Source organism: Triturus cristatus, chromosome 10 (assembly GCF_964204655.1).
Source record: "Triturus cristatus chromosome 10, aTriCri1.1, whole genome shotgun sequence".
NCBI lineage: Eukaryota > Metazoa > Chordata > Amphibia > Caudata > Salamandridae > Triturus > Triturus cristatus.
In genome coordinates, this window is record NC_140593.1 from 523,808,307 (window position 1) to 523,880,395 (window position 72,089).

Sequence of the window (72,089 nt, forward strand, 5' to 3'; positions counted from 1 at the left end):
TAGTTTGCGACCAAGAATTCGGGATGGTTCCCATCTGTGCTCCCATAAAAATTGTCAAAATATCCTGGGAGATCTCAGCGCTAAATACCCTGTAAAATTCTAAAGGGATAGCGTCAGGGCCAGCGGCCTTCCCATTAGCCAAAGATTTTATTGCCAACTCAACCTCCTCCCAGGTAATTGGGGCGGAAAGAACCTCATTTTGACCCATTGTAACTTTTAAGGTGTCGATATTCTGAAAAAAGCCTTCAAACATAGGTTGAGTTGGAGAATTGACCTTATCGTCCATATAAAGCGAGGTATAAAACTTCTGGAGCACATCAATGACAGCCTCTTGGGTGTCCTGAATATTGCCCTGTGGATCCTGAATTCTACTGATACGATTTGACACGCTTTTCTGTTGAAGCCTTTTGGCGAGAATTCTGCCCGAATTTTCACCAAACTCATATATCGTAGCCCGATATTGAGCAAATTTAGCAGCCAAGTCCTGCCCAAAGAACTCCAAGAGTTTAGCCTTAATTATAGCAACCTTCTGCTGACTTTGCTCTATGTTGCAGCCTTCAATGATATTGTGTATTAGTTCCATCTCTGCCGAGCCGAGCTCCTCAACACGTCTCTGAATCTGCTTCTGGGCGATCTTACTTTGAAAGGCTGCAATATGTCATGGGTGATGTAATATGTGAAGTCATCAGCAGTGTATTGCGGGCACGCGAGTTATAGTTAGCTCAACCAACTATAATGGGGGAATTTCTATGGTTTTATATGAGTCAAATGTCCAACTAACTATAACGTCCCTGAAACCTATGGTTTTTTAGTGCATTTCAAAGGTTTTTTAAGTGCTAATTCCTAATTATAACATCTGTAAAACGTCTGTTTTTTTCAGTGTATTTTGAAGGTTTTTTAAATGTTAATTTCATATTTTAATATTTATAAAACATATATTTTTTCTATTTTTTTTGTAATATTTTGGAACTCTATTATCCTTTTTTTTTTAAACTTTAAAAATGATGTGATGTTTTATATCTTCCCCCAAAAATATGTATATCTTTTTTTTTTTAGGAAACTGGAGTCCCGTACTGGTAGTATACCAAGCTCCATCAGCACGCGAATCCTATCCGCCATATTGCTAAACTCATAAATGATGCGCATTTCGTATCCGACGGGTTCATGGCACTGCGTCCCGCGTAACATCATATACGTATGAGGTCGCGCCAGCTGCTACTTTGGTATGCGACGGGTACGCAGTACCAAGCCGCGCGTTATGTCATGTATGTATGGGGTCGCAGCCGCTGCGCATTGCGTATGCGACCAGTGCACACTGCCAGGCCCTGTGTTACGTCATAGACGTATGGTGTCGCGTCGGATACGCCATTCCCTCATTTTTTTTAGTCTCAAAACTATATCTAAATACGTTTAAAGTGTATATGAGAGCAAGCGATAATCTAAAATATTTTAAACATTTATATATTTCTAACTGTAATAAATATATATTATGGTAAATATATTTTCTCAAAATCGCATCGGGTGCGGCCTCCTTGCGCGCTCGGTGCACGATTGCCATGTGACCTTAAAAAAAGCATTTGATTGGTTCATAACATTTCCCATTGTAACAGTTGGAGGACCCCACCCATTTTAGTCCTTCTCTCTACAGCGTTTGATGAGACACCTCTTCTGCTTAGAGAGCTTTTTTGAAAAGTTTCTTGCTGTGTACACATATCTTATACTACACAAAACATGCAACGCTCATCTTGATCAATATTCATGGTCTGTACAGTAGCCTTCCACGTGTGATGGCTATGCATCTGAAACGTTACATCAAAAAACAAATGTGTGTTACACCATGCCCCTGGTGTGTGTGTGCATTATTGTGCTGCCTTTCGGCCTGGGTATTGGTGGCTCGAAGGGGTATCATCAGCCACGGGCAGAGTGCACATCCTAGATCACATGTGACAAACAGTAACGAGTAATGTGTAGATTTGTGTTGCAGTATGCTCTGTTGTCAGGCTTTCCTAGTATAGTAGTGTGTCATATGTGAGACTTTCAGATTCACGTTTGACTGTAATGAGCGTTATCACTGTGTATGACGTAGCCTCACTGCTGATCCCCCTCCATCCGAGCACATTCATATGTGTGCGCTTCGCGATAGCAACACTTTCAATAATACCGCACACCATTGACATGCATGTCTGCGCATATCCACTAGCTTAACAACGACATGTGATGTTGACAATTCAATCTTTTCGGACAGCATCTCATTAGCGATAGTTGCCGCCTCCCGGTACATGCTACATTGATGTAAATTGCGGATTGTGTGATGTCAAAACTGCAACAGGGACACACACATAAGTACACTTCCTGGCCAGGCAGGAACTGAACAAGCCCCAGGTCCCCGGAATAATTATTCACACCCCTACGCTGGCCTGGCGTACGCAAGGCCAGCCCACTTTGCATACGTATAAATAGGATAACGATGACGCCACATGTCACAGTTCTTCCACACTGCCTCAGGTGATATAGCCGCATCCACCTCGCATATCACAATGCGCAATAAAAAAAAGGGATCCATGAGGTGTACACCATCCTCGCAATCAAAAAATCAATTTGAATTGTGAACCCTGCTGCCCGTCAAGCGTTTGACACGTACAAGGGTGTACATACACGGGGGGTTCGACACGTACACGGGTGTACATACACGGGGGGTTCGACACGTACAAGGGTGTACATACACGGGGGGGGGTACGACTCGAACGTACGGGGGCTGGGGGGGTACGACTCGAACGTACACGGGCTGGGGGGTACGGCATGTACATACGCGGGCTGGGGGGGGTCGGCGCGTACGTACGGGGGCTGGGGGGGACGGCGTGTACGTACGGGGGCTGGGGGGGTCGGCGCGTACGTACGGGGGCTGGGGGGAGTGTTGGGCGCGTATGCGGGCACATGTCTCCATGGTTGCTATGGGAGTTCGGTGCGGACGGTGTTTTTTCCATACGGTTGTAACATCAGACGCACGGGATGGATCGTGATTCCTCGGTCGGACTTCACTTTTCACATTTGTACGGTAAATCGTCCGAGGACGTGTCGGACACATTTTCCGACCCGAGGACGTGTGGGGAATAATTCCCAATGCGATTCGTATGGACTTTTTACCATGCGAATCGTACTTGGCAGTTTGTACGGCACTTGTACGATTCGTACGGTAAAAAGACCGGATACGAGTCGTACGGGGAATTTTTTTGCCGGATCGTAATCGGCACCATAGTGTACATGCACCCAGGCTTGCGCCACTGCATTACACATGCACATTATGCTTCTAGCATGCGCTCTGTTCCTTTGTATGTGAACGTTGGCATAACATATTATTATTTAACCTTGTGTATTCTCGTACACTCCAACTCCTCTTGGAACCATGATTACCACTAACAGTTGGTAGATCGTACTTCAAGTAGGAAGGATGCACTCAACTGGTGTTCTCTATTAAGCTTGAAATAAACCTTCATTTACCTCAAGACGTTTCCAGCATTATATTATTTCTCCCTTTTCAGACACTGAGTTGGTTGCACCAAAATGGCCGGAGCAGGTGCTCAGCCTGTGATGATGCCCTGGGTATTCTGACGCCTTCCATCGTGGTATCAAGACACCGTCCCTGACCGGAGACCTGCTGTGCCACCCTGAGAGAGGCACCCCGGAGTCGGAACTCGCACCGGCACGTCGTTAGACACACCGGTGGTGGCAGGTGAGCAGTAAAGCCTTGGTGCACAGGAGCTGCAATTGAGCACAGTGTGGGGGAAGGGGCTGGGGTGCAGCAGCCTGGGTGCACAGGTGCAGGCAAGCGATGTTGCCGTAGATAATAATGTGATGTCTGGCCTCATTCGTATCTCTGTTTCATTTTAAGGACTTGCTGGACCGCAACCTTTATCGCGGACCCCAGCGTCCCAGACACATGGGTGACGGGAGGTGAACAGTGAGGGCTGGGTGCAGTAGGCCGACGCTCTGTCTCCTCCTCCCTCTGTTCTATTGACTTTCCCTCCCCTTCTCCCTTCCAGCCACTCACTCTCTGTCCCATTCTCACTTTTTTCCATTCATTCTGACTACCTTTGTTTTTCTCTTGGACATGACACACATACTTATGTTTCTTTTTTGTCTTGCAGGTTTTGTACGCTGCTTCCAGAGGAGTCCCACCCACCTATTTCATGTTATATTGTTGTTTCTTTGAATAAAGTTGTGTTTCCATTTATTTGTGTTTTTTTAATAAAGGTTATATTTTTTACCAATACAAAAGTGAGTGTATGGGTCTTCTTTTTTTGACAACACTTGTCTGTAGTTTATTGTGAAAATCGGCGGTTGATAGGAGGTTATGAGGGAAAACATTTGTAATGTTGTGGTGCACCTACCAAATATAAACCAACAAACTATTACATAAATGAAGCCTGGGTAATTCTACAACTGCAAGGGTTCTATAAGTGTATCACTTTATAACACCATGAGTACTGCCCGTGTGATTACAGATCCAATAAGGCACTGCCTAGGGCCACCGAGGCTTCAGGGACTGGCGAGGCCCACCCTGCATATTTAAGTAAAGCCCCGGAGGGTGGCGATCCCCAGACTTGAGTTGGCCTCGAAGCCCCCCGAACAATTAGTAAACAATACCCGGGGAGGTGGCGATCCCCTAGGCTGCGAAATGTCTCTGTGCCCTCCCACGCCTAATTTACATGTGAGATTAAGGTCCCCAGTGCTGCAGAGACCCCGTAATACAATAATAAGATTGGCCCCGGAACATTACCCACCAGGGGGCTCATTTAAATGAACGGGTGAGACCCCGCTTCATTTTTTTTTCTCCATTTTTGCCATCCGTATCCGCTTTATTGAAGTGATAGGAGGTTTTCCTCCTCTCGCTTCAACGAGGCAAACAAGGATTTGCTATCACAGGGTGGAAGCCATGCTCACGCCCTGTAATAGCAAATATAAATGTCCCGCGGATGCACACCCGGGGACATTGTATGAGCTGCGCCTGGGAGGTGGCGCTCCATAGGGCCATGATGCATTGGTTACTGCATAACTACAGAATTAGTATAAACGCATACTAACACTACTTGCACACGTGTAGTACAGCGACCAGAGTGTAGTGAAGAGGCAGAGGAAACCCAAAATCAAAAAATATAAATCCTACCAGAGGTCGGATGACATAGTTCGATGAGCCGATGACCCTGGGATGAGTAGAAACAGCTTTACGAAGAAACCCTTCTGTTTACCTTCTCCCGCTCGTCGCCAAATTTATGTAGTGAAGAGGCAGACAGCAGTGGATCCGATAAGTAGATTTATTGCAGGAAAAGAAGACAGCTTAAACAGCCACCAACAGGAGCAGACAGCAAGGCAACCGTCTTCTCCAGCACCGTGTACAAACTCCCCAAGATTCTCCTCATGACAGCCCTACATTCTAACATTACATACTTACATTCTAGTAGCATTACATACTAACATTCTACTATGACTTACATTGCAATACTACACAGAGCACATGACTTTACAGCAATGAGCTCATTGTTTCATCCACGAGTCTTGAGTTCGCTTCCCACTCCCTGTTTTGTATAAACACAAACTAACACTGCTTCCACAGGTATGCTGCAGCACCCAGAGCACATCACTTTACAGCAATGAGCTCACGGTTTAGGCTCACGGTTTAATCCCTGAGTCTACAGGCCAGTAGGGGTGAGTAGTTCACTTCCCACTCCCTGTATAGTATAAACGCATACTAACACTACTTACACAGTTATACTACAGCGGCCAGTATGCTACAGTGCCCAGAGTCCATCACTTTACAGCAATCAGCTCGGTTTGATCCCCGAGTCTTCACACCGGTACACTTGAGTACTTCGCATCCCACTTCCGGTATAGTGTAAACACACGGTAGGGGTCAGTAGTTCGCTTCCCACTCCCTGTATGGTATAAACGCCTACTAACACTACTTGCACAGGTGTGCTACAAAGACCAGAACACATCACTTACAGCAATGAGCTCACGGTTTAGGCTCTCGGTTTCATACCCGAGTGTAACAGCATCTCATCTCAGCACCATGTCACTCTGAGCAACACCGCACTTTCAGACTGGCAGGAGTGAGTACTTTGCTTCACACTCCCCCACAGAGGTTACAGTGCTCCTATCCTCCTGGTTCCTACTCTTTTTGCCCTTTTTTCCCCTTACTCATTTCATCAGAATCACAAAATGGCTGCCAACACTTCCTAGTTGCAACAGCTCGCAGCCAATAAGCAGCAGGCTTGTGCTCGTAACGACTCAGCCAATCAGATGGCAGACCTCCCAAATATTGATATCTGTAAATTTCGATATTTCTCCAAAACTACTGAATGGATTTATACCAAATAAACAGAATTGTGCTTTCTAGACCAAGACCCTCTCCCTGCCAAATTTGGGGTAATTCCGTTCACCCGTTCGACCTGTAGCCTTGTCTAAAGTTTCGTATGGAAAATGGATGGAGAAAACATGGTTTGGGACCCCCCTTTTTTCTCGGCCCCCCCTTGACGAATCACCCCCAAACTCAACATAGGAGCTGATATAAACAAAGAATTAGTTTGGAAAATTTCATGAAGATTCATCAAATGACGCCAAAGTTATAAGCAAAACAAAAAATGCTCTTCCTATGGAAACTTGGTCCTAACTATAACTACCTAATGGCGACCGCCAGTAGGTAATATATCTATGTATTTAAATCGATTTTTTTACATAGATATTTTTTATTGAATATTTTTGTACTTACCTTTGTAGGTATGGGAGTCGATATTTTTGTAGTCTATTTTTTTAAAATATTTTTAACATCGATATTCTATCAGTGAACCCACACATATGTATACGTATTTATGCATATATGTTTATGTGTTTGTATATATATATACACACACACACACACACACATACACACCCATACACGTGTTACCATCCTTGTGGGGACTATGTGTGAATACCTGCCTTGTGGGGACTAACCTTTCCCAATGTTTATACAACACACTAATAACAGAAAAATGTTAAGAAAAAATTCATGATACAGGATCCTGCTTCAAATTTGCAAATATATTGTTATTTAATCGCGCGCACAGCACCATCCTTGTGGGGACTTGAACACGTGCTACCATCCTTGTGGGGACCTAGTCCGTAAAACTATTTGTGATTGAATACAGTCTAAGGCACATGGCTAAATGTTTATTTTATCAACAATATACACAAACAACATTATAATCTATTCATATATGAATTGCTGCATATACACTAGGGGTATACATGAAGACAGATTATGTTAATGTGCCAGAACATATCATATCGTGCTTATAGAAAGAGACTTTAAGCTGTATTTAACCTATGTATTAGTGCTTACACTCTTAGAAGATGAGGAAACTAACACATAAGAAATTAACATATAGAACAAAGGAATGTGGTCAAGTTGAACCCAGAGCTTGATTAGCTGCTTACATTTTTGCCAAAATAGATGTTCAAGTCCCGACCTGGATAGTGGGTGAAGATCATTTTGTTTAAGTCCCCATAGAAATAGTGTGTACATTCAAAGCTTATATCCCATTATAAAGAGTGTGAAGCTAATGATGTTCAAGTCCACACAGAGGTTGTGTGTAATTATAGGAATGCTCAAGTCCCCACAGAGATGGTATGTTATTATAGCGATGTGTAAGTCCCCACAGAGATAGTGTGTTATCATAGAGATGTTCAAGTCCCCACAGAGATGGTGTGTTATTATAGTGATGTTCAAGTCCCCACAAATATAGTGTGTTATTACAGTGTTGTTCAAGTCCCCACAAAGATAATGTGTTATTATAGCGATGTTTAAGTCCCCACAGAGATAGTGCATGAAGGTGATTGTGTGTAAGTCCTCATTAAAATAGGGCCCAATTCACAAAGGTAAACTTAGACAAACAGTCTAACTTTACTACTTTTTCCAGTATTCACAAAGGTAAATTTAGACCAAAAGTCTAACTTTACTACTTTTCAGTATTCACAAAGCCCCATACAGAGAATGTGAAGCTGATGATGTTCAAATCGAAGCAAACACAAGGAGATGATGGACGGAGTGCTGAAACGTTTCAGTCACTCACCTCAGTCACAGATCTGGGTTTAGTCCATCATCATTCTTTAGCTCACTTCCTCACCCCAGCTCAGACCCGGCTATATGCAAATCAGTCTTGACCCTGTGCCTCATGGGAACAGTCCAGCCCGAACTGCCAAGCCAGGTCTTCCCTGCACCGGAAATAAGCATCCTGGGACAGGTTTCAGGTAACACCCCCTCATTAGTCAGGCTAGCTAGAATCCAGTGGCAAAGTGAGGAAGGGACCCACGTCTGGGCATACTCTGCCAACTTAGGGCGAACAAAGCACACACACGGAGATTATGGATGGAGTGTTGAAACGTTTCAGCCACTCACCCCCAGTCACAGATCTGGGTTGAATCCATCATTGTTCTTTAGTTCACTTTTCCACCCCAGTTCAGACCCAGCTATATGCAAAGCAGTCTTAACCGTGTGCTTTATGGCATCCCTGGTGCTTCAAGCCGAAACAGAGCTTGTGTTTAATTACAGGAATGCCTAAGTCCCCACAGAGATAATATGTTTTTATAGTGATGTTCAAGTCCCCACAAAGTTAGTATTTTATTATAGTTTTTTTCAAGCCCCACAAAGATAGTGTGTTTTTATGGCTATGTTTAAGTCCCACAGATATAGTGCATGAAGATGATTGTGTTTCAGTCCTCATTAAAATAGGGCCCGATTCACAATGGTAACCTTAGACAAAAAAAATCTAACTTTTCTACTTTTCAGTTTCAACAATGTAAACTTAGACCAAAAGTCTAATGTTACTACTTATCAGTATTCACAAAGCCCCATACAGAGAATGCAAAGCTGATGATGCACAAGCCAAAACAGAGCTTGTGTGTAATTACAGGAATATTCAAGTCCCCACAGAGATGGTTTGTGACTATGATATTACCACAGTTGCCAAAGAGAATGTGTGTGATTATAGACATGCTCAGGTCTCCACAGAGATAGTGTGTGATTATAGACATGCCCAGGTCCCCACAGAGATACTGTTTGATTATAGAGATGTCCAGGTCCCCACAGAGATAGTGTGTGATTATAGACATGCCCAGGTCCCCACAGAGATAGTGTGTGATTATAGACATGTCCAGGTCCCCATAGAGATAGTGTGTGATTATAGACATGTCTAGGTCTCTACAGAGATAGTGTGTGATTATAGAGATGTCGAGGTCCCCACAGAGATGTTGTGTGACTATAGTATTACCACGGTTGACAAAGAGAATGTGTGTGATTACAGACATGCCCAGGTCCCCACAGAGATAGTGTGTGAATATAGACATGCCCAGGTCATCATCATCATCATCATCATAGCACACATTTATAGTGCGTGATTATAGTAGTGTAAAAGTCCTCACAGAGATATTGTGCGATTATAGTAATGTTTAAGTCTCCACAGTGCTAATGTGTGATTACAGTCATATTCAAGTCTCCACAGTGATGTGTGTAATGATAGGTATGTTGAAGAACCCATACAGATCGTATTAGTCTGTTGGCTTTTTAAATGAATTAATCCACTAGAGGGATATGTGTTTGATCACTCTCTCATGTGTTTGAATCCTGGAGCTACCACTCAACCTTTGTTCCTTCCAAGGTCTATACAAAGTTGAAACATCTATTTGTTCAGCCTTTTATATTTGGAGTGTAAAATAGAAATTCTTAAACAAGGCTTAAACACTCAAAAGTGCCCATGTCAGCTACAAAAGACTTTATCAGTGTTTATGGTCTCGTTATTTGAAGGGCAAACATATACAAGAGTCTTACAAACTGTATTCCTGAACTGATCTGGTATGCTCATAATGTAAGATTAGAGAAAGTCACTTGGGCTGACATACAGCTGTCTTTTTCATGGGAATAAAAACCTCAGAATGTGCCTAATTTAATTATAGGAATCTTTCACAATGTTAATGATTTTTTTAAGGAGTGAGCCCAAATGTTGCACTTCGGTGTGTGTGTGGTATAAAACTAGGCTTCCTAAAAGGAGCCGGTGAATCTTTTGTTCAGGAATAGAGAAGGACAATTTGATAGTCATGCACTAGCTGTTTTGTGAGAAAAGAAACCTTAAAATGTGCCCATATTAAAGATAGGAGTCCGTCACAAAGTTTAAAAATGTGTTTTTGGCAGTGGGCATTTTATACATACAGTCTTTAACAATAAGGGCTTCAGTTATGAAAAGTGTTGTATCGATGTGAGAAAGCAGCGATGCAACACTTTTCAGTGCGCCCTCCTTGCGACATGATGGATGTGCCGCATTTGTTGTATGGCGCACCATGTCGCACGGAATGGCAGATACGTCAGGAATCCTGATGTATCTGTCAGCGCGAAACCCACGTATTGCTGGAGTTGTCGTAAGCATGATGCAGCTCCAGCAATGCATGGGGAAAGCCTATTCCCATTGCACTGCATAAACCTTATGCCTGCTGTGAGGCAGGCATAAGGTTGTGACACAGTAGCATCCTAGAAGTAACACAGTGAAATCTGAAAGATTTCACTGTGCCACTTCTACGAGGCTTTTTTCAGGGGAACACCCACCCTACATACATTATACCTGATGCATCACTTTGTAAATATGGTGCAATATGGAGCATTATTTATGCTTCTGGAGCCACACAAAAAGTGACGCAACGGCATGGCAAAAGTGTAACAACGGGTTCATCATTGTTTTAAAAAAAATATTTTTATATATTATATCGCCAAAAAACAGGTACAGCCATGGGAACCTGCTTTGCCCCCAGCCTAGCAAATTTATTCCTGGGCTGGTGGGAGGAGCAGGTGGTATGGACTGATGACAATGAATTGTTCACGAGTCATGTGCCATTATGGCTGCGTTATATTGATGACCTTTTCATTATCTGGGACGGGAGCAAGGAAGAAGCTATAAGATTTATACAGAGTTTATCCAACAATGATTTAAATCTTACATTCACACACACCATCAGTGAATTAGTATATGACTTTCTTGACATACATGTAACAGTCCAAGATGATGAATTGGTAACCAATCTTTTCAGAAAGGAAACAGCTGGCAATAGTACAGTGCATGCACGTAGCCATCATCCCAAAACTCTGCTTAATAGCATACCATATGGCGAACTATTGCGTGCCCGTAGAAATTGTAGTACCAATCCAGGTTTTATTAAGGAACAAGATCATATGCTGGATAGATTCAAACTTAGAGGTTATCCTAAGAAAGCTTTGATAGAAGCAGCGGCAAAACTAAAAGATACTGATCAGAAAGATGTTCTATTCAAAACTAATGAGATTGACAAAATTGAACAATCGTCTACTACTCCAAGAATGATCACTATGTACAATGCCAGAGACAACAAAATGAGATACATAATGAGAAAACATTGGGGTCTGATTCAATCAGATTCTGTGATTGGCAAGGTAGTGGGTAACTCCCCTACAGTAACATAAAAGAGAGCACCTTCCTTTAGGGATACATTGGTTAACAGTTATTATCAAACTGAAGTCCCCACCACCTGGCTGAATAGGAGTAAGGGTTTTTCAAATCTAATGCCTGCAAGGCATGCTCCAATAGCCATAGCTGCAAAACTTTCACCACATCAAATGGAAAAGAGAGATTGATATCTAAATTTATCACATGTACGACTGATTTTGTAATTTACTGCCTACAATGTCCGTGTGGCTCTCGCTACATAGGCAGCACAAAACTGCCAGTGAAAAAACGCATTGTGGAGCATTTAAGAGCAATAAAAAAATCAAGACTTTAACTATCCTGTTGCGAGACATTTTTATAATCTCTACAACAGCAATAATCAGCTCCTAAGCTACATGGGACTTGAACGTATCATGAAAAACATCAGAGGAGGTGACCGGGAAAAACAATTACGTATTCTTGAGTCACGATACATCATTGACCTTAATACAAGTTCCCCCTTTGGCATGAATAAGGAGGAGGAACTAGCAACACATATAGGGGTATAGTAGGCTTTTGCCCCTCTGGTATCCTCCTATGTATCCTCAGCGCTCTATCTCTTTCCGTAGTTGCATTCTGTAGATACATAAGTTAGTGTTAAGACATTTATAGGTTTTTTTAGGGTACACAGGTTTTGTCACTTTACATCTCCCAGTTTTTCCATATTTAAAGTTATTGGTGCATCTTGGGTAGTGACTCATGATTAATGATTGGATAGACCCCATTTGGGGCAGATATCTATTTATAGCACCTTTTTAATAATCTTTTCTAGGTGGTCGGGATCATTCGGTTCCTTCGCCTTTTGGTATAAACAGGGATTATTTCAATAGAATTTTTCAATAGAATTTGAACTATAATTCACAATGCACTTTACCCTGCTCCCCTTTTCCTTTTAATTGTTCAATTTTCACTTTGTATCTATGGCACATTTGGTCTGCCCTGCTGCTGTTATTTCAATTACATGACCATTCCTATTATCATTGGGTAGATTTATGGACTACTATACATCTATTTACTGTTTACACACTAATAGGCATTGGAAGTAGGCCACTTGGCCATGATCATACTATATGTGTCTGTCCATAGAGTTTGTACATAAATAGGTTTTGGAGGTAGGCCGCGTGGCCATTATCATATGTTTTGTCCATAAGGGATGTTTTGTCGTTCCTTGCAGTATTTTACTGTTCAGATTTATTTATTTATATATTATAAACAACAAGGATTGGACTGCTGATGCGCTATTTTGAATGGCGTTTGCAATCTAATTTTGTTCATTATTTGCATAGTTCTAGCTCTGTTTATGTTTGTTTTATCTCTATGGACATTATTCTATTAATGTGTTTACGATGTGGCCTTTATTAATTTTGCAATTATTTTTGTATTCATTTGATTAAGGTCCCGTATTTATTCACCATCAATATGATCATGCTGCTTTATCATTAATTTTGATCCTGTTATGATAAGTTTATTTTATTTTATCAAATAACTTTATCAATACCTGGATGTGCTGACAATTTTTTAGAAACGAGGATTTCTTCAGTTTCTATTGTAAATCATTTCATTGTCCGACACTACATAATTAATTTATTTATCATGTAGAGAATTATGCTACCATCAAATTTGTGGTCGTTTTATGAAATGTAATTTAAACAATTATGATTATCATTATGTTTCACGATTGCGGAGCAAGCAGCATTCAAAGCCAGTATGTTTTCTGTTTCCATGGTTGATACGGCGTGTATTTAACAGCATCTTTACGTTGTGACCTTTGAACCTGACGAAAATCGACAGGCTGAAACCAGTCGTTCTTTTTGCACAATAAACCTTCCCGGTTGGAAACTCTGGTGTGCCGCCTTCTTTCGTAATTGAAAGACTGTTTTCAAAAGTTTGGGGTTTGTCCGCCACGGAAGGCACCGACAGCAAGAGGCAGGCGTATGGCGTTTGGCTGAATTCCTATAACGATATATATATATCTTATAATATTAGTAAAATTTACTTTTTTAAAATATAGTTTGCAATTTTAAATGTGTAATTGAATTTTTAAGAGGCAATTAGATGGGTCTGGTGGCTCTGTGGACTAATGTGTCCACTGCAGGGCCCTGTGTTCAATCTCATGGTCATAGGCTCAAATCCCGGCGGGTCCACTCAGGCTTTCAAACATCAGAGGTCGATAAAATGAATACTGTTGGGTAACAATAAACATCTGTTAGTGCCAAGATGCCTAAGAGTTAATGTGCTATCTACAAATACCTATGTTAAGTAGTTTGTAATTTAATAGCGGGATATTGGGTTTTTGGTTGAATATGGTGGGAGGTTAGTTACATTTTAACTAATTATTTTATAATGTTAAGTAATGTAAGGTAAAATCAATATATAAATGGTTAGTATGTAATGTTTTAATTTTTTAATTGTTCTTTCATTTATTTGGGTTTAATTTCAGATTTTTAATTTATATTTTGTATAGTATAATTAGTTATAGCTAATTTAGCAGCATGTCAGTTTGTAGGGGAATAGGATGAGAAAATATTTCAATGTAAATAGTTCTTTATTATTTGTTATTTAATTTTTTAATTCATAAATCATAATTTTTTCATTGAAAATTTAAAATGAAAAAATAGTTTTATTTAGACTGTCAAGAAATAAGTAGTAATATATATCAGCAAGTGTATAATATATTATTTTTATATGTTTCATTTATTTTAATTTTATTATTGTTTGATTTATTTTTTAATTGATCTTCTTGGTGTTTGTGGTTTTTTCAGAAGTAGCTAGAGAAGTGAATTCTACGTAGGGTTATTTAAATATTTCATTTAATTATACATTTGTTTTGTATATTTATAATAAATTGTGCATTTTATTTAAATGTATACAATATATAATTTCTAGTTTAACTATGGTTAATTATTTTATGTTTTAGGTATTTAAATATTTTATTTAAATTACTGTATTGGAATGATATATGTAACCTTTCTGAAGTCAAACACTTTCCCTACTGTTGCTTTTATTGAAGTGGGAACAATAAATTTAGTCCGTCCAATTCCTATGCTTTCCTTAATATTGAATTTGACATTGTGTGCAAACTAAGAGCATTCTGTTTACCCGGAGACTGCGGGGGGGGGGGGGGGGTGGATCTAGCCCATGATTAAGGCTTGTGGCTCTCTTTCCAGACTCACACTGTAATTTTCGGTCCTCTGGGCACCCGTAGGGTGGAGCAGGGACGCCATCTTGGCCTGGAGCGCTCTAGTCACGGAGGCTATAAAAAGAGAAGCCACTTCAATGAGTGCAACAGTAGGAAAAGTGTTGGATAGCTGAGGGATACAATTTACTAGTCCCACTCCAGTCAATGCAACAGTAGGGAAAGTGTTGGAATGCGGTGGGGTAAAAATTAATATTCCCACTCCATTGAGTGCAGCAGTAGGAAAAGTTTTGGATAGGGGAGGGGAAAAAATTACTATTCCCACTCCAGTGAGTGGACTAAAATGACCCTCCAGGGGCCCAAAACTGGCACCCGACCTGGAGTCCCACTCGGGAAACGTCCTGTGCCTGGTACGACCAGCTGTGCCCTGCTCTAACCCCTCCAAAAACCAATGCTTTCCCTACTGTTGCTGAGACTGAAGTGGGAATAGTAAATCTAAACACCCAGAAGTTCAACACTTCCCTTACTGTTGCTTAGAGGTTTTTCAAATATTTGTAATACTTTTGTTTGTTTTTAATATTTTGAGTTTAGCAATGTTTACATTAAAAATGTTTTTTATAACTGTTTTTCTATATGCACTATATTAGTTCGAAATTTATGCACACAGTTTTTAAAATTACTTTTGGACATTTGTTAAATTATTAAAATTCTATAACTATAAGTTAAAATGGTTTTATTTCCAAATTTACTGTACAGTATAACTAAATAAAACGTGTTTTTATATGGGTATTTTAATATCTAAATTGGGTTAAATGCCCCTCCGTTATCCCAAAATTTCCCCACTGTTGCACCCACCGGAGTGGGAACAGTAATTTTTACCCTTCCGCTATCCAACACTTTCCCTACTGTTGCATTGACCGTAGTGGGAATAGTACATTTACCCCTCTGCTATCCAACACTTTCCCTACTGGTGCACTCACTGGAGTGGAAATAGTAATTTTTACCCCTCCGCTATCCAACACTTTTCCTACTGTGGCGAGTTCTTTCCCAGAAGGCACACATTGTCTTGAGGCCAATCCTTACCTGCATCTTCTCCTGGGCACAGTTCTACGGTCGCTGCTTGTCTCCCTCCCGCCGCCGCTAGTCAAACGCGGCCGCTGTGTGGAGGCGGACTACGTTTCCCAGCACCCTCAGTGGCGGAACCGGAAGCCGCCTCCCGCAATCTCGCGCCTGGAGGCGCTCAAATTCCAGCAGAGCCACTGGCAGAGCGAGCGAGTTCTTTCCCAGAAGGCACACATTGTCTTGAGGTCAATCCTTACCTGCATCTTCTCCTGGGCACAGTTCTACGGTCGCTGCTTGTCTCCCTCCCGCCGCCGCTAGTCAAACGCGGCCGCTGTGTGGAGGCGGACTACGTTTCCCAGCACCCTCCGCGGCGGAACCGGAAGCCGCCTCCCGCAATCTCGCGCCTGGGGGCGCTCAAATTCCAGCAGAGCCACCGCCTCGCGGGTCCGCGCGCGGGACAGCGCCGGGCTAAGCCCAGGCAAAGGGCGGGCCCTCTGAGGCCCTCAGAGGTCAACATTGGTCGGGCGGGCCACCCCTCTAAGTTGCCAGCAAGGTGAGCCCTGAAATATTTATTATGGGGAAACGAAATACAAGTTCTACCACACAGGCATCTGAGGGACTTTCTGTGCTCCCGCCGACATTCGAAAGTATACTGGAAAACGCCTTCAATATGGTTACAAACGAAATTGCCAATACTGAGAGGAGAATGTCGATGGACCTAATAAGTCTACACTCAGAGCCCCAGCAAACAAGCTCAAATAAAGTTTTGTCTCTTTCCCCTGTGGTCACAGTTATGAAATCTAATTCATTGGCTAATCCGTTGGCAATGCTACCTGGGGGTAGCAGTCCTAATATTATTACTGATTCACAGCCTGACCCTGTTGTACATGTTGCTATCTCTCCTCTGACCCCGAGCAACAAGATTGTTGGAGAGAAAAGGAAAAGAGGCCCGTTGAAACTAACAGTAAATAAGAGGAAACAACCCCCTCGTAACAAGAGCCAACCGACCCCCCAGAGTATGTGGACTAGAGGGAAGCAACAACCGCCTGGGGGTGGCAGCGATATCATTGAGTCTCCACAACTCGCTGAGGGGCTCCCAGTCACAACTCTACCTAAAGAAGGACATAACTCTGCCTGCACACAGACTGAGCCTATAAATGAGTGTTACTCAAAAAAACCCAAATGGGAATTTTATTGAGACTATAGTTGATACTATTTGTAAACAAATGGAAAGTCAAATGATCAAACAATTTAATACTATTTTTAAAAGATTAGATAGATTGGAAAACCTGGTAAAAAAGGAAGACGCAAAAAGGAAAGGGGTGATTAGTCTTGATCTAATGAGGGGAGATCGCCTACTGAAAGATTTGGAAGTTGCTAGCAAGGGCTTTTTGGGTGGCAGGCCTAACACCACCAGTAGTACACCCACATCTATTATTGCACCCAGGAGTGATACTGTAGGGAAAACCCAATCTGCCATGACACCGCAGCACACCCCGGCTGTAGCAGCCGGACCGCCTTGCCCCACTCGTGTGGTTGCTGGGACATCAAAGGGCGGATCCACCTTGGCCATCACGAAGCCGGGGGCACCAACTAATATTGGCTCAGATAAAGGCCAAGCTGTTGCTACTAGGCCCATAAAACATCTGGGGCCGGCCCTTCATTTGCCCCCTGATGCTTGCCCATATGTCCTCATCTTGGCGGGTGTACCACCGCTTAAGGAGGGACAAGGTGAGTCTCCGATTCTGGATCCTGGCAGCCTCACATTGCCTTTGGGAGAAACAAACTGGGCAAAGCAACTAATTCTATAATCACCCTCCGCCAACCCAAACATGCCGAGGTTATTACACCATTGTTACAAATTTACAGAACTCAATGTTTACCGACAGGAACCTATGGTGCAGAGGCGTGGGGATATTCGAACTGTACTAACATACAGACCGAAGAGAATAGATTTTGTAGGAAGGCTCTGGGGGGGGGTCATTTCAGCCCCATCTTACGTGTGCCATAGGGAATTGAATCTCCCCTATATAGAGGATTTTATAAGATGCAGACCCGCCCTGTTTTGGCTGAAAATATGGCAGAACTCTGCCGCCTATTTGACCCGTGATATTATCTCGGACTGCTTAAAAAGTGAGCGGCCTAATCATATACCCTGGCTCAGGGCAGTCGAGAAAAGCTTAGTAAGCGTGGAGAAGGGGCATCTATTTTTATCACCTCAAATTATTGATTGCACGCATAAGAATTCAGTAAAAAGGGCGTTGTACGACCTGTACCGCAAAGATAGGGAAAAGACCGAGTATGTAAAGCCGGCTATTATAAGGTACATTCCCCTTCTGGAGCCATGCAGTAGGCCCTACAACATGCCCCAGGGCTACCTGCAAAAAAAACTGGGCAAATTGAACAGGAGCTTGTTGTTTCGGTTCAGGGATGGGAGCATTAAAAATCTACTTTGCTTCCCTTTAGGCTTTAACAAAAATTTGGAAAACTTAAACTGTCCCTCTAACCTAGGTGGCAAACAGAGCCTGTTGCATTTTACGTTCTTTTGTGGTTTTTACATAAAATATACCAAACACTACCTAATCCCGTACCTATGCTCTGATGGATTTTAATCTAGCATTTAGAGATTTATTGATGCTAAGCTCTGATGATGTAATCCTCAGAGTTAGTTGCTTCCTTCAATCCGCTGTTCGATCCCGAGCAACAATGAACACGGTTTGATAAGTTTGTTTCATTCTTGCATAGTTTGCACATTGCATATTTGCACTAGTTGCTGCTTTTTTTGCACATGCCATAGCTAAACTAACTGTGCATTGTTTTAATTGTTGCCTATTCTAGCCTAAATCATATTGCACATTAATTGCAGAATTATTGTTACTCCAAAAGGGTGGAGGAACCAAGAGCTTTTTAATGAGGTCCTGTACAGAGCTCCAAGGTATCATACACAAGACCAGGAGTACAGTTCCTCTGGGAAGGGAAAAGGGAGGGAAGGGGAGAGAAATTTATCTCTATTAATGCCCTCACACACCTAGCAAGGTGTCATGCTTCATCATAGGGCTATGCTCCTCGTCGGGCCGGCGTTGGAATGCCCGACGGGCTCCCGCAAAGGGGCTCTTTATCGGAGTTCTTTTTAGAGATAGCCGTATGGGTGCGTGGGGGTAAGTGCAACAAATGTAGTGAGTGTAAGTGAAGTGAGTATAAAATAGGTCAGGTATTGCCAGGTAGAGAACAATTTTATTCTGGTGGTATACCAGCCTAGTTAAAAAGGTAGACTCCCGTAGGGATTTTGATGCTCCCCCGGGCAGTAAGAGGGTCGACATGTTTCTTGCCGTGTGCCCAGAACGGGTCGGTGGCAATTCTTCAGGACCAGTGGCAGGCAGTGCTCAAGTGAGTGAATATATAGTTTCTACTACATGTTAGGTGATAGTAAATTTATACTTCACCATGTGTGTCCATAAGATCCCACAAGGGGGAGTAAGGGAATGGACCCACTGTTGTCACACCCCTAGGGTACAGCAACTTGCTGTACGGGTTAGCCTCAAGCCCGGGAGAAACGGGGCTCGCCAAATTAGGGCGCGCTCACTGCCGTTATCCTATTGTGGCTTGGAATTATTGTTACTGTCATGATATCCGTATTCTATAAAATGTATACATTATAAGCCTAACTAAGTTGCTTTTTTATTAGCTTTTAAAAGTTTATCTTATTGTTTTTATCGGATGATTGCTGTGATTTACATGTACTTTTATGGATGTTTTTTTCCGAATAAAGATCTTTGACTTGACTTGTTGCACTAAATATTTTGCTTATGATTTGTTTTTATATGTAATGTATTAATTACTAATTGAATATGTATACTTTTACTGTTGTACTTTGTATTGTAATCATTGTGTTCTATTTGAATTAGTAATGCATTTAATTGTAAGCGTTTAGGAAATTTTTTCAGTGTAATTTTTGGTTTTACATTTTATCCATTTTTTTATGTTAATTTAGAATAACGAATTTGGTATTTATCTTATCATTTTGCAATTTTGTTGAAATTAGGCAAGAAAAAATATAAGTAACATAATTTTTTTCATTTTATATTTCACAATTGTTTCATATGTTTATCAAATCAGAGTAATTATTTTTCTATCAACAACAATGTATTACTTTTTACCAGGTATTAATATGTTTTTTAGTAAAAAAGTAGGCCTTGTTTCCAAAAAAAACTTATTAGTTATCACATAGGCAAAACCTAATGCATTTACCAAAACTTGTTTAAAATAGCAGAGGCTTGAAATAGTAGAGGATGTTGATTAATTTCAGAAAAGCACCCCTCCTCAAAAATACCGAAAAAGGAGAAGGTGGATATGATTTCGAAAAGTTCATAGAAAAATAACGCATAGAAGCTACAATATGAATTTAAAGGGGTTTTTCTGGTGAAAACGAAAGAAGCATTGGTGTTAAACTTTCTGCGTGCTTGCAGGTGAAGTCGCTGTTCTGCTCAAGAAATGCACTTGTACTGGGTACTTAGCTCTTATTAAATCGTGAGGGTGCCTTAGCTACTGACAATTTTTTTTAATGTAGCATGACCTTGTGAGATCCAAGGACATTACAGCGCTTGTCTGATTTTCTTCTAAAGCACAGACAGAAGATTACGTGATTTTTCCATAATCACAGGAGGTTGAGCAAACACCAGGACTTGAACCCTATTTCCAATATCCAATGTGGGCTGCTCTAGCCTTTATAGGAATAACGCTGCTCAGCCTTTACTGAACTTGAAAACGATACTTATAGAAGTTTTTGCTGTGAGCACAGACCCAAAAACGGCGTTTCCAGATTCCAGCCTTTCAAGCGATCGCACCTACTTCTACTTGCTCCCGTCCTCGTGTTCTGTCTGCTCAGGTAGCCAAGGTGTGTGTATTATGTTGCAGGAGGCCCCATCCCCCAATGTCTGAGACTCACGGCCTGGAGGTGCTTTCAGCAACGTTGGCTACTTGGCCCTTTGTTATGCAGATGTGCGCATTTGCACATCTTTGGCTGACCATGGAAACACCCTGACGCCCTTTCTTTCTCTTTGCACAGGAAGACTGGGCAGAGCCTCTGGGATCTTTTTAACAATAATCGAGGGAACCACGTAATTTTGAAAGTCAGTACAAGACTCAGCGCTTGACAGCAGGAAAAGTTGTAATTTAGACATACCCATTAGCTGGAAAATATGTATGCGGATACTATGGTGCATCCTGCTTCTGCTATTCACCTTTCATTAACCTTCTTCCTAGAGCATTTCCTGACAGTTCAAACATATTATGTTAAGAAATGCGAAGATGCATTGTGTATGACTGAAATGATAATTGTTGCCCCTGATCAGTACATATACTGAAAGAAAGTATTTATTGATGTTTAAACCGCCTCCATTTTTCATTTGCAGTGTGCTGTTCGATTTTGCCGTTTATAGCGCAGCATGGCTGCTTATGTCAATGTAGCTTATTTAAGCCGCCTCGAAATGGAAGAAAGCCCGCACTGCCCTGCCAAAGGTTGCAAAAAAGTCATGCAGTGAGTTCCAATAGGGTGGCAGGAGTGAATACTTAACTTGCTGAGCTGTAACAAAGTGCACATTGCAACAAAAAACATAACAAATGGTAATAAAGCATTAATAAGTCTTTACTCTAAAATGTCTCGTCAGGGGCACTGAAATATCATGCAAGCCGCAGGGGTTTTGGAGAGATAAGGCATGTGAGAATATATCACATTCAAACCCTCATGCCCCACACAACACCCTAACCCATTTGACATACAGCCTAATGTAAAAATAGCTTTTCAAATTAAAATGGTTACATAAACTTGGTCCAGTCTCGGAACAAGTTCAGATTTTTTTTATCAACTTTAGCAATAGCACACAAATTCATTTGGGCACTCTTTTAATGGCCAATATTAACAGACAGCCTTAGGACAACATTCAGAAATGACTACACATCTTTCTGATACTAGCTATTTGTGCTAATATTTTAAAAAAGGTATCACAGCTTGAGTCCATCTATTGGTCCTGTGGCAAATTTCCAACTATACTTATTCTATTTAGAAAGTGTGCTCAACAATGCACAGTAGGCTACAGAATCCATCATAACACAAACTACTGTTCAAGCAGGCACAACAATAAAACTAAAGGTTAAACATATTATGGTTGGTTTAAAACTTCCACATACCTTTAAGATTTTGTCACTTATCACACCACTTGCGGCTGTGCCAAGAGAAACAAATACTGGTAGAGCCAATAGGTCTGGCTTTACTGTAGCAGTACATGTTAACAGAGGCATTCAAATGTTTTATGCACGTGTTGCATGGACAAATGCTGAGTACTACAGTTAGGCTACCCTACTAATTTTGGGTGGCAAGAAGTTTTATTAGTGTGGGTATGGGTTTTTGACTGGTAAGGGGTTTTTGAGGGATTAGGATGAGTATGGTTTTTTGAATGGTAATGGATATTTTAGGGTTTAGGTTTTTTGGGTGGCAGGGGTATTCTTATCATTTAGGATGTGTGTGGGACTTTTGTTGGCAATGAATTTTGTAGGGTTTAGGGTGTGTATTGGTTTTTGGGTGGCAAGAGAATTTTTGAGGTTTAGGGTGGGTGTGGATTTTTGAGGGGCAAGGGAAATTTTATGGTTTAGGGTGTGTATGGGTTTTCTGGTGATAAGGAAGTTTTATCGTGGTTATAGGTTTTTGTTTGTGAGGTTTGTCTTAGAGTTTCGGGTGGGTATGTGTTTTTGGGTGGCAGGGGAATTTCTGGGATTAAGGGTGGGCATAAATATTTGTTGGTAATATTATAAATTTCTTAGGGTTTAGGCTGAGTATAGGTTTTTTTTTAGGTGAAAAGGACTTTTAGATTTTAGGGTGGATATGGGTTTTTCGGCAGCACAGGAATTGTTAGGGTTTAGGGTGAGTATACGTTTTTGGGTGGCAAGGGAACTTTGTAGGTTTAGCGTGGGTATGGGTTTTTGGGTGGTAAGGGATTTTTTTAGGTTTTAGGCTGCTATGGGTCTTCAGGGGATATGGGCTTTGTTAGGTTTCAGGGTTGGAATGGGTTTTTGGGTGGTCAGGGAATATTTAGGGTTTATGGCGGGTATGGGTTTTTGGGTGGCAAGATAATTTTTAAGGTTTAGAGTGGGTGTGGGTTTTGGGGGGGCAAGTGAAATGTTATGGTTTAGCTTGGGTATGGGTTTTTTGGTGAGAAGGATTTTTTAGGGTTTAGGGTGGATGTGGGTTTTAGGGCTGTGAGGTTTGTCTTAGGTTTTAGGGTGGGTATGGGTTTCGGGTGGCAAGGGAACCTTTAGGGTTTAGGGTGGGTATTGGTTTTTGGGTGGTAATGAATCTTTTAGGGCTTAGTGGTTGTATGGGTTTTTGGTTGGTAAGGAAGATTTTTAGGGTGGGTATTGGTTTTAGAGTGGCAAGGGAATTTTTAGGGTTTAGGGTGAGTATGGGTTTTTGAATGGTTAGGGAGTTTTTAGGGTTTAGGATGGATACTCGTTTTTGGGTGGCAGTTGAGTTTTTAGGGTTTAGGATGGGTGTAGGATTTGGGTGGCAAGGGTACCTTTAGAGTTTAAGATGGGTATGGGTTTTTGGGTGGTAATTAATCTTTTAGGGTTTAGTGTTTGTGTGGATATTTGGGTGGCAAGTCTATGTACAGATTGTGTGTGATGTCAGTCATGTCCATGTCCCACAAAGATAGTGTCTGATGATAGTGATGTACGGGTCCCCAAAGAGATTGTGAGCAATGATAGCAATGCACAAGACCCCACAGAAATTGTGTGTTAGTACATTCATGTTCAAGTTCATAGAGATAGTGTGTGGTGATAATAATCATGTTGCAGTCACTAGAGATAGTGTTTGATGACAGTGATGCCCAGGTCCCCACAGAGATAGTGTGTGATTATAGCCATGATCAAGTCTCTGTAGAGGTCATGTGTTATGTCAGTCATGTCCATGTCCCACAGAGATAGTGTGTGATGATAGTGATGCCAAGGCACCCCAAAGATAGTATGGGGTGATAAATACCCCACAGAGATACTATGTGAGTATAATTATATTCAAATACACTCAGAGATAGTGTGTGATGATAATCATTTAGAAGTCACTCGAGATGGTATGTTATGATAGTGATGCCTTAGTCCCCATGGAGATAGTGTGTGAATATAATCATGTTCAAGTTCCCACAGAGATAGTGTGAGCTTACAGTCATTATCAAGTCTATGTAGAGATCATGTGTTATGTCAGTCATGTCCATGTCCCACAGAGATAGTGTGTGATGATAGTGATGCCAAGGCACCGCAAAGATAACATGGGATGATATCAATACGAAGTCTCCACAGAGACACTATGTGATTATAATTATATTCAAGTACCCACAGAGATAGTGTGTGATGATAATCATTTAGAAGTCACTAGAGATGGTATGTTATGATAGTGATGCCTTAGTCCCCATGGAGATAGTGTGTGAATATAATCATTTTCAAGTTCCCACAGAGATAGTTTTAGGTTACAGTCATGATCAAGTGTCCTTAGAGATAGTGTGCAATACGAGTCATGTATATGTTCTACAGAGATAGCATCTGATGATAGTGATGCCGGGTCCCCATAGAGATAGTGTGTGATTATAATGATTTTCAAGTCCAAAGGTAATGCCTTTATATTGGCATGTTCAAGCCTCCACATAGATAATGTGTGAATAAAAGGATATTCAAATCCCACATAAATTGTGTGTTAAGGTAATCATATTCAAATCCCCAGAGTGATAGTGTGTAAAGATAATGGTATAGCCCCCATATATTGGTTAAAGGAAGTAATGTCCAAGTCCAAATAGAGACAGTGTGTGGTTGTTGGGATTTTTGAGGCTCCACATAGAGGGAGTGTGTGATTAAAGTGATGTTCAGGTCCCCATAGGGATAGTGTATGCTTATAGTGATGTTCATGTTTCCACAAATATGTGTCATTAAAGTGATGTTCATGTTTCCACAAATATAGTGTGAGATTTTAGTGATGTTCAAGTCCCCACAAAGATAGTGTACAATTATAGTGATGTTCAAGCCCCCGCAAAGATAGTGTGTGACAATACTGATTTTTAAGTCCCCACAGAGATAGTGTGTGATAATTGGAATGTTTAACTCCTCACAAAGATAGTATGTGAATATATGATATTTAAGTCCAAAGAGAACGTCTTTAATGTGGAATGTTTCCACACATATAGTGTGTGATTATAGCGTTGATCAAGTTCCCACAAAGATAGTGTGAGTATAGTGATGCTCAAGGTGCCACAAGGATAGTGTGTGATTATATTGATGTACAAGTTCCCACAAAATTAGTGTGTGATTTTAATGGTGTTCAAATCGATACAAAGATTGTGTGAGATTAAAGTGATTTTCAAGTCCCCACAAAGATAGCGTGTGATTAAAGTGTTTTTCAAGTCCCCAGGTAGATAGTGTGTGACTATTGGACTATTCAGCTCCCTACAGACAGTGTGTAAACAATGATTTTCAAGTCCAAAGGTAATATCTTCGCATTGGCATGTTCAAGCCTCCACATAGATAGTGTGTGATTATAAGGATATTCAAGTCACACAATGATAGAGTGTAAAGGTAATCATGCTCAAATCACCAGAGTGATAGTGTGTCAAGATAATGGTATAGCCCCAAACATTGCTTAAAGATAGTGATGTTCAAGTCCAAATAGAGACAGTGTGTGGTTGTTGGCATTCTTGAGCCTCCACATAATGATTACTGTGGTGTGCAAGTCCCACAGATATAGTTTGTGATTATAGGGATGTTCAACTCCTACTAGGAGAACGTGTAAAGATAATGCTCTCTAAATCCCCAAAGAGATCGCGTATGAAGTTAGGAATGTTCAAGTCCCCACAGTGATAGTGTATGAAGGTCAATATGTTTAGGTCACCACAAAGGTAAAGACAGTTCCCACTCCACCGTTTAAATCCTTTTGTTTGCCAATCTCTTATGGAGTCTCATAAGGCTCTGCTCTAAGTCTTGTCTTGTTTAACTTTTATGTGGCCCCACCGGCAAAATTAATTTGCTCTTTTGTCATTACCTGGATGATTTATGCAGACGACACCTAATTTGGTTCATCTTGATTTAGAAGTAACACCTCAAACAATCGTCATATCTTGCCTTACTGTAATAGTTTACTGGATGCAATCCAATTCTCTTAAAATCAATACTGGCAAGGTGGATAATCTATTATTATTGGCAATTTGCCACATATTTGGAAGTCAAAATGACGGCCTGGTGACCTTGCTCCAGCTCCTTGTCCAGTGACCACTGTTCAAAATGTAGGAGCCTGTTTTCTTCACAGCCCGCTGTCCTGTGTGGCACCTGGGAGCCTGCTTGACCTCCTGGCCTCGACTCCTGCATCCAAACCGGATCGGATCTCTGATCCTCCCTGCCACCTTCTCACCGGCCACTAGGCAACTGGCCGTATGCCATTATCCTGGCTTACAATGCTAGCGTGTCTCAGGCCTCACCCCACAGTCTCGCCCACCGCCCCAACCACCCCCCAGGCTACTTAATGCTGGCCACTGCGCAGCATTAGTGAGCCTTATTTCTACAACTCCGCTCTACTGCGTGACACCTGGGAGCCTGCTTGAACTCCCTGCCTCGACTCCTGCATCCAATCGGGATCGGCTCTCCGATTCTCGCTGCCCCTGCCACTTCCCAACTGGTTGCTAGGCAACCAGCTGGACACAATTTTCCTGGCCTACGACGCTAGTGGGTCACAGGCCTCGACCCACAGTCCCGCCCACCGCCCCGCCCAAACACCCAGGCTACTTAAAACTGGCCGCTGTGCGGCATTAGTGGACCTGTGTTTTTACAACACCGCTCTCCTGCGTGACTCCTAGGACCTTGCCTGAACTCTCTGCCTCGACTCCTGAATCCAGACCAGACCAGCTCTTTGATCCTTGCTGCCACTGCCACCTAGCGACCAAGGCCACCGGCCTGACGCCATTTTCCCAGCCTACTATGCTTGCGCATCGTAGGCCACGCCCCACTGTCGCACCCGCGCAGGCTACTTAATGCCAGCAGCTGCACGGCCGCTGCTGCTGGCGGCACACCGAAGGCATGCAAAAGGCAAGCCCATCTGCGTCCGCCCATGCCTGTCTGTAACCCAACCGCGCCCGGCACAAGAACCCTTCACCCTTCAACCATCCACCGATACTCCAGCACCGCTCTCCAAGGAATGGAACCAGGTTGCCGCAGCCCTCTCTGCTGCACCCGCTCACCCACAGACACCAAAGGAGCATTCGACTTCCACTCCACAGAGCCACGGGCTCCCACAAATATCACCTACTACTAGCCCAAACTTCAATGCATGCTCCTCAACGTCCACTCCCTAACCAAACATGCCATCGAACTCTGGGACACCATCACCACCAACAGCCCCGACGTAGTGTTCCTCACTGAGACCTGGCTCAAGGATTTCTCGGCCCCCAACATAGCCACCGCCACGCCAACTGGCTACAAACTGACCCACAGGGACCGGCCAGTCAGACCCGGGGAAGGAATTGCCATCATCCACAAGAACACCATCAAGCTCACCACCTGCAATGAACCCCCCCACCCCCGACATGGAACACCTTAACTTCCACCTCCAAGCCAACCCCCACGCAACCATCAGAGGTACCCTCGCCTACAGGCCACCATGACCCGACCCCCCCTTCTCCAACTCCATCACAGAAATCATTGCCCCCATGCCTTAAAATCCAGACATTACCTCTTCTTCGGCAACCGCAACTTCCACCTTGATGACCCCTCAGACACCAACTCAGCCATGGATAGCCTCGGACTCAAACAGATCAACACCAGCCCCACACACACTGTCGGCCACACCCTTGACCCCATCTTCACATCCAGCGACAAAATCAGATACAGCCACACAACTCAGCTAACCTGGATGGACCACAGCATCGTCCATTTCACTATCGCTCTCAACCGACAGGCCACCATCAACCCACCCCACACTGCCCGCTGCAGCTAGAACACCATTACCGAACCTCAATGGATGACCACCCTCAACACCACCACCCTCCACACATTTGACGGCATCAATCAAGCCACCACCCACCTATCAGAATGGATCACCACTAGCACTGACTCCATCGCTCCCATCAAAACCCTCAGTAACAAAAGAACCAACAAGCACGTCAACTGGTTCAAACCCGAACTCAAAGCAGAAAAACACAAATGCAAACCTCCAGAGAGATGCTGGTGAACCAGCAAAGACCCAGGCGACCACACAGCTTGCAAGACTGCCCTCAAATCCTTCAGAGAAGTAAAGAAAGTCGCACTTGCCACCCGCCTCCAGGACAGCAACTGCACCAAATAACTATTCCACATTATCAGAGAATTCTCTTCCCCAGACGCTGTTGAAAACACTATCTAGCCTTCCCAGTCCCTCTGCTACTCACTCATCAACGTCTTTCACACCAAGATTGCCAACATCTACAAGAACTTTGAACTCCAACCGCTGCAGCTGGACCTCCTCGCTCTTCCCACCATCCACCCACCATACCTCCTGACCGACAGGACACCGCTCTGCACCAAAACCACAACCTTCATCATGTCCTCCATCCATTCGAGAGCCCCAACAAGCCATTACCCGCACCACACCTTCAACCTCGGACACAAAGTAATAGGACCACTCCTCACCAGCATCAACTCAGCAATCAGTTTTGCCACCTTCCCAGCATCCTCGAAGCAAGCCAAAGTCACAACCACTTCTGAAGAAGCCCACAGCGGACTCATCAGACCACAAGGACTACCTCCCAATCTCGCTCTTCCCCTTCCCGGACAAGGTTCTGGAGAAAGCCGTTAACCGCCAATTCCCAAAAGACATACTAATTTTACCTGATGTGGGATAAGCCCTGGCTAGTGCACAACTTGCTATATGTGTACCTAGCTATGGAAAATATGGCTCATCCCAAAAGACATTGCTATTGTCAGGCTATGTAAATAGGATTTCTTATTAAATGGGGAAAAGAACAGATCCAATAAACAATGGTCTATATCCATCAAGCCATTACAGGAAGCCCCTCTGGATAGTTCTGTGGCTTCGGAAGAGTCATCGTAACTGGGAACAATATTTTCACCGATTAGCAAAATCACCTTGATGACATGGGACAAAGCGTGTTTAAAAGGGACCTACCACCTTTACCTTGTCATTTACTTCCATTGGCCACTACTCAGATTTCACCTCCTACTTGAAGAGTGACAAATCTTTGGCAAGAGACAAAACGGATTTAGAAAATGCCAGATTTGTGCAAGAATAAAGCAGATAAGCACTTCAAGGAAGTTATGGTTACGCTTGATCTTCCAGAATCTGAGAGATACTGCTATTGCTAAGTACAGCAGTGGGAGTGCAGCACAGCAATCAAAGTTAAGATATAGCTCTGTCATCCGCTCTCCCTTGCGTGAATATATGGTGTTACAACGCAAACAATTACAACGCATGCCTTTACAATGCAGTTTTTACATCGCAACTACCAATACAATGCATGATTTTGCAACGCATGACAGTACAACGCATTTATAGAAACTACCATTACAATGCATACCATTACAACACATGCCACTACAACGCATACCATTATAACGCATAATACTTTTGGGATAACAGTGGGGTAACTGTTGGATAATGTAGGGGTAAAAATTACTATTCCAACTTCAGTGAGTGCAACAGTAGGCTAAGTGTTGGATAGTGTAGGGGTAAAAATGTTATCCCCATGTACCCCAAAACCCATTCCCACCCTAAAACTAAAAAATACCCATTTCTCACCTTATAATGCGTTGTAATGGCGTGCGTTGTAATGGCATGCGCTATAGTGGCATGCGTTGTAAAGGCAATTGTGTTGTAATGACTGCGTTGTAAAGTTAGTGCGTTATAATTACTGCGTTGTAATGGTTGATTCCCCCCTTGCGCTGGCCCACTTGTGTTTAACATGCGCCAGTGCTCATCTTTCCACTTTAGTTTCTATACAGTAAGGGTCCTTTTTATCAAGGGTTTGTATCACATTTGCATTACGCACCATGGTGGATGTGAGACTCAAGCCCTAAAATCCGATTTATCAAGCCACACAGGGCCACTTTGCCTTGTGCAGCAAGTTTACCATCACTGGTAGACCTGGGAATGTGTCAAAAAGATACGCCTTCTTAGGAGAGGCGTAACAAGAAGAAATATGTTTTTTTTCTCCTCGTTACTCGTTACCTTTTTCTCTGTGTGCTGCATTTTGCAGCACACATAGAAAGAAGAAAATGCCTCTCTGGATTGTTGCTGTGCAGGAAAGTGTACCTTCCTGCAAAAAAAAATCCTGCATGCAACACAGGCATCCTTGCACCATGGTGCAAGGGTGTCTGCTTTGGTGTTAAGCAGCCCATTGTGTGCCAGTGCAGGGGAAAGGACAGGAATGCACCATATTGTAATAAATATGGTGCATTCTTGCCCTTTCCCAGTAACAAAGTGCAGCAAGGTGCCACTAAATCTCTAAATCAATGCAGCAGCTGGTATGTTTGGTTATTGAACCCTTTTTCACATTACAAATGCCGGACCACACAGGGCTGGCTTTCTCGCTGGTGGTGCCCGTGCGAAAGTCTTTTTTGACCCCCTCCCCCATGACCTCCATGCAGGGCCAGACTGGCCGTAGCGGGCACTGGGCAGTCCCCCGGTGCGCGGCATGGGTGGGGCCCGCTTTTGGGCCCCTGGGGGCCGATTTTGTTATAGGGCCGTTTTTGCAGCATAGCTGCAAAATCGGCCCTGTAACAAAATCGGCTGGAAAACGGCTCTGGCAAAGAGCTCGGCGGCACCCCCAACCACCTGCGGGAGGGGGGAGGGGGGGTGGCGGCCGGTTTTGGTTCCCAGTCCGGCCCTGCCTCCATGTTCACAGATCTCCTTACTACCTCCCTCACAGTGCCCCTCGCATCTCCATAGTCCATCTTCCACATACATGTTTGTTTTATAGCACTGCTCATATCAGAGTACCGTTTTTTCAGAGCACTTTACATCACACACACATTATACTGGGACAGTTAATGATACTTGTAAATCAGTCAATAGAAAATGTTACATAAGGCAATGAGGATTAAAAGGTGTAGCAATCGCATCATCCATACTATTACGCAGTATACATTAAGAATGTTTGGCCTAGAGAAGCACAGCATTTAAAATGTACCACAGTGTTTAGGGTTGGCTTCACTAATAAGAATATATTTCTATCCAACCGAACCCTTTTTTTGCAATATTAGGATAATAAAAGACGGGGGAAAATGCATAATATTCTAACATATACCATGCACTTTGCATGCAACTCTTTAATGACAGTTCATGGGTAACTATGGTAGGATTATAATTAATGAACTACAAGTAACAAAAGGATCTCTGTGACAAAAGCAGTAACCCACTGAGCTATACACAGAAAAGGCAGTTCTGTGATCTGCATGGTACGTGTTCTTTGCAGCAGGCATATTAACCTGCTGCATACTTTATGATGAGCCAAAGCTGTCACTTGAAAAAACTGCAATCTCTCTCTCCAGCAGGAACATTAATCATCAAAGAGATCCTGAAATTTTTATTTTTAGCTGAAAACCTCTGGACACACAAGGAACTCTGCAGCAGGTGCTTTTAAACCCAACAGCGATTTCTAAATTCAGTACTGCCTAAGGTCAGCGTCCGATGCAGCTGCACCGGTTGCATCACCCTAAAAGCCGGCCTTGAGAGCACATGTATAATAGTGAAAAAAATGTTAGGACTGGAACATTTACTATCATTGGGCAAGGGACAGAGACCCCTGCGAAATTGCACTGCTCTCCAGGTGTTTTCCCTAACTGCTTCTATTTCTACAGCAGTCCCTGCCCTGCCTGCATTTTTTCTGTATACCCCTCTCCCCTTGTTAGTTCCTGTAGTTCTATTTCCTTCAGAAGCTCTTGCTTTTCCTACCTTTCTTCCCACCTATTTGCTAGCCAGTACTGGTCTCTGCATGGTTCCTGTGGACGCCTCTTACATCTGCAGTTGCTATTTTCTTTAAATTTTAAATTTGGGCGTGCCTTTCTCAGCAAATCCTGTTTTCATTGTCTGCACTTTCACCTCCCCTCTGTGACATCCCTGATTTTCTTCCTACTCCCTCTTCCTCTCATCTCTTTCTCGCCATATACTTTTTTGTACGATTCTCTTTTCCTCTTTTCCATTCGTTTTCTCTCTTTCATCCCCATTTGCCTTTGTATGTCACCAATTTATTTTCGCCACTCTTTTGTTCAGTTTGAGAAATGTTTTTCCGAAATGACAGGCTAGTCTATTGTTGCATTTGTTCTCCCACAAAGCTAATCATTATTTACCTGGCGAAGAGCAACTTGTTAAAAAAAAATTCAAAGAACTGCAAATATCTACCAACATTCCGCCTTCAAACGTTTCTCATATGCATCCTTTTCACATAGCACAAACTCTGCCCCTTGCCAACCCGGGAACGCTTTTATTTAGAATGCGATAATTACCAGAATATTTTGTAGGCACACGCGTTAAATTTTGTATGCCTCTTGCAAATGTTTTATTTTGTTTTTGTAACCATAATTTCGTAGTGAGCTTGATGCGATGATCAAGTGAGAATCTCTGGGTGTTGTGCCCCATGCTTGCTGTTGTCAGGGCAAACATTAAGAAGTATGCCATGCCGCTTCTCTGTAGACTTTTAGCAAGGTGTGCTCTGTTGCAACAGGGCCCAACCCCCCACAGGAAGCGTTTCCCGTCTTTCACCGTCTCTGGAGTTTTCAGGGACAAGTCTCTTGTCATGTTAATTGACCTTTTGAGATGCTCAATCGCGCATTTGCACTTTTGTGAGTGGCCATCCTGAAGTTCTGCCACGAATCCTGTTTTCCGTTTCCTTTCGTTCAGTTTTGTGCTAATAGATAGTTTGGAGGTTCTTGTAAACATTTCCCTGTTTAGGGAATATAACATATATTGTAGCGTGAAATGAAATTTAGTGTTTAATTTATCTATTTTGTAGTGGATTTAATAGGCCACAATTAAATTCCTATCTTTCCCAATTAAAAATGAAAAAATCATGCGTGTCTGGAAAAAATGCATTATGTAAGTTTGTCTCAGACAATATTATTGATGTTAAGTGCACTATAAAAATTGAGCATATATGTTATGAGCAATAGGCAGCAATTTCAATTTAGCCCACTTTGCCCATGCCTCACAAATAATCTGATTTGGAGACGAGGAGGGAGGTTACAGAACGAGCGGGACAATAGCATGGCAGTACATATAGAACTAAACAAGCATTGGCATAGCCAATAGGTCTTGCCTTTGGAACCTTATAAGTGTTTAGCCATGCAACAGTTGATGTTCTTGCACCAAGGATATTGTGCTGCATAACTAAATACTTATAAAGTTCCCAAAGCGAGACCTATTGGCTATGCCAATGCTTGTTTCCTCTTGCTTGGCTGTTGTGAATAAATAGCAAGAAAAGATAGCCTAATACTCCGCTCCGAGTCTTTAGTAAAATCCAGCCTTTCTGACACCAAGGCTAGGACAATCTCAATTACAGCTAATGAGCTCAAAGTTTACGCTCCAGAATGACGCAATTTATTTCAAGACAAAATGTCACATATGGCCGGGTACCTACTGCTACCCGCCTGCTGTCTTAATTTTTGACACAGACTTTTAGTTTTGTATACAGTTAGTACCTACTACGCAGAACCTAAGAAGCCACTACATCCCACACTAATCGTCGCTATATACTCATTCCATGGTGCAGTAAAATGCATACTGTGGTACATCCCTTTTAGCAGTTAATTCATCCATCACTGATATAAACATCTAAACACGCTAAACCTTATTATACAAAAAGATTCTGTTAACTGCTGCAGCTTATATTTTCTGGCGTTGACCGACAGCAAGAGATGTGGCCATGACTTTCAGCTGTTTAACGCAAAACAAAACAGTCGTACAAAACATGCAGCTCACCCGCTTGCAAACCCTGCTCCTTTCTGGTCACATATAAAGGTGTATTTGTGGGTTGCGAATACTTGTAGTTATGTAACATTTCAGTCAAATTTCGCAAAATGCAAAAACAGAATTCAAATGCTGTATTTTAGCACAGAATGAGTACTTGCAGCCAAAAAAAGGCAAGCGCTACAAACTGCAACCCTTCATGTTGTGATTCTTCACATTTGTTCTTTTGCGTTGGATTTGCTGTGAATGTCGCGTAATTATGAGGCATGGTGTAATAAAATCATTTTGGGAATTTCATGTAACAAGTGTAACGTGAAATTACTGAAATTACACCAGGTAACACCCACGTACAGGAAACTGTGCCTGGGCCTGACACAACACCTTTCACTGACAAGATTCCAAACTTTTCACTTCGCTACCTGTCACTTACAAGGATTAGTAAATGGAACACAATCATTATGAGAGACCACAAAAAACAAACTTTTATCATTAATAATCCATGTGTGCTGCACAAGGCAGCACACCTGGAAAAGCTAAAATGAGGAGAAATAAAGTATTTCTCCGTGTTTCGCCTACTTAAGACCAGGATTTTTCTACCCCATTATACTACACTCCAATGTATCTCACTCCACTCTTCCCCAATCTATATCACTCCACTCCAGTCGTAACTCTACTCCAGTCTTTCCAATTCCACTCTACCTCACTTCAATCTACTCCACTCCACTCTACCACAATATACCACGCTCCAATCCACCCAATCTCCCTCTCTCCACTGTACCCCAATCTACCACATTCCAACCCACTCTACCCACTCTACCCAATCTACCCCAGTCCACTTCTCTCCATACCACCACCTGCTATTCAAATCTATCCCACTCCAATCCAATCTAATCCACTCTACCCCAATTCACCCCCCGGCAATGTATCCCTCCCCACTCCACCCCAAACTAGTGTACTCCAATTTACCCTATGCAATATGTCCCACTCCGATCTACCCCAATCTCCTCCACTCCAATCTACTCCACTCCAAACTACTCTACCCTGATCAATCTACACCACTCAAATCTACCACACCCATCCCAACCTACCTCACGCCAATCTATCCAACTCCACTCCAGCCTACTCTACTCCAATGTACCCCACTCCAAACTACCCAACTCCTATCTCACTCCAAACTACCCCACTCCATTCCAACCTACACCAATTCACTCCAATCTCCTCTACCATAATCTACCCAGTCTATACCACTTCAATCTACCCCACTCCAATCTTTCCCAATCCACTACACTCCACTTTTCCCCAATCTAACCCACTCCACTCCAATCTACCATGAAATATCCTACCCTAATCTACCCACTCCACTCCAATCTACCTCACCCCAATCTATCCCACCCGACCCCAATCTATCCCAGTCCACTCCAATCAACCCCTGTCCACTCCAATATATCCCATTCCACTCCAATCTATCATATTATACTCCAATCTACCCCACTCCACTCCACAGTATCCCCCTCCATCCCAATCTACCCCAATTCAATCTACCCCACTTCAATCTACCTCAATCTACTCCACTCCAATATATCCCAACTCTGCCAAACTCCACACCACGCCCAATCTATCCCACTGCAGTCTACCCCACATTGTCTTCATTTACCCCACCCCATCCCAGTCTACCCCACCCCACACCACTCCAATCTATTCCAATGTACCCTCCTTTCTACGCTACTATAATCCCCCAATCTGTCCCACTCCGCTCTAATCTACTCAACTTCCCTCCAGTCTACCCCACTCCACTCCAATCTACCCCAATACACCCCACTCCATTCTTCCCCAATCCACAACACACAAGTTTACTCTACCACACTCAACTTCACTCCATACTATCACATGTCATTCAAATCTATCCCACACCAGTCCAATCCAATCCACCCAATCTGCCCCACTCCAGTCCACTCTACCCCAACCATCTAAACTCAATTCTAGTCTACCCAATCTACCATACCCCACTTGACTCCATATTACCAAATGCCACTCAAATCTACCACATTCCAGTCCACTCAATTTACTCGACGCCACTCTACCCCAATCTACCACATTCCATTCTACTCTAGCCAATATACCCCACTCCACTTCACTCCATACTACTACATGCCACTCAAATTTGCCCCACTCCAGTCCAATCTGCCCACTCCAATCCACCCTATCTACTCCTTCTACCCTACTCCTATCTACCCCACTCCAATCTACGCAACTGCAATCTAGCTCACTCCACCCCTGTCTACCATATCCCACCCCAATCTACCACACGCCACCCAATCTACGCCACTCCACCCCAATTCAATCGGCCCCACTCCAATGTACCACGCTAATCTACCCAACTACCCCACTCTAATTTACCCCACTACATTCTACCCTAATCCACCCCACTCCATTCTACCCCACTCTACCCCATTCTAATGTATGGCAGTCTACCACACTCCACTCTACTCCAATCTACCCTATTCCGCTATACCTCAATCTACCCCTCTCCTGTCTACCCTACACCACCCCACTCCATGCCACTAACTTTTAGTCTTGCTGAACAGCGGCCCCAGTGGTATACAACATGGCTAAAACCCATTGCCAAAGCCAATAGCTATCACATAGGTGAGACCTATTGGATTTGCCAATGCTTATTTGTAAAGCTTTATGAACAGTTTTTATATTAAGCAATTCAAATGATTCAAATGTAATTGCATATTATGATGAAGTTTGAATATATCTTTTAAGAAGTTCATTAATTTTATAAGAACATACTTCAATTTGCTGTCTGCAAGTGCGTAACCCTTAGCAAAGTGGAAGCCTAGTCACTCACTTATCTAGCCATCATCTAAAAGAACATAGTACATTGTGCATATAATTATGTAAACTGAGGACAAGCAACATAATCATTCTGAATTCCTGGTACAGACATCTAAAATCTAACAATAGGCATTGATGCCTGTAGGTTATGTGCACAAAAATGATCAATTCAGTTTATACTGAATCACGGTGCAGTGCACCATCATTGTTTAGTTACAAATAAGGATCAAGCGGCACCAGCAAAGAATGTTGGGATTTGAAACTGACCCAAACCACTTTTAGCAATGTTCATAAAACCACTTATAATGTTTAGATACAACAATTCTAACATCAATAGCTTCATGTAAATAAAGTTTTATTTTTAATGAATAGAGAAAAGTTTAACATGGATGAAAAATATTTGGATAAACACAAGTTATGAAGCTTTTCCTTTGAAATGTCTGTCCTTTCTGCTGCTACTGAGTGTTTCTAGTTAGCAAAGTGTGTTTAAATGCAAAGTGTGTTTAAGACTGCAGTACCACCTCCTGTCTACAGGGGCAGAGCTGAGTAGAAATATAAACACACTTGATGAAACACAGGTCCCCACAAGGTAATTTTTTCAAAAGTTGTAAAAATTGGCACAGATGTTCCTGAAGTCATTTTTTATCATTTAGAAGACATTGCCTTGTGGGGACCTGGGTTCAAGTCCCCACAGTGCACTCAAGTCCCCACAGCGTGAGTGTGTTATCACACCCAAGTCCCCACAAGGATAGTAACACAAACCCACACACACACACACACGCACGCACGCACACACACACACACACACATAGATATGTAAGTGCGAACATATATATTCACTGAAATAAGGTTTACAGGGAAGTTATAGTTAGGAAATAGAATAAAAAAATCTTAGCAATTCATTGAAAAAAACAAGGTTACTGGGATGTTATAGTTAGGGTCAGATTTCAGTCACACGAAACCAGTGAAGTTTGGCAGCTATAATTACCCGAGCTAACTATAACTTTCGCCCCTGAAATGCACTGCTTATGACCTTACATCACTCATGACATGATCAGTAACATCACTGATGACATCACTCATGACATCTGAAATTAAAGCGTGACTAATACACTTGGGTGTCTAGGTGCTACCTTTCCGATAAACAGCAAGAGACCGTCCGTGATGATGAAAAAGTGGGCTATTGGCTGAATAGCCAGGATTTAAGGCCTCTCCTATATGTGAAAGTAATAAATGTGCTAGTGAGTAATAACGTAAGGCATCTGGATGTAGATGCTACACATCCAGTGCTTTTAATATGACTTTAATTTGATTTTGATTTTGAATTATATGATTGTGTTGGCTATAGTTATGTCCACAGATATTTCCGAAGAGCGTCTTGAATAATCCCATAACCTAGGGGAAATAACTCAAACCTACGGAATCAAGGTAGGAAAGAAGGGACATACATGGGATCAGAGGTCCTGAAGAAGGCCACAACAAACCTGTGTGAGGGCTGAAAGAACTAGCTGAAACATGTTGATGACTATACAGCTAGGAGGGTTGAGGAGCTTCTAATAATGCTTGACAACACCATCCTGTTTTTCTTTTTTAATCCTGGCCGGGTAGTCCAGGAATAAAGCATAGAGGCAGATATACCCGAGCTAGTTTTAGATTTCACAATCTGCACATTTAATTTTTTGATCCCTCTTATTTTCATGTTTGTATTGTCTTTCCCTTCCCTTTGCTCCACCCCAGGCATTGGTCTGAACAGGGATGTTAGTTAGCAAGCCCTATGATGAAGCATGCCGCAACTTGTGGGTGAGGGCAGTTTTTTTGCATCTAGCACATGCCACTTAAACTAAATAAGGGTGAAATTAACGTTCCTGCCTCTCTTTTGTGTGTGTAAAATAAACCATTTGTCAGTCCTAAACCTTCCTTTTTAATACTTAGAATTCATCCCTAAGTTAGACCGTAAAGGCTCATAGTGCAAGGTGCATTGTATTAAACATGTAGGACATATGTGTTTACACTTTATATATCCTGGCATTGAAAAACTCTTAATGATGTTTTTTCACAGTTATAATGCCTATCTCTCCCAGTGACTAACACTAGGTTACCTTATCATAAAGTGCTAACTTTAGATTGGTAACAGTTGGAAATATACTGTTTGCACTAAAATGAATTGTAATGTAAAATTCTCTTAATGGTGAAGTCGGATTTTAAGTTACAATTCTGAAAATGCCACTGTTCCAAAGTTGGCATTTTTTGCTCACAAATATGTGCCCGATTCTGATCTTGATAGGAAAGCCCTCCGGATGACTCGGATCCGGAGGGCTTTCTGAGTGAAACGTTCTCCTGGAGTCTAAACAAGTGAGTTCGTTGTAGCTGTATACTTCTGGACTCGGTTTGGTCGGACTCCCATTGAACTCTATAGGAGCCTGTGTACAGATGCGTACACAGGCTCCCATAGCAAAAAGGGGTAGGTGGGGAAAAGCATACACCCTGTAGCAGGCACCCCATGGTGCCCACCACACTGTGCATGCCTGGATCAGGGGGACCCATGGGCACACCCCTGTGAGAGATTCAGAGGACCCCCGGTGAAGGGAGGCCTGCTACAATTGCAACAGCTATTTGTTCTCACTGGGATTGAGGCGAATTGGCTGTCTGAATCATGCATCGTACACGTTCCGTCGGAATTTGGCTCCATTGAGCCGCACGATTCGGCTACGAGCAAGTGGTATGGACAGTTTCAGGTCCTGGAAATGATTCGGTCGACGCCTACACGATCTTCGCATTGTACTTGGTCATTCAGACTTGTGTACGATTCTGTCAGAAACAAGGACTAAGAATCAGATCCAGGAAAGCCAAATCCGATTTGGAGGCCTTCGGAACAACATCAGAATAAGGCCTTATTTGTGCCTTCTGTCAGTATCCTGGGTCACATGACTGATGATGGCTCTGCTGTTGGAGTTTGTGTATTCCTTTCAGACAGTGACACAAAGATGACTAGGTGTGGACACGATGGTCCATTCTGGCAGGATTACAAGGAGTGAAGTTGTATCCTGCTCGAATCACACGCCAAAGAGCTCTGTTTCCAGTACACACAAAGGAGGTTGACACCAGCTTTGAATTTCACCCCAGTGAGTTTGGAGCCTTCCTAGGGGAAGGGAAGAATGTTCCAGAACCAGATGTGGGTGTAGAACAGGGTATCCCCAACCTACAAATGCTTGCACCGGGTATAACTGTTGGGCTTCCAGAATCACTATTAATATCACTTCTGGATATGTGGTAGACTCAGGACTTCTCTGCTGCAATGCTGCTGGCGGGACTGCCCTGCTTGCTTGCTGCTGTAATGATTACCCTGCTACCTGGGAAAGATAAGACTGGGCCTGCTCCTTGAACCCAGGACCACCAGAGTGACTCCAAATGCTAGCTGGTTGGCCTCCTATGTGAGCTACAGGGACACACCAAACTCCAGAGGCATGTAACACTGCTATTTCCCTCTGTTGGAGTAAATCCTAACACCAGAAGTGGTGCCCACCAGTCCTGGACTGTTTCAAGTGGTGTTGGTGGTACCTTTCTGCTTATCTCTTAAAGCTAGGACTGAAAAATGTTCCCAAGAAAAACTGACTGGAGAGTGACAGAAGACCGGGATCTACCTGCCCGCTGAACTGCCCAAGGTGCATCATCGGTCGGCCTGACTTTGCAGTAGCTACTGGTCTAACGACATACAGGAGTGGGCAAGCAAATATGTGACTGACATTTAATTCTCAGAGTTGGTAGCCCATTTGAAGCCGGGCACTCTGTGGCCACCGCTCACACCTCCTCCAATCAATAGGCACTTTTGTTTCCCACTTCAGGGAGTACTACCGAACATTGAGTAACAAAGTGGTGTCTTTGGAACATTACGTTTATATAAAAAGTTACTTTAAATCCAACTCCAGCAATAAATCAGGTTTAATGTGACAAATAATTTGATACCTTGCAACACTATGCTTGGTGGTCCCAAATGGAAGTTAGCGATTAGCAAATGGGCTAACTTAGCCAATGGCACCATCAGCCTTGCTACAGTGAAAGCATCAATTTCGGGTTTTCAATATCAGCAAATGCCAAATCTAAAAGAAACCCTGTCTTGTGGACTACTGAGGCCTTCCCAGTGGGTGACTTGCAAATATTAAAAGGTCTTGACTTGGTAAAAGGGTTTATTTATTGTGTTAGGTTGGCAGTTTAAAAGCTGTCAAACTAGGCTGCAGTGGACAGACCTAGAGCCATGATTTCACCTGGTCACTGCAGTGGTGGCACAAGAAGTGCTGCAGTCCACTAGTGACATTTAAACTTCTAGCCATGGGTACACTCTGCACCATATACTAGGGACTTATAGGTAAATTCAATATGCTAATCAGGGATCAGCTAATTACACAAACACATTTGAGGGGTCAGAGCACATGCACTTGAGCCTGCTCACCAGAACCCAGTGCACGTCAAAGTCGAAAATCTATCAGCATCAGTCCAAAACTTTGGGGGTGATCATGCCTTTCGAGGCTCTTTATCACAGTAGTACAATCATTATTTTGACTATTTTTATAATTATTAGTAATAATAATAATAATGATCATAATCATAATAGTAATTAAATATTATCCATTTTAACAATAGATGTATTATTAGCCTATTACAATCAATTATGTGAGCTGCCTATAGATGAAAATATGAACTGTTAATTTTTTTTAACTTGGTCTGTTTTTGTATGAATATATTTTTCTAGCACATTCCACTAAAATATATAAAAAAATGATTTAGGAACTGAGATAAAGGAGTCATGAGAAAATAAGGGCAAATTGCATGCAAATCGCACATGATTTACCAATTATTAAATGTACAACCTGCCTATCTGCAAAATTTACCTAGTTTTCCCCAGGATTTACCTGATATAAATTGTCACTGTGGTGAATGAAATTAGTATAATCCCATTTCGGGAGCAAACTACTGTTTTTGTCAAAAAAGGAATTAGCTGCTCAGTTGTAGTCAAGGCATTGTGTTGATACAGCACACTATTATGTTAGTTGCACCTTGGGTGACAAATCACTAAGGGGCCGGTTCCGATTTCGGCCGGAAGGGCTCCGAACGATGGTTGGAGACCTTCCGACCAAATCGGAACGTGTTGGCCGGATTCCTTTCCAACCGAGCCATCCCGATGGGCTCGGTCGGAAAGGAATCCAACTTGGATTTCTGGATGGCTGACGACAGGCTCGGAGAGCCCGTCCGCCATCCGGAAATCCCTCAGTACTCCCCCGGCCTCCTCTTTACGACCGAGGGAGTACGATGGCAGTTTTTCACTGCCTTTTCATGCCGGTCTTTCAGGCACGAAAAGGCAGTCGGAAACTGTCTTTGGGGGCCCCCAGTAGGGCCCCTAAGGGTGCGAGGCTGCCGATTGGTGGCCTGGGGGCACCTATGGTGCCCCTCTGTGGGTCCCTGCACCCGGTGGCAGGCACCTTGGGGTGCCAGCCACAGGGTGCAGGGATGAACTGCACCCCTGCTTTTCCCCACTCGGAATGCATGCTTGCATTGTGAAGTATACGAGTGCATCATACTTGCAAGGCCGTAACCGTCGACAGCAGGTCGGTCGGTTACGGCTCCTGACCGATCCAGGACCTGAGTCCGTCCGACATTGGAATCGGCCCCTAAATGTTAATGTATCCCTGGATAGATTTATAAACTTTGGATGGATTACCCCAGTGCAAATGTAAACATTTAACTTTCTTACTCACCTCCCTAGCATCTCTCTCATAGAAATACCTTTCTGTAATGTACATCATATCATTATCATAGTCTAGAACTATAATGCACATTAGAATTTGGTGTTTTGCTTTGTGCCACCACAATGTGAATGATAACTGTCCTGGCTATTTTCATTCAGTGGTTTAAAATAATATTTTTTATACATTCAGTCTTTAGACTCAGTGGAGCCGAATATGGCCTTACAATTCCAGGCTTCCCAACCACCATTAAGTGTCTGTTGTGGCTGTCTGCTAGGGGTGCTTTTATTTAATAAGGCAGCCTTTTCTTGGGATGTGATGCCTTAAGCTTTTGCAGGGATCTGTGGTGGAGAGGCATGGAAATTGTGCCTGTATAGACTACAGCAGTAAGCCCACTATTCTGGTTAAATGTCTCGTAGAGACCCATTCCACACCATACCTATGTACACTTGAACTCTGTCCTCATGAGAGCCTACTTTTTCTGGTGGATGTGTAGGTTAGAACTTTTAATTCTGTTTGTTTGTGATGAACCCCAGTCCCAGAAGTAAGAACACTGTCAATTTAGTTTCTTCTGTATGCATTCAGGATCCTGTTTCTTTGGTAGTATGTCATCAAGGTACACTATGAGTCTGATGACCCTGGACCTCAGTATCTCCATGACTGGTCTCAGGACCTTAGTAAAGCACTAAGGGCCTGATTCACAAAAGTAAATTGAGACAAAAATCTAACTTTACGACTTTTGTTATTCACAAGGGGCATTTATGAATAGTAAAGTTAGACTTTTGTCTCAGTTTAGCTTAACGTTTGGTCTTAAGTCTGACTGAGTGCAAACTTAAGTTAAACGGAGACAAAAGTCCAACTTTACTACTCGTAAATGCACTTTGTGAACACCTAAAGTTGTGAAGTTAGACTTTCCTCTCAGTTTACCTTTGTGAATCAGGCCCTAAGTGTCCAAGAAGAGACCGAATGGTAAAGTGATGAACTCATACACCTGTTGATTCCAGGGAACAAGGAATCTCCTAATGAGAAATATGAGCTATGTATCTTTCAGACCGTAATGCATCTATATTACTCCAATTGGTTGCCCCATGTGAGGGAGGGGCCACATTGGTGCCGATGGTATCAGCTGTGAATAAACATGATGAATTGCCTCCTGAAACCCATGAATAAGGTCAGGAGACCGCAATGCAAATGGGAGGCACACGTTGTTTTTGTGTTTTGAAAGAAATAAAATCATGCGTATCAACTTCTTTGCTGGGCCTGTGAGAATTTTTGAAGATTAAATGGCGGCATGGCCCGACGCTGTGACAGGGACTGATTCACCTCGCTAAGGTTAGTTTTATGCTGCCTGGAGGATTAAAGGCTGCATGCTCTACCACAGATCACTGAGTAGAGGGCCCTGGTAGCCTCTGATGATGGGCTATACCTGGGACAGTCAGCCATGAATATGAACAGATCATTTGAACACAACCTTTCTGGCGAGGCAACTGTGATGAGAAAACCTCCAAACTCAAGTTGGTGAAATGGAAGAAAAAGAGGTGAAAACTTACCTTTTTCTGATTTCCCACTTCCATTTCCGTCTTGTACCCCTCGACCAGATACTTCCAGTGCAGCTGCTACCTCACCACGACGCTCAGAAAGCCCATTATTGCCCCAATCTAAGGTAGGATTCTGTGCCACTTATCTCCCTATCTATTTTGTGTTAAAATTTGCTGTTGCCACATTTATTTATTTATTTATGTATTTATTTGCAGAGTTTTATATAGCGCTGGCTAGACCCGGAGGTATCAGAGCGCTTTACATGAGGATTAGCGAGTTACAAAATCACGTCAGTTACAGGAGCCTAGTATAATATAGAGAGAAAAAACAGTATTACACAGTAACATGAGTTACTAGAGCATAGCTTAACATATACACACATCCTATGGGGTAAAGAAGGAAGAGGGGAGTTGGAATGATATTTTTACATTGCTCTCACATGCAATTTGTAAATGTGTCATGCATTAATATCAATCTTACAACTTATCGTTGTAAAATTAACACACCTGTATTGACACTTAAGAAAAATGTATTTGGTTCTGGTGTTGCGTGTGCCTTTATATGAGTGGTAGGGTCCTCAGGAATGGAGCAAACACACAAAAACAGAAGCATTGGTATGTAGTTTATTAAACCACATACACAGCATAACGAGTCCACTTCAGCGTGGCGCACAGATTGCAGCAAAACGAACAACTGCTGCAACTGCTACACAAGCATGAATTTAAAGGCTACTAAACACTTTAAAAGGTAAACATACATCTGCATGCAAACCAGAAGAGCATCTGCGAGCACTTGCATGTTCTTAATGAACACATAGAACACTTTACTGGAATACCACTCACGAACACCTGAAAATAACGGGGTGCACGAGAGTGGTATGGAAGACAATAAGTTAAAGGCACAGTACAACAGGTAGTAGTTGTGGATGTTGTTTTTGTGGTGCCTCTGTGTGTAAATTCAATAGTGTGTGATGTTGTTGGTGTGCAATGCTACATGTAAAAAAGGGCTTGACACATTACCTACATATACATTATGCACATTCATAACATGTATGTGTAGCAAGCTAATGATGAGTAGTAATTACATGTCCCCATACCACCATGGTCTCACTCCATCGGGACTCTGCTGCGACACACTGCGTCACAGCAGGAACATCTAAATCGTCTCGACACAAGACCGCCAGCCTGAGAAGACAGCCGCAGGGACCTGTCTTTTGCCTCAACATCTAAATACGGGGGGTGGACCACCGTCAGCTTGACAGAGTACTTGGAACCATTGCCACGGTGTTATGACGGTACTACCACCAAGATTTAAATCAGGCCCAAGGTTTCCGCTCCAAATCTTTTAAAGAGGACCAGACCAATGAACAAGCCCCACCCACTGGAGGCAATGATGCATAACAACACTGCACCCCCTGTTACTCCGCCATATGGCCTGTGACTACCATCCACACAAGTCTGTTCTACGTACGGCTTCCACCACTCCTCGTAGAGGTGCTGACACATTGCTGCACAGTCTGCAGAGGCCACACCGATCACTAACAGTGTGGTTTCTTCTTCTGTGTGAAGCCCCTTAGACCCGCTGTTTCCACAGGACCAATTTGACTTCTTAATGCAGCCTCACCCCGCATGGAAAACATGTTTCCCTGCAGGGCGAGGCTGTGACAAAGTCTGGTAAATTGACAATTTCTGGAGCTATTCAGTCTATAAGGAAAACCACTTTCCTAGCTGTGGAGTAACGAAGAAAGAGGAAAGGCTTTTACTTGTAGAATATTTTGACTATGGAAATAACAAAAGCTGTCACTACATTTTTCGTAGTTTTCTAGGCAGAAGGAGAATTGCTGGTCTGCAGTTGTTTTAGCACTAATGGCGTTCATGCATCATTGACATTACAGGATTACATGACTTTCCATGTTTATTTCATTTTATCAGTCACATAATTAAAAAATAGATTTTAAAATGTGACAAGAACATTCTAAAATTGATAGAATATCTCAATCTAATCAAAAAAGCTGTAATGCTCTGGTTGAGATATCTTTTTCAGACACCTCCATTAACTGAATCATGGAAATCTCCAGAGGAAACTCAGACCTCGATTAACAATTTTATATGAGCTCATAAAACACCTCAAATAGCATATCACGATTTATGCAGACCCATTACACTACCAGATTTGTGATGCAGGATTCCTGTCGCTGTGAATATGTCACTGAAGCAATCTGGAATGTGCATAACTGTAAAGTGAACATGAAGTAATTTATTCTGCTTTAACAAAATTGCCTAGTTCAGTTAAAAAAAAAACTTTAAACTGTGTTCCGGGGAAATATTTTGTAATATGATAAGATAGTGTGTGAGAACGCTGTAAAATTGATTAGGTTTCATGACTAGGTTTCTCAGTGGCACACTAAGGTCCTCGTGTTTGCGTGGGGCACTGGTTCTACCTGGTAATTCTATACCATATTCTGGAGATTGTGAACATTTTTGCTACAATTTGGAATTCACCAAGGCACCCGTTAATTCCTGAACTTTTTCCATACCATTTTCCCTGATTCCTGGCAGTTTCCTCTTGCTCAGAGCAGGTGGAAAGTGTCAGAGGGAATGTGGGTGGGGTTGAGAGTGTGAGTCAGGTTGGCAGAGTATCAGAGCAATCTTCAGCCTGCGGGGGGGGGGGGGGGGGTGGCCACTGACCCGGTTCCAGGATTTTTTGGGGCCCTGGACAGAAAGGGAATGAGCGAGGCCCCTCTAAATTGCATAGACTAGACACATTCTGGCTTGTTTGCTTCTGAATAGATGCCCCTACTCCTTAAGCCACAGCCCCTCCCTCTCAGCCATCTAGAAGCACCTCTTAGCAGCTCATCAAGGGCTGGAGGTGTGAGGGTTGCTTAACTCCAGAGACTGTTAATACTGCCAGGGAGCTAAACAGCCGGCAATAGCCATCCTGCAGTGCCCCTGTGTGGGTAGGGGATGGAGGCCTAATTGCTAGACAAACCTGAGGAATGTGTCTTCTTGTAACTGAGAATGGGCCCCCCTCCACTCAGCTTCCCCGTGCTACAGGATAGCAGTGATGCCAGCGGAGAGGACCTCCTAAGGTGGCGCACTTGCAAGGTGGCACCTTTCATGCTATGGTCTAACTCTGTGGTGCTGGTCCCCAAGTTGGATGGCTGACTACGGGGCCCTGGGCAGCTGCCGACACTGCCCATGCCTAGCACCAGCCCTGAGCACTGTGTTCTACCCGTGTACTGATGCAAATGTGGGACAGGGGCCAGACAGGCTATGCGGCTGATCGCTGCTAATGCCACTACTGTCTAAAATAGGGCCTGGTGTCTTCAGGCCCATAATTATCACATCCAGAGATAACAAAACCGATATTTCTGAGCCATGGGACACTTGGAATTGTGAATGGTGGATTTCAGTCAGAGTTATCGCTCCTCCTTCGGGTTAAAATTCTGCCACTAGCAATGAAGGCTTGAACCTAGTCTAACAGAATATAGAAACACTGGAGTTTACGGCTTAATTCTGCCATAGCACGCATTGATACATCTTTTATTATTAATGGCATCATGAAATGATTGTATTTTTTTACTTGAAAGAAAAGTAGGTCTGAAAGGTCTTAGGGGCATATTATCAAGAAACGGCGTTAAAATGATCGCCGCTTTAGCAGCAGAAAACTACCGCTAAAGCAGCAATAATGGGCTTGATAATATGCCCTTGAGAATTCCCATAGAAGCCCATGTTCTGGTGTCAACATGGGCTTCTATGGGAATTCTCTGCGGCATATTATCAAGCCCATTAACGCCGCTTTAGCTGCAGTTTTCTGCCGCTAAAGCGGCGATAATTTTAACGCAGTGCTTGATAATATGCCCCTTAATTTCTGTGCAGCACGTTAGTCCTCCCTAATTGACTAAAGTCGATATAATTGCGCTGAATGCTATACTTGCAGAGATTCCTTTGTTTCCATGGTCTCTGAACTTCTTTTCAGGCCATTGGTTTTAGAACTTATTTCCATTATTTGTGCAGATTATGTTCCTATCAATGAATTGCCATTTGCACAAAGGCTTTTTATATTTACTTCGAAATTTGTGATATTCACTTAGGCAGATTGTAATGTTTTATCCATTCCTTGTTGATTTGCTTGACACAATGTACTACTTACCACTGACCAGACTCCTGTGGGTGGGACACATTTCAAAAACACGTTTGTTTGTTGGAGTACGAAGTTTTCACATTTTTCACTAAAAACCTTCCTCTAATTCTTAAGAATGCTACAGTTAATACCTTTGTTTCAACAAGTTTTCTACATGTCAGTTTTCACAGTAAAATCGGTTATTTTTGTGTCCCATTTAAGTTGGTAAGAGCTAAAAAAAAATAAAAAAATGCCAGCACCCACATAGGCTCAAAGTTACAAGGGTAACGGGTTTACAGTTAACTTGCGACAAAACGTCACGTTAATTTTAGCTATCAACTACCATTCACAAGGAAATATTGCCAGTTTGTGGATAAAAACTTTGCAAGGGCATTTGCGCAGGAAAAAATGCAACTTCCTGCACAAAAACAATCCCCTGGTGCATTTTCCTCTTTCTATGTGTGCTGCCGAGGAAAACACATATTTCTCCTCATTAAGCCTTACTTGGGGAGGTGTTGGGTTTTGGATCGTTCCCAGGTCAACCACTTCTGGTAAATCTGGGAATGCGTCAAAATCCATGTATGTTGCATGGGAATACCCACACAACACCCATGGATTGCCTCCCTGACTAAGAGTAAGGCAATGCAGTGATTTGCGCTGCTTCGCTTTACTCTAGATTTATGAAGCCACTCGGGTCATGCAAGATGACTTCATAAATCTCATTTTAGTGTTGCTTCCCTCTTGCACCACACTGTGTGGTGAAAGAGCAGCGCAACAAGGCTTGTAAATTTGGCCCTAGATTTTCAATTACTTTGCTTCAGATTTGTTATTTTAGTGCAGAACTGACACAAAGTGTTGGGTTGTTATTTTCAATCCAACTCCCAACACGAATTGTGTTGAATTGCAACCTAAAGTAAAAAAATGCAGTAGCACAACTTCACTTGCTGTGCTGTGTTGCATGACTTATTTGCAAATCTGGGCCCAAGTAAAGTATATGTGCATTTTGTGTTTTTCGATGCTGCCTTCATGGGCACATTTGCTGCTATTGTAATTGGTATACAGAGAAGCAAACATTGTTTGTGCTATAATTAATGGATATTGGTATAGCTTATTTATGATCCATGTTATCTGGAACCATTTTTCAACACAAACTTCCATTCTGCGCTTAACTTTCCATGTCTTTTCATTTCATTGTATTTCAATTCTCATTTCTCAGCGCTTTTCGTGAAGGTATATTTTACTGCCTTACAAGCTATTTCAATATATGCTTCACCGCACATAAAAGCTTCTGATTATTATTATACCTGTTATAAATAAATGTCTTACCGCGATATAATGGTTTCAGGACAAGAAACACTACCGTTCATTTATTTGAACGCTTTTCTATGCAGGTTTTTTGAGTTATTTTATCTCATTACATTTTTTTTTACATGCAATTTCAAATTCTTCTCCAATCCAACCACTGATAATTTACAGCTGTGGCTCTTTGCTTTCCAATTTTCCAATTAATGTGCCCATTCCAGGTGGCATGAAATCAATGGTGATTGTCATTGTGTGTAAGGCTATGTGGTATAAATCTAATCCCTGTTGTCAGTGTTTTATCTTGTGATAGACAAATTACTGAGACGACATTTTAGAATAAGGCTACCCAAATAAACTTGATTCAGTAGGCATTTGTAATTTGACAAAATAGCTCACGAATTTTCCCATTACTGACTCAGTTGAAGACCCTTTTATCACTGTTATTGCCTTTAAAAGTTTCACATTCAACATATCAACCTATTGTAGCTACATAACAACCTTGGAAACATATATTAAGACTTTGAAAGTGAAGTACCTCATGTCACTCTAGCCCTTCTTTTTCTGCTTAGTGTTGGGAAAAGACAAGCTGGAAAAACTTTCAAAGTGTGGATGCTGACTAGGCCTGAGAGAAATTGCAGCTACACAGGCGTAATTCGCGTAATTTCTGTAATTTTGCACAATTAAAATTTATGCTTAATTACATCATTATGTCACATCATGTAACAGGACTCCAGGTTGGAGAGAATCATATTTCAAGATGTAGCAAAGCAGCACGATCAGCACAACTGCGAGCAACATCTTCGTAATGCAAGCAGCAGTTCCTTTACCAGGGCGGTCAACAAACATTTCATGCAGTTTATTCACCCAAGTGGATTGTTCAAGTGATTATAGAGCGTGAAATGACAACACTGAACATAGAGAGGTTATCTTTAAACGCAATTGGCCAGGATATCAACTTGACATTACACTGTTGAGTTCGCTTCTTCCTGACCAGGTAACTTTTTGAGCGCAAAACACATTTTTCCTGGAAGAAAGTGCCATAGATACTGTGAGGCTATTGTACATACAATAGCAACTTCCTCTTCCAGAAGACTTCTCCCTCTACTTTGTCCTACCCTTGGTCATTTTGGATTTGAATTTTGGAGAAGAAGCATCACTCTCTGCAATCTCTGCTAATCAACACCTTTCGAATTTTAACAAGTTTGATTTTCTTTTAACCCGTTCCCCGCTCATGACGGAACCACTCCGTCATGAGCCACGGGCGCGCTGTGCTCATAACGGAGTGGTTCCGTCATGCCGCGGCCGTTGGCGGCCGCTCCTCCCTCGCGGCGCTAATTCCCCGCCTGTTAGATGTGAAGGACATCTAACATGGGCTTCAATTGGAATTCCATAGAGCATATTATCAAGCCCATTATCGCCGTTTTAGCGGCAGTTTTCTGCCGCTAAAGCGGCAATAATTTTATCGCCTGGCTTGATAATATACCCCAAGGTTTGCAAAGTTTTGGGATTGCGTAGGACTGTTGTTAATACATTTTACCCATTTCCTTGTGTTTTTGTGAATATTGTACAGATTTGTCAATTCTTTTACTGTGTAGTTTTTTTTACTGTCTCTGGCCTAGTCTACCCTTCAATAGATCTCGAGTGTTTTGTTTTCATTTTTCTTGACATTCTCATTTAGGCTGTGTTATATGTTTAAAAAAAACATTTTAGGGTATTGTAGATGAGCTTGTAGTACATGCAAATTACAGGTCATACTTTTGTTGTCAGCTACCTCCTTCCCATTGTGCCCGGATTTAATCTTTTTCTGAGTTTGTGCCTGAGTGACATGCTTGATATTGTGTTTTACTTTTTTTCTGCAATTTAAAAAAGTATTTTAGAGGGGTTGCTTGCCTTCGGCTGATTGTGGTTGGGTATTTTTTAAAGTTTACTTAATTTTCTTTTCTGATATTGCTAAAAGGATGGTAGTAGGTAAAGGGCAGTTCCATTTTTGGATCCAGGCATACTGTGGGTAAATTATGTAGATATATATATGCTAAAAAAAACAAATGTTAAAGTAGCATTATAGTTAGGCGAATATATCAGAGAAAATATTAACTTTTTGAACTAAAAAAGCACAGAAATTCACCATTTATTATTAGCAAAGCTCACTATAACTTACTCTCCCACCATGCACTGCTTATGACCTCACATATTACATCGCTTATGACATGCTCTATGACACCATTTATAACATCACTGATGACATCATCCAAGCTTCTTTTGTACACGTGGATCTATAAACAGGGATAGCGTTACAGCTATGAATGTAAGTTGAAAATACAGCAGAATAATATGAAGCATCATTACTGCGATCATACATACACCACCCGAGGTAAGACAAGCTTGTGTTATGTACAGCATTGACCCTATACCATATACTTCATGGATAGCCTAGTTCATGTTGACTATGAACCCCAGATGAAATGGTAACCTATCCTGCACATTGTGTACAATCTGTATACAACTCTTGAGGGGAAACAAAGATCCTTAAGATACATAAGTCCTGTTACATAACTAATGCCCTACTACAGAAACCTGTATCAAACCCCTGACAGTCACTGAAGCTACACTGAGATTTGAAGTGGATATAAGTGAAAAACTGGGTCCTGTTAACTGTGTTTACTCCATGCAAAGACAGTGAAACTTTCACCACAGGGTATTAAAAAGTGTCTACGAAACAGTGCGCAAACTTGTCCAAAGAGCAACTATTCGCTTAAAATAATCAAGATCTGAAGGTGCTGAATAGCATACTATCTGCACATGCATAGAAGTTAGTATGTTATTTAGAAATTGACACACTGAGGCGATTGTCAAATAACTCAAGGCTGCATACAATACTTAGCATTTACAATGTAGAATCTTTGCACTGTTGGAACATTTTCTGCAGAGCTAAAAAGCTTACGTGTAACATATTGGATAGAAGTCATCAACTGTCACCTTCATCTACACAATATGATGCATTTGCAGCACATGCATTTTGTAAACACTTACTTCCATTAAGTAGACACAGGCTGTACATAACTAGGAAGAAAAGTAACATGGTAGTGGCCCACTACAATGTAATATATAAAATAAACTAGCACAATCATTGAATGATGTCATCATATGTCATCAATAATGTCATGTGAGATGTCACCAGAGGCATCCTATGTGATGTCATAGAGCATGTCATTAGTAATGTATTGTGTCAGGTAATAAGTAGTGTTTATGGCAAGGGTGTAAGTTACAGTTACCTCTGAGATATATATATATACACACACACACACACATATATATATATTCATTCACTGAAAAAGCAATGGTTACAGGGACATTATAGTTAGGAAACAGAAATTAAAAAAACCTTAGCAGTTGACTGAAAAAATCAAAGGTTACAGGGACATTATATTTAGGGTTTATATTTCACTCATACACAACCAGTGAAGTTCAACAGTTACCTGAGCTAACAATAACTTACTCCCCCACAATGCCCTGCTTATGACCTCACATATTACATCACTCATGAATGATGATATCTCAAATGACAAAACTGATTAAATCATCCACAGAACCATTCAAACACCCATTCAACCTCACGTACACCCACTTGCACACAACCATTAACAAACCCATTCACAGACTCAAACAAGTACTCACACACCCACTCACTTATTCATGGAGCCACTCACACATCCACTTACTCATACAGCCAGTCACATAACCACTAACTCACCCATGCAGCCACTCATGCACCCATGCACCCACTCACTCACCAATACGGCTACCCACACATCCAGCCATACAATCATACAGCCACTCACACAGTCAGTCACCCACACAGCTACTCACACACCTACTCACTCACCCATACAGTCACTCATACAGCCACTAATTCACCCAGACAGTTACTCAGACACCCACTCACTTACTCATACAGATACTAGCACATGTACCCATGCACCTATATAGTCACTCACACAAGCACAGACTCACCCATACTGTCACTTATACACCCATGCACTCATATAGATACAACTTATACACCCACTCACTCACCCATACAGCCACACACACACCCCATCACATCATATACAGCATCTCACATACCCACTTACCCATACACCACTGAAAAACTCACTCACTCACCCACGCAGCCACACACACAGTCGCTCATTCACCCACCCATATGGCCTAAGGCCATGCGCAGCTTGTGTTTAGGTGCATGCAGCAGGGATGGCTGCTTTGGGCATGCACGGAGCTGTTTATATTAATGTGCAGGTTATAAAAAACATGGAATTTCACTGAAAAAACAAAACTTACAGGGACGTTATAGTTAGGTTCTGAATTTACTCACCCAAAACCATTGAAATTCAGCAGCTATACTTATTGTTAAATGTATCTGACAAGGTATTCTTCACAGCTGACCTACGCTCGCGCTGCTGCTAGCGACTGAATTTTTTAACTGCTCCTGTTTTGTATTTGATTTGGTGCTTCATTTTTTCCCCTTGATTTTAACGGTGTTTAGGCTGGGATCAGGTTGGTAACTTTCTCCCCCTCTTACCGCACGTAAAATTGTTCATATCACCGCCGTTTTGGTGGGTCCGGGTCACGGGGATACCCCAGGGTGGACGCCATTTTGGTTTGGGCAGTGTATTTTCTGGCGGGCGCCATTTTGAGCGCTACTGCGCTCGGTTAGCCTCGCGGGACGCCTACTTAAGGCGGATTTCTCTTCGCGGGATGCCTGACAAGGTATTCTTCACAGCTGACCTACGCTCGCGCTGCTGCTAGCGACTGAATTTTTTAACTACTCCTGTTTTGTATTTGATTTGGTGCTTCATTTTTTCCCCTTGATTTTAACGGTGTTTAGGCTGGGATCAGGTTGGTAACTTTCCCCCCCTCTTACCGCACGTAAAATTGTTCATATCACCGCCGTTTTGGTGGGTCCGGGTCACGGGGATACCCCAGGGTGGACGCCATTTTGGTTTTGGCAGTGTATTTTCTGGCGGGTGCCATTTTGAGCGCTACTGCGCTCGGTTAGCCTCGCGGGACGCCTACTTAAAGCCGCTTCCTCCCACGCAGCGGTACCGCGCAGTGGGACGCCGTCGCTTAGCCGGAGTCGTGCCTGAGTCCTGCCCATCTGCACCCGTCCGCGCTAGGGACGTGCGGGACGTTGCAGGTGGGTGTGCCTGTATTTTTAGCTAGGGTGGAAAGATGATTACGTATTCCAATGAGACGCTACGGTCCATTGGATCGACCATCACTAAATGTAATCAGGTTAATATCCACCCTTTAAGTGGCCCTTATTGCTGCGCTTGTAAAGGTTGGGCTTTGGCCCCTCCCGCTCCTATCCGCCAGAAGCCTGCTGCTGTTAATTCTCCGAGTTCGACGAACGCCCTGCGGATATTTAGCCTGAATGTCAGGTCATTGGTATTACACCATCAAGATATCCTTGACCTTTTGCATGATGAGACCCCGGATAGTCTCGCCATCACTGAAACTTGGCTGCAGGAGGATGATGCAGCTATTATTAATCTTGCCTTTCCTCCGGAATACTCTATTTTCACCCTTAATCGCCCTACTAGAGGGGGGGGTATCGCACTTGCGGTGAAATCTAATTTCTCCTGCATTTGGAATGCTTTACATATTGCTGGGTGTGAGAGTGCCTCTTTTAAGATCGGGATTAGCCCCCAGTATTCGATCTCGGGGATGGTGGTCTATCGCCCCCCAGGCAATGATGTTGCGTTTAGAGAGGCTTTCCCTGACGCTGTTAGCACTCTGGCAATTGGTTGTCCCAACTTTTCTATATTGGGAGATCTGAATCTCCATTTTGATAATCAGAGTGCCAAGCTGTATGTAATTTTCTTGCGGATCTTGAGGCCCTTCAGTTGTTCCAAAAAGTCTCTCAACCGACCCATATAGGAGGGCATATATTGGACCCTTTTTTTACAAACTTAACGGAAGCCTCAATTCTTTCCGTATCACCCCTTGGATGGACGGACCACTTTCTTGTGGATATTCGGGTTCTGTCACCTGGAATTATTCCAATTCCCTCAGCCCGATCAATCCCTAGAAGACATTGGAGTAAGCTTAGGTTAGAGGATTTTCATCTTGCTCTGACTACTGATCCGCTTGAACATTTGGATGATGTTGAATTGGGCTATGACCAGTTCTGTAATTGGATTACCAGGGCGCTTGACTCCTTGATTCCCATTCTGACTAGTAAAATTAGTCCCAGAAAGTCTAACCCCTGGTATGACAGCGCACTACGTGCACTGAAAGGGAACTGTAGGCGTGCCGAGAGAGAATGGCGGAGATCTTATGACACGGCTAAGAAAGCGTTGTATCTGGCCTCAATTAAGATCTATCACCGTACCATATGTAGAGCTCGTGCGACGTTCTACTCTCTGGAATTCCGTAGCAGCCCAAATCCATCTAAAACTATTTTCAAAGCTCTCAAGGATCTGTTGTCCAAGCGCACTACCTCTCCAGTTATGGCCTCTACCTCGCACTGTGAAGCCTTAGCATCTTTCTTTTTGGAGAAAGTGCAGGGCATCTATCGTGCTTTTCCTGGTACGGGACCCTCCCAGAAGGCTTTGGTGGTTGTCCCTGCCTTTCCCATGCTGGATTCTCTTCCGCAGCTTCTACCTGAGGCTTTTGACATACTGGCTCAGAAGGTTAAATCTGGCTCACCTTTGGATCCGATCTGTCCTGCTCTGTTTAGGAACCAGTCTTTTGTGGGATGCCCTACAGTTTGCTCTTTGATTAACATCTCGCTGGCTACGGGCACGGTCCCAATCAAATGGAAGCGGGCAGTGGTTTCTCCTATTCTGAAAAAGCCAAGCTTGGACGCTTTAAGACCGGAGAACTACCACCCCATCTCGTTGCTCCCTTGGCCGGCCAAGCTGATGGAAGCTCATGTTAATCAGGCTCTCACCGACCATCTCACCCGAGCTAACATTCTGGATGTTACCCAGAATGGGTTCCGGGCTGGGCATAGCACGGAGACTGCCCTTCTCGCCATGGTTGAACATCTGCGTTCGGTGCTGGATCAGGGACAGACGGCGGCGCTAGTGCTGTTAGATCTGAGCGCCGCCTTTGATACTGTCTTGCACAGTATCCTTCTGCACCGTTTGGAGGAGATTGGCGTTATGGGGTCGGCCCTACAGTGGTTCCGTTCCTTTCTCGACGATCGGTCTTTTTGCGTTGCTACACCTCCATATCAGTCCAAATTCCATCCTCTGGACCTGGGGGTGCCGCAGGGATCCTCGCTGAGTCCCACCTTATTTAATCTTTACGTTGGACCGCTGGCTGATGTCGTCAAACAATGGGGCATGTATATGGTCTCATATGCTGACGACACTCAGCTGGCGGTTACTATCAGTGGGGATGCCGATGTGGACGCCCCCAAGTTCCAGAACGGGCTGAGGGAGGTTGCTAGCTGGATGACTGCCAACTGCCTCCAGCTTAACGCTAAGAAGACCGAGGTTATGATCGTCGGGAAGGGAAGGGATCTCTGGGGGGACAGATGGTGGCCGCCGGAACTTGGTGTGGCTCCAACTCCGGTTATGGAGCTGAGAAATCTGGGAGTATGGTTGGACTCTACTCTCAGCTTTGTGGGGCACACCAAGAAAACCGCAGCATGCTGTTTTGGAGTCCTTCGGGGCTTAAGGTCTGTCCTTAAGTTTTTTGACCCCCATACCAGGCAGATGGTGGTCCAGGCAACAGTTTTATCTCGCCTGGACTATGCCAGTTCGCTTCTGATAGGGAGTAATCAGGCAGAAATTGTTCGCCTTCAACGCGTTCAAAATGCCGCTGCTAGAGCCATTGTCGACTTGCCTAGGTCATGCTCGGTTTCTAGCACTCTTCGAGCGTTACATTGGCTGCCGATTAAGTCGAGAATTCATTTTAAAGTTTTATGTTTGGCTTTTAAAATTTTGAAAGGATCCGCTCCCCAGATCCTTTCGAATCTCTTGTCCGGTTATGTACCGACCCGTTCGTTAAGATCTTCGGGTCAAGCGCTTGCAGTAGTCCCGAGGTTCAAGCTTTGCCGAGTTGGTGGGTGCTCTTTCCGGATAAAAGCTGCAGCGCTTTGGAACTCGCTTCCGTTTGAGCTCCGCGCAATTGATTATCTTCTGTTGTTTCGGAAATCATTAAAAACTTTTTTGTTTTAATTCATCCCTCTGTCTCTGTTCTTCTGGTTAGTGTCTGTTGTGTTATATCTTGTCACGCGCCAGGACGCCCCTTAGCTGGGGCAGCTGTGCGCGTTATAAATACTATGAACATAACATAACATAACATAACATATCTGAAGAAACTATGACTTGTGCCATTGAGTAACTTAAGACAATGAGTCATAGTTTCTTAACATACATTAAACTGTAAGTGTAACCATAGCTGCTCATTTTCTATGGTTTTGTGCAAATGAATTCAGAACCTAGCTCGAATGTCCCTGTAACCTTTGGTTTTTTTCAGTGAGCATATATATATGATAAAGGCTGCTCTGGCAGCCGAAACGCGTCTCTCTTGGCTTCCAGGGTCAAGGAAGGCCGGATGATATAAAGAAGCCTTAAATCTTGCAGCCTTGCGTGCGTGTTCTCTGTCCGTCAGGAGTGGGAAGCACAGTTTCAACTGAACAGCCCATTGAAGGGCGTGCTATAGGGCAATATTTAAATCAGGGAAGGTGTACGGAAGAGCACGCTTCATTTCCGCAAAGCCTCTGAAGAAGAAGAATTGCCTTTGATACGCGTCAGGCACACGGAACCGCTGTTGTTAATAAATCTGCATGCTAGATTTTGCCCGTACCGAATAAAGGCTGGCTGGCAAGCACTATGACTCGAGTGCTTCTTGACTCAGGCCAACTTTGAGGGGAAATATATATATATATAAATATATATATATATGAAACCAATCCCATCAGTCATCAAACAAACAGGCGCCAACTCCGTGAAAATGGAACAAGAAAATTCATTTATTGACAAAAAAGAAGGCCACGACGCATTTCGACGGCAAGCCACCTTCGTCACACCGCCGTGCTTAACTCCTATCTGGTATTAAGTAAACGAGTCGTTCTAAGGGTTGTCACAGCAACCACGCCCGTAATGGACATAAAAGAATGAACTCAAAACGAAGTCCAGAGCAGTTACTGGTTATGTAAAAGTAAATGTACAAAAATAACATTATAAGCACAACTTGTTAGACCAAATTTATCTTTGACAAAAATTTAAAATTTGTAAAAAGCAAAAAAATAAATAGTAAAAGAAAAGTAAGCAGTTGCTACAGAACAATAGATCTAAACAACAGACTATATGTCTCGTAATTCTCTTATGCATTTATGTTCACAATAGAAGTAGACAAAACCCCAGAAGCTATAATTCCTAGCAAGTGCTCTGATTAGGACAATAGGAACACATCTAGTCTGTTTATAAACTAGGTAAAAGGTTTATAAGCGTGATTAGACTTGTCATATGACTGGTTTACTTAAACCAATTGGGATACATATACCCAAATGGTGTGTTAATAATTCCACACTACTATTATGGGACTCAGACCCAAGTGGGCCATGAGATCTAAAAGTCGGGTAATCGCTAGGTAAAAGCTAGATAAAAACGTGCTGCCCCAGTGGGCCTACAGTCCAACAACAAGACATTATATACAGATAAGGCACACAGCTGTCCCTAAACTACAGCGAATGCTGGGGTAGTGCATTCTAAAATGACCACTACATAAATACCAAAAAAATGAAGAAGGAAAGCTTACAGAAAAACGGAGAGCTGGGCGTGAGTAGGGACAAGCAGCGGATAAAATTACAGGCGCGTGGAAAGAGCTTGTTCAGCATTCATGCCGTGCGGGATCTTAGAGTTAAGAAGAATAATATAGCTGGATTCAAGTCTACGCAATGCTAGTAATCTGTTCCCCCCTCTACGGTTCTTAGGAACGGTATCGATCACAAAATAGGAAAGATCACTAGCATTTCCTCCATGGCACGTGTTGATGTGACTGGCCACTGGGTAGTTGTGATCATCATTACTGATGGCCCTCAGGTGCTGCAGGATGCGGACATGCACAGGGTGTATAGTGTTGCCAACGTATTGATTTTTAGAAGTGCAAAATGTAAACAGCAAACTCACTTTTGCATGTGTACACCACTCTGATAGTAAAAGGAGATTGTCTGAAAGGTATATTAATCTCTTTGGTGCTAACCCCATACCTGCAGGCTTTACACTTAGAACACCTCAGAAAACCCCTATGTGTCCTAAGCCAGTTGTTGCCTTTGTCACTACTGGGCGCATTGCGCACAAGTTCCTGACGCATAGATTTAGCATGTCTGAATGAGATGGGAGGTACTCTGGTATTTTAGATCCAAGTACCGGGTCACTACGTACAATTTGCCAATGCTTGTACAGCATCTTACGTAAAGACGCGAGGTAGTTATTATACCCAGTTATGAGTAGGAGTGGGCGGAATTTGCGAAATTCACTTTCGCAAATTATCGCGAAAATGTTAAAAATCTACGCAAACACGCGAAAATATCGCGAAGATGCGGAAGTTTTTTCCCGCCCGTTTGTGGTATTTTCTGCGTGGTCGCGGCTCGCCAACTTACCCATCGGTTGCTCGCGGGCGCGGCCATCTTGTTTTCACTTGTCTCGCGGTGCATGATCGCGAGAAGAAAGACGTGATCGCGCAACGAATGACGTTACTGCGGGCGCGAACTGTCGCACGACAGCGCAAATGGCTACCAACAATCCAACATCTCGTGGAGAACGCGACTGGATCGGGAAAACTTGTCGGCGAACGCGGGGATTCAGGTAAGGCGATCGCACGCATGCGAGAATGTATTATTTTACAGCGCGAGCAAGCAAAAAATTTCCGGTAAAATGCGGATTGCGGAAATTTTGACATTTTCACGCTCTCCGCGGAACGCGAAAATGTCAAATTATCGCAATTTCCGTGAGCGGAACGGAATTTTAGCCCAGGCCTAGTTATGTGTCTAGGGGTACCTGACTCTCTCTTTTTCTTTCTTTACAAAATGCTTCCTTCGGCCGAAGGTAACAGGAGATTTTGTCCTTCAATTTTCTTTGTTTTTGCCTGGGCTATCTCAAGTGTGTTGGAACTATAGCCACGCGATTTAAGTCTTTCAAAAAGATTGCTAGTAGCTGTATGTAAACTGGCATTAGTACTGCAGTTTCCTTTCATCCTAAGACATTCTGCGTAGGGAATGTTCTCCTTCAGTTAAGTAGGATGAAAACTGCTAAAGTGCAGAATAGAATTGCCTGATGTAGGTTTCCTATATGTTTTCAATTGAATTTTACCTTCCTCAATGAAGATTTCAAGATCTAAAAAATGAATTTTTTCAGTGCTGATGTTACAAGTAAAGGTTAAATTGAGACACTTATTATTGATCTCATGCGCAAACACACGTGCTGATTCCTCAGTGCCCTGCCACAAAATAAATAGGTCATCGATGTAACGGACATAAATCAAAACATTGTTGTTCATGACTTCCCTGTGTGCGGTCCTGAGTACCTGCTCCTCCCACCAGCCCATATGCAAATTTGCATATCTGGGGGCAAAGCAGGTACCCATGGCTGTGCCATGCAGTTGTTTATAAAACAACTTGTCAAAAATGAAAATATTATTGTCCAAACACCACTCAGCCATTTCCAGTAGCATGGTGGTGTGAAGATAGTAATGCACAGGTCTTTTCCCTAGGTAGTGTTTAAGGGCATTAAGTCCATCTTTGTGTCTGATACTCGTATATAACGAGTTGACATCTAGGGTCATCAGAACATAGTTATCCTTCCATTGTATATCGTAGATCTTAGTAAGGAAATCTCCAGTGTATTTAACGAAAGATGTAAGTTCGCACACATATTGCTGCTGAAAGAATTCTATGTATTTTGAAGTATTTTCAAACAAAACCCCTATTGCTGTAACTATTGGTCTTCCAGGGGGATCAGTGGCGTTTTTGTGAATTTTGGGTATCAAGTACAACAGAGGTGTTACTGGGTAATCAGTTCTTAAAAAGTCTAGTTCATGCTTTGATAACAGTCCTTTAGATCTCCACTCAAAGAGGGCTCTGTGAAATTTCTCTTTTACGCTAATAATGGTCGTCGGGCTTATTCTGCAGTAGCATTCTTTGTCGTGGAGTTGTTTGAGTGCTTCAGTATTGTATTTTTCAAGCGGTCATAGCACGACATTTCCGCCCTTGTCGGACCATTGTACGACAATATCTTGTCGGTCCTTGATTTTAGACATGAGCTTTTCATGTTCAATCCTTCTGTTATGATTAGTACGGATAAAGCCTTTACTTGCCTTTATAGCCAAATCTTTAAGGTCTTTGATTAAATTATCAGAAAAAATGTCAAAATCATCTCTAGGAATGTTTGGTAGAAACACTGACTTGGGTTTATAGGGGGTACGGATGTTTCAATAGACATCTAAACCTGATATAGATGTAAGCATGGCTGGAGATGTTATAGGTGATTCTTCACCAGCTTCAATTTCTGCTCGATGGTGTAAGAGTGTCATGTCTTCGACATTTAGGTTTATGAATTGTACATTAGCTGTAGCAGAAGGTTCTTGGTTCAATGCATTATTGGAGACATTCACATTTTTTTTTTGTATTTTCAGTTTGCGCACAAAATTAAAAATGTCTATCCTAGTCTGGACATAATCAAAGTTTGTGGGTGCGCACCATGTGAGACCCAGAGATAGGATACTTTCTTCTTCCTTATATAGTGCCATATCTGTAAGGTTTATAACTGTGCTATCAAAAGTGTCCCCTAATATTGCCTCCTTTTCCTACGTCTGTTGTTCGGTTTTGTTGTTGTACTTGCACTGTCTGCCCCATCGCCTGCTTTTGCGCTTCCTACTTTTTGTCAACGTCCTTTGTTTGGTAGATCTTGCTTTGGAGGTCGGGGTCGTAGATGCATGGTATGTTCTAGAAGTAAAAAATCGAGTTCTTGAATTACTGAGGGTGTCTGGCCTATAGTGGTCTCTTCCATGTCTGATTCCACCTCAGAGCTGAGTACTGAGCCACTGGGATATCCAGGAATTATGGATATATATATATATATATATATCACATACAGTAGGGGCTCATCTATGAGGGACCAGCTGGTCACAACGAGTCCAGAAATCATAGATGGATCAAGCTGGCTACAAACACACAAGGGGTTCTTCAAATGCAAAACATGCAAGGCATGTCAGCATGGAGAGAATAGAACCAGTTACCAAACACCATTCAGCTCCAAGGAACACATCATACCAAAACTCCTAACCTGTAAAACTGACCACGCAGTCTACATCCTTTCCTGTTCCTGTAATCTGCTATATATTGGCAGCACAAAATTCCAAGTACATAAACGAGTGCTGCAACACTTGAGGGGCATCAGTAACCAAGACAACACCTATCCGGTTGCCAGGCATTTTAGAAATTGTCACCTATCTAACAACAAGGGTCTTAAGTACTATGTGATTGATGCTGTTCCACCCAGTAGAAGGGGCGTTAACAGAGAGAGTACCTTGAGAAAGCTAGAGACTAGGTATTTCATAGAGATGGACACAAAGCAACCAAATGGGCTCAATATGTCAGAAGATCTATATACATGTTTATGAATTCACTAATTACCAATTTAGAGAAAGAAAGTTTTTGGGTACTGACATATTTGTAATTCCTGATGGTTTTAAAGAGTTTTAAAGAGTCTTATCCAACAACTTTATCCAATGATCTTATCTACTATTTATATACATAATATTGAATGAGAAGTGCTTAGCAGATAGCACATTTAAACAATTTATGTGTTCATATAATATATTGATATATTTATTTATTGCTTTCAGATATTTGTATATTTATTTGAATATTTATTTCAGTATTTATATATCTATATATTTATCCATTGAAATGTGTAAATTGCTAAATGTGTAATGAATATTTATTGGAATTCCAAAGGAAGTAAGCTCCCTTTATAGCCGTCCACAAGTAGAAAGAGTGCTGTCACGAGACAACTCGACAACAAAAAGCAAAACAAGATGGCACATGATATACAGGGCTCCCAGGACTCGCCTAAAAATTAGATCAGGCACAGGTATTACTAGAGAGGTCAAATACAACACCCTTGGTATCTATACCGGTATTATTTCTCACATTGTATATGGAGCAGATATATATAACACATAGTGCAGATATCATTGGCACCAGCAACTAAATTAACTGGCAGTACAGACAAAGGAAGCTTTGCACAAACATATAGACAAACACATATTCGAGGTGATACCAAGTTCATTTAGCGAATACTGAAAATGAAAATAGAAAATATGAAAATTTGTATTTATTCTCAGCACTTTGCACTTTAAGCACCTTTGTAAACAGCACAATATGTAACACTTCTTTTTTTACTTTTTATTTATTTATCCTGCGATCAGCAACTGAGTAGATAAGAACATCAGTAACACTAAAGTGATCCAAATATGATCATAGAGGAGGCAAACATATTATTTTTCGTACAATTAGGGTCACAAACTACATTATACAATTGATTTAAAGATCTATGATAATGCGCTAATAATGAGGAATGTATTCAAAAGCAACTTGTCGTAGCCCATCACTTAAAAGCAGCAGAGGAAGTACATGCAATATTCATTAATAGGATACGAAATGTTACCCAATAATTAGGGAAAAGTGTATGTATACAAATAAATGCAAAGAAAATGTTTAACCTACACAAAATGAGATTGAAAAAGTCAATTTCAATGTACCATATCAAGTTGAGTATGTACATCTGCTCAGACCAATATCCACATATACTGTTATTTATATATATTTCTTCTATGTTCATTCCTGATTTGCACATGTGATGTTTCACAACAAGCACTCGTCATTTTTAAAATGAGAAGTTTTCTCACTTCCTTGTCATGTGATCAAGGCTCTTCTGAGCCGAAATGCGTCAGACTGAGTAACAGCAATAATGAAAACTGCAGCATGATTCTGGTGGCCGTCTTCGTCTGTGGTACGAATGCCGAGGAGTGACGGATTGATTGGATATATATGTATATATATATTTTTTTAAGGGCCTTTAAACTGGGGTGGCTTAATCTAGTCTACAGTGGTGTGTTAGATAACGTGACCAGGAAGGGGGAAGATTGCTCCTTGATTAGCGCTCTAGTTGATAAGAGACTCGCTTATTTTAGCAAGGGCACTGCACCGGACTAACTGAGTATGTGACATTCTGCTAATTGTGTGAATCTGGGGTTTATTACCTAACAAATTTGCTGCCACTGCTAATTGTACTGTATGGGAATTGGAAAAGTGTTCTTTTAAAAAACTTTAACTTTTTAAGGGCATTTTAACTGTGGCGGCTTATTCTGGTTGGCAGTGGTGTGTTAGACTACGTGCCTAGGAAGGAGGGTGAATGCTCCTCGGTTAGCGCTCTAGTTGTTATGAGACTCATTTATTTAAGCGAGGGCATGCCATGGAAACACGCAGGGGGTGCGCTGCTGGCGTGCCGAAGGCACGCATATTCAAGCCCAACGGCGCCCGTCCAAGCCAGGATGCCACCAGAAGCCAGGACCCCTGATCTGTCCCAATCTGCTTCCATTCAAGATACCAAAATGCAATTGGTATGGCTGCGCTCGGTCCCACATAGTACATGCAAAGCTTTTTTTCAAGGTAGGCCAGGGTGTTTCACATTGCGGTCAATGTGGATGTGCATTTCAGCCCCTCACCACACTGCCCACTATAACGTGACCTGCTTCTAAAGGCTGCACACCTGTTAAGCTTCTGTCATTAAACTCTTGATCAATGGCCAAGCACAGCCTTGAACTACATGACTTCCTGAATGATCAAATGCCTGGTGCCATTTTCCTTATGGAAACATGGCTCCATGACAACTCTTCTTATGTCATACAGGCCATAACGCAAGGCTTTTCCATTTCACAGGCAAGATTTTCTATCTACGAGAGGAGAAAGAATTGCTATCATTTTTAAGAACAAGTTTCAGTGCTTCTCTGGACTCACTATTACGGGCTGCACCTTTTTCTCTCATGCTCTCTAACAGTTTCACGATATCAGGAGTGCTTGTATATAGCCCTCCAGGCCACTGATGAACATTTTCTACCCTACTAGCAGATATTTTGTCTCCATTTGCCGTGCGCTACTCTAACTTGCTAGTATTAGGTGATTTTAACATTCATCTGTATGATACCTGCTGCCCTGCAGTTTCAACTCTTTTGGGGAGTCTTCAGCTTTTGCAACATGTTTTTGAAGAACATATATGCTAGGGCACATACTTGATCCTGTGTTTACTACTATGGCCTGAGACGAACCCCTGCCCTTATCCCATTAGTGTAGTCTGGGGATCCCAATCAATAATCCCGCCACTGGAATATCAGGAAATTCTGCCCAGCTCTGCACCTGGGTACGGAAATGGTTGGGGGCGACACCCGATAGGCTCAATCAGGCACTCGATAACAACTATCTGACCTTCAATGATTGTGTCGATAAAGCCTGCAGGCAACTTGGTAAGTGGCTCAGGGGTACGTTAAATCAATTGCCACTGTTACTAAGGTGGTAATCCACAGAAGTAAACCATCTGAGGAATGGTTTTCTACTGAACGTTTGGTTCTTACAAAGAAATGTAAAAAGCTTGAATGCCTATGGTGTAAATCTTATGATCATTGCAGCTGAGACAATTACAAGGCTGCTCTGAAAACATATCATATGAGTATCAATCAGAGATTTCTACTCTAAAAAAAATAATTGCTTTTAAGAACTCTTCATGTGCAATTTTTCAGATGATTAAATCTCTCACCTCACCTATAGCAGCCGCACCCACTGCATGCCCTACGGTGTAGAGTTGTGATGCAGTTGACTCCTTCTTTTCTGAAAAGGTGGGAAATATTTACTCTTTGTTCTCATCAGAAGCAAGAAACCAGCCATAACTGGAGACCTGGTCTGACCTGACCAATGATAGCATTAAACTCTGTTATTTCATCCTATTCAGATGGAGGAATTTACAGACCTCTCCATTACTGTTAAATCTGGGCCACCAGTTGGCCTTAGCTCTCCCTCTATCTTAGAGTAGGTGTGTGAAATCCTCCACCGGGTTTTATGTGAAATTATCAATCTATCCCTAGCCTCTGGATGTGTCCTCCAGCAATGGAACTATGCTTAGGTGGTACCTCTTTTGCAAAACCTCTTCTGGATCCTTTTAAACAGGAAAATATCTGGCCTATATCACTACTCCCACTCATCTACAAAATAACTGAGAAACATGTTAATAGGCAGTTGTCCTGTTATTTGGAGGAGAATAACCACCTGCATGATACCCAATCAATTTTTTGCCCATCACATAGCACTGAATCTGCCTTGCTGTTGGCTTCTGAAACCGTCCGTCAGATCTTGAATGAGGGAGACACTGCGGCCATCTTGATGCTGGACCTCAGCACCGCTTTTGACAAGGTATCACATAATATTCTGTTAGAAAGGCTGTGGTCTTGTGGTATCAATGGGAATGCTCTGTGCTGGCTATCCTCAAACCTCTCGGGATGTATTTTTCAAGTTTCTCAGAAACCTTTTAAATCTACAGTTCAACCCCTGTGCCAGGGAGTCCCTTGGAGCTCCTCGCTTAGCCCGACTCTCTTTAATAGATATGTACACCCGTTGACAGAGATTGTGGAGCGGCATGGGTTTTTTATTATTTCCTATGCTGATGACAAACAAATTGTCATCACCTTGTCTAAGAACAGCACCACAGTAGCCTCTTCTCTCTGCCAGCGTCTAGCCGAGGTAGCCTCATAGATGGACCTAATCTGCCTAAAACTCAATGCGGGGAAGACAGAGGTTGTGGTCCTAGGCAAGCATATTGGCATTTGCTCTAATGCTTGATGGCCTGATGACTTAGGCCCTTTACCCATCTCCAAGGCCAAGGTAAACAACTTAGGGCCAGATGTACGATTCTTTTTATTGTGGGCAACTGGGTCTTAGACCCGTTTGTGCACGCTAAAAAGCATGGGCCCATGTACAAACAGTATTTTGCGAGTTGCAATAAATTGCAACTCGCAAAGTACTGTTTTGCGACTCGCTATTAGGAAGGGGCGTTCCCTTCCTAACAGCGACCGCAGAGCTATGCACCAATGTTTAGCAACCGCAATTGCGGTCACAAAACACTCGCAAATTACCACATGCTTCCCCTTTGCAAATTCATGCAATATTATTTTTTAAAGGCAGGCAGTGGTCCCAGGTACCACTGCCTGCCCTCAAAAAATTAAACGAAAACGTTTCATTTAAAAAAAAAAATAATGCTTCCCATTTTCCTTTAAGGAAAACGGGCTGCATTTAAAAAAAAAAGCTGCTTTATTTAAAAGACATGGTAGTCTGCTGAGCCCAGCAGGCCACCATCCCTGGGAGGGCCTGTCATTCCCAATGGGCTCACAAATTGCGAGAGGCTCATTAATATTCATGAGCCTCACAATTTGCGACCCCATTGGGAATCACAAACAGTGTTTAACATCGTTGGACATGCCAAATAGCGCCTCGCAAATTGCGAGTCGCAAATGCGACACAATTTGCGAGGCGCTATTTGGCAGGTCGTACATCTGGCCCATAGGCATCTGGTTTGGCTTATTGAGATCATTGAGGAAAGTGCTTCATTTCCTCCCAGAGAAGCCCAAAGGACTGTGGTTCAAGCATTATTCATGTCCAGGCTTGATTATCACAGAATCCTCTATCTGGGGGCATCCCAAGCCCAGTCAAATAGACAGCAAAGGGTTCATAATTCTGCAGTGCATGTTTTGCTAAAGCTTCCAAGGAGGGTCTCTGTCAAACCCACGCTGCGGAAACTACATTGGCTTCCAATAAGGTGTAGGGGTCTTTTTAAAGCACTCTGTTACTGCTTTAAGACACTTTCCCTCCAGGGTCCCCAGTACGTACAGAGCATGGTGAAAACTTCTGTGCCCATGAGAAATCTGATATTGGCGGCAGCCAAGCAGGCCAGTGTGCTGAGATTTAAACGAGTTAGATCAGGAGACAGTTAATTTGGCCTTTTAGCTTCCACTGAATGGAAAAAACTTCCCATGGAAATTCGGTTAATTACATCTAAAGGCCTTTTCAGGAAGAAGATATAGACCTGACATTTTTGGCTGAAAGTAAACCCTCTATCAGCGTAGGTTCTCCTTTTCTTGCTGCATATCAGTACCTTAGCACTGGGACACTCCAGTGGAGTAGCCATGCGCTTTATACATTTTCAAATTGAAAATAAATTAAAATTATGTATGTGTGTTTGTGTATATATATATATATATATTATTTTTTTTCACTGAAAAAAACATAGGTTTTAGAGAAAGTTATAGTTAGCTGGACATTTCACTCCTACAAAACCCGTGAAATTCCCCCCGTTATAGTTAGTTCAGCTAACTATAACTCGCGCCCCAGCAATCCACTGCTAATGACGTCACATATTACATCACTGATGACATGGTCAGTGACATAACTGATGACATCACTGATGACATCTCAAATGACATCACTGATGACATCACTGATGACATCCTCCATGTGATAAATTGATGCATCTTCTCACACCCTAATATAACCTTTGATACACCCACTCAAAATTACAGATGGCCATTCTCCAAACCATAGATACTCCAATACCAATAACTACATACCCACTCATTGATTCTTAGGTCTACACACACATCTACTCACTCACCTGTACAGTCACTCATACTTACAGTCACTCAGTACAGGACTATCATATGCATTTATACACATATATAGACACTCACACACTGCCACTCATCCATAGAGGTACTCACACACCTAGTCAGTCATGCAAATAATTAATCACACTCCCATTTACTCACCTATACAGTTATACACACACCAGCTCACGTACTCATAAAAATACTATCACATTTTTACGCTCTAATACAATCACTGATACAAGCACACACTCATCCATAGAGCCACTCTCGCAATCACACACTCTCACATATAGCCATTTATATACCCTAACACACATATATACTACCTTTCACATATGTAGTTACTCACACATGTACCACTGAGATATACATTCAATCACTAACACACCCATAGATACACTCACCCACCCATACAGTCCATCACAGATGCACTCTTAAAATCATGCATCCTGTGAATCACCCACTCACACATCTATGCACAGAGTCATACACAACCCACTCACACAAACACTCAGGCACGGCAGACGGATACAGACATTCACACAGTTTAGTCACTAACCCATGCATTCAGTAAGTTATGTTTAATCACTCACTTATAGAGTCAATCACACACCTAGTAAATCATCCATTCAGACACTTATACACCCACTCATTCTTCAAAACTCCTTTCCCTATATATATTAAAACGTATTTAAACTTTAGAGAAACACACAGTCACTTGACGATGTCATCAGTGACGTCATTTGAGATGTCATCATTGACGTCATCAGTGATGTCACTGACCATGTCATGAGTGATGTAATATGTGTCGTCATCAGCAGTGCATTGCGGGGGCGTGAGTTAAAGTTAGCTGAACTAACGGGGGGAGTTTCATGGGTTTTTTACGATTGAAATGTCCAGCTAACTATAACTTTCTCTAAAACCTATGTTTTTTTCAGTGAATTTCTAAGGTTTTTTAAATACTAATTTCTAACTATGCCTACAGAGGTAGGACATGTGATGAAAGAAGAAACAACGCACAGAAAGAAAAAAAAGAAATGCAGAAAGAAGCAACAGAAGTCCATAAAGACGAAGAAAACTGCAGAGATGTGCAGAAAGAACCAACAGAGGAGTAGAAAGTCCTACTGTGCCCACAACTTTTTCAGACAGGTACTGGTGGTAACTGAACCTGACTAACCAGGCCTAGAGCCAGTGCTATTCTAAAAGACACTTAGAATACAGTGAAAACACCTACATACACTAGGGAACACTATATGTTGGGGTACCCCTGTGATTACCATGACCTTCTCTGTAAGACCCTAGTACATAATAGGGCAGGGGGATTAAAACTACCTCTTAAAACGCGCCACAGCGCGCTTTTGCACACTGGTGAAGGGAGGGGGGTGCCTGAGGTGACATGTGTGCAAACACGCCCTGTGGCCATTTTAATTTGGGGGATAAAGTCCCCTTGAATCCTGAGTGTCCCTTGGGTCCAACTAGAGCACCAGGTATCTCCAATAAGCGCCTCAGGATTGGAGGGGAATTATTTCCCCAACTTAAAACACGCCACAGATAGTGTTTGCAAACGTCACCTCAAGCTCCGTCCCCTCCCTTCTCCACTGTGTAAACAAGCCCTGTGGCCGTTTTAAGTTGGGAGATTAACTCCCCTTGCATCCTGAGGGTCCCTAGGGTCCAACTAGCCCTCTAGGTACCTCCAGTAAGCGCCACAGAGCTGTGTTGCAGAGAGGCGTAAAAAGGGGCACGGCCTGGACAACTTCTCTGCAACGCAGCGCAGTGGCGCTTACGGGAAGCACCTGGTGGGCTAGTTAGCCCCCAGGGGCCCTCAGGATTGCAGGGGAATTATTTCCCCAACTTAAAATGCGCCACAGGGCGTGTTTGCACACATCACCTCAGGCCCCGTCCCCACCCTTCACCACTGTGTAAACATGCCCTGTGGCAGTTTTAAGTTAGGAGATTAAGTCCCCTTGAATCCAGAGGGTCCCTAGGGTCCAACTAGCCCACTAGGTACCTCCAGTAAGCACCACAGAGCTGCGTTGCAGAGAGGTGTAAAGAGGGGCATGGCCTCTGAATACTTCTCTGCAACGAAGCTCCCTGGTGCATACTGGAGATACCTAGTGGGCTAGTTGGCCCTCAGGGACACTCAGTATTGAAGGGGAATTAATTCCCCAACTTACAACTCGCCAGGGGGCGCGTTTGCACAATGGTGAAGGAAAGGGGCGGGGCTTAAGGTGACATATCTGCAAACACGCCCTGTAGCGTGTTTTAATTTGGGGAATTAATTCCTCTTCAATCCTGAGGGTCCCTGGGGGCCTACTAGCCCACCAGGTACCTCCAGTATGCGCCAAGCAGCTGCATTGCAGAGAGGTGTTCAAAGGCCACGTCCCTTTTTACAACACTCTGCAACGCAGCTCTGTGGTGCTTACTGGAAGTACCTGGTGGGCTAGATGGCCCCCAGGGGACCTCAAGATTGAAGGGGAATTAATTCCCCAACTTAAACGTGCCACAGAGCATGTTTGCACACATGTCACCCCAGGCCCCGCCCCCTCCGTTCACCACTGTGCAAACGCGCCCAGTGGTGCGTTTTAAGTTGGGGGATTAACTCCCCTTGAATCCTGAGGGTCCCTGGGGTGCAACTAGCCCACCAGGTACCTCCAATAATCACCACAGAGCTGCCTTGCAGAGAGGTGTAAAAAGGGGTGTAGCCTCTGAACACCTCTCTGCAACGCAGATCCCTGGCACATACTGGAGGTTCCTGGTGGGCTAGTTGAGTGCTGCAGGGAGGGGGTGGGGCCTCTGGCACGATACAAGTCTTTTTTTTTTTATTTATTTTTTTAAGAACGGGGGCCCCCCTTCTTTTCCTATTTTATTGGCCCTGGGAACCCCATCCCCCAGGGCCTGACTACTATTTTATTTTAATTTTTTTAAATTGGAAGAGGGCCGCGTGGCCCCCCTCTCGAGGCCATAATCGGCCCTGGGAACCCCATCCCCCGGGCCATGGCCATTTTTTTGTTTTTCAAATTAATAGGATGGGGGCTGCATTGCCCCCCTCCTTAGGCCATTTATGGCCCCGGGGACCCCATCCCCGGGGCCATAAAATATTTTCACAT